General features: G+C 34.1%; 5 protein-coding genes across 11 annotated transcripts; 1 reads left to right on the forward strand and 4 right to left on the reverse strand.

The window, feature by feature from the left end:
* The first annotated feature begins 6,564 nt into the window (after positions 1 to 6,564).
* On the forward strand, positions 6,565 to 10,474 carry LOC142639258 (protein WHAT'S THIS FACTOR 9, mitochondrial-like). Of its 4 annotated transcripts, none has more exons than XM_075813416.1 (3): positions 6,565 to 7,976; positions 8,519 to 8,563; positions 10,366 to 10,474. In XM_075813416.1, exon 1 carries the CDS (start codon positions 6,707 to 6,709, stop codon positions 7,970 to 7,972), a length of 1,266 nt encoding a protein of 421 aa, XP_075669531.1. In that variant the 5' UTR covers positions 6,565 to 6,706; the 3' UTR covers positions 7,973 to 7,976; positions 8,519 to 8,563; positions 10,366 to 10,474. The 4 variants fall into 4 exon arrangements, with proteins under 4 accessions (XP_075669531.1, XP_075669533.1, XP_075669530.1 ...); XM_075813418.1 differs by lacking the exon at positions 10,366 to 10,474 and adding an exon at positions 8,687 to 8,785; XM_075813415.1 differs by lacking the exon at positions 10,366 to 10,474 and having other exon boundaries at positions 8,514 to 8,785.
* On the reverse strand, positions 8,980 to 16,182 carry LOC142639257 (pumilio homolog 4). The gene is made up of 12 exons (XM_075813413.1): positions 16,039 to 16,182; positions 15,876 to 15,927; positions 14,766 to 15,420; positions 13,677 to 14,532; positions 12,990 to 13,569; positions 12,757 to 12,898; positions 12,565 to 12,672; positions 11,805 to 12,017; positions 11,575 to 11,685; positions 10,410 to 10,604; positions 9,602 to 9,776; positions 8,980 to 9,497 (listed from the first exon to the last, which is right to left on the reverse strand). The coding sequence occupies exons 3-12, from the start codon at positions 15,417 to 15,419 to the stop codon at positions 9,448 to 9,450; spliced, it is 3,084 nt and encodes a 1,027-aa protein (XP_075669528.1). The 5' UTR covers position 15,420; positions 15,876 to 15,927; positions 16,039 to 16,182; the 3' UTR covers positions 8,980 to 9,447.
* A 3,392-nt stretch (positions 16,183 to 19,574) lies between these two features.
* On the reverse strand, positions 19,575 to 22,959 carry LOC142640994 (thioredoxin-like 3-2, chloroplastic). 2 transcript variants are annotated; one of them, XM_075815337.1, is made up of 5 exons: positions 22,196 to 22,854; positions 21,683 to 21,757; positions 20,625 to 20,691; positions 19,972 to 19,989; positions 19,575 to 19,888 (listed from the first exon to the last, which is right to left on the reverse strand). In XM_075815337.1, the coding sequence occupies exons 1-5, from the start codon at positions 22,546 to 22,548 to the stop codon at positions 19,784 to 19,786; spliced, it is 618 nt and encodes a 205-aa protein (XP_075671452.1). In that variant the 5' UTR covers positions 22,549 to 22,854; the 3' UTR covers positions 19,575 to 19,783. The 2 variants fall into 2 exon arrangements, with proteins under 2 accessions (XP_075671452.1, XP_075671453.1); XM_075815338.1 differs by lacking the exons at positions 19,575 to 19,888; positions 19,972 to 19,989 and adding an exon at positions 20,003 to 20,476 and having other exon boundaries at positions 22,196 to 22,959.
* A 2,031-nt stretch (positions 22,960 to 24,990) lies between these two features.
* LOC142640995 (amino acid transporter AVT1C-like) lies at positions 24,991 to 37,597 on the reverse strand. 3 transcript variants are annotated; one of them, XM_075815339.1, is made up of 13 exons: positions 37,414 to 37,597; positions 36,416 to 36,646; positions 33,868 to 34,175; positions 32,132 to 32,346; positions 31,240 to 31,263; positions 29,110 to 29,290; positions 28,237 to 28,456; positions 27,703 to 27,838; positions 27,133 to 27,156; positions 26,252 to 26,393; positions 25,902 to 25,945; positions 25,711 to 25,773; positions 24,991 to 25,345 (listed from the first exon to the last, which is right to left on the reverse strand). In XM_075815339.1, exons 2-13 carry the CDS (start codon positions 36,604 to 36,606, stop codon positions 25,247 to 25,249), a joined length of 1,647 nt encoding a protein of 548 aa, XP_075671454.1. In that variant the 5' UTR covers positions 36,607 to 36,646; positions 37,414 to 37,597; the 3' UTR covers positions 24,991 to 25,246. The 3 variants fall into 3 exon arrangements, with proteins under 3 accessions (XP_075671454.1, XP_075671455.1, XP_075671457.1); XM_075815340.1 differs by having other exon boundaries at positions 36,416 to 36,667; positions 37,414 to 37,576; XM_075815342.1 differs by lacking the exon at positions 37,414 to 37,597 and adding an exon at positions 36,996 to 37,018.
* Positions 37,598 to 63,279: 25,682 nt separating this feature from the next.
* LOC142638544 (putative protein S-acyltransferase 15) lies at positions 63,280 to 66,905 on the reverse strand. Its single transcript, XM_075812570.1, has 7 exons — positions 66,558 to 66,905; positions 65,486 to 65,578; positions 65,275 to 65,376; positions 65,129 to 65,194; positions 64,197 to 64,295; positions 64,014 to 64,109; positions 63,280 to 63,926 (listed from the first exon to the last, which is right to left on the reverse strand). The coding sequence occupies exons 1-7, from the start codon at positions 66,828 to 66,830 to the stop codon at positions 63,831 to 63,833; spliced, it is 825 nt and encodes a 274-aa protein (XP_075668685.1). The 5' UTR covers positions 66,831 to 66,905; the 3' UTR covers positions 63,280 to 63,830.
* Between the last annotated feature and the right edge of the window lie 4,916 nt (positions 66,906 to 71,821).

Here is a 71,821-nt window from a genome sequence, read left to right on the forward strand (position 1 = left end):
GTTGTGATATCTCTATCCTCCATTGTTATCACTGTACTATTCTCTCGCTATCTTCTTCTAGCTGAATTTTTTTTTCTAATGAGTTATGTCTGATTTTTTTTTTCCAATTCTCAACTATGAGATTCGGGGGTATATCTTATTGTATAGTTTTCTTTTTTTCATAATTGGGATTTTGATTAAATTTGAGGGTTAAGAATTTTTTTCCTCAAATTGTTTTCTAGGTTTTTTAGGTACTTCCTTAATTCTTTTTCATTTCTTTATATACTAGAATCAAGCACAAAACATCAAGATCCACATTCACACACAAATCTCTCTCTCTCTCTCTCTCTCTCTCTCTCTCTCTCTGATTGATCACTACAAATTTCCAGGTTCATTGGATCCATCAAGGTTACCCTTGAGATTGGGTTGTTTCTAAAATAGATAAGAAACCTAGTTTGCTCAAATTTCACATAAATTTCACCAAAATTTATTGAAATAATATGTGGATTTGAAGCTTCGGTTTGTTATGTAACTGATATTTTACTCTTTTTTTTCTTTAAAGATGTGTGAAAAAGTGTTTTTTTATTAAATTTATCTTCGATAACATTATGCAACTTTTTAAAATCCTTTAAACATTTATGCTATGTTTTAAAAATCGGATCGGACCGGCCGGTCCGACCGGTTCAACCGGAAAAACCGGTGCAGTCCGATCCGGTTATATGTCTCAAAACCGGTCAATAACCGGTCAAAAACCGGAAAACCGGTCAAAAACCGGGAAAAACCGGTCAAAAACCGAAAATTTTAAAAAAAACGGTTTTATTCTCGGTTCGGTTTTTAAAACCATGCATTTATGTCAGACCTTTTTGTTTTAAGGCATGTAACATCACCAACACCAAGGCAGGGCCTTTTGGACACACTCTTGGAAACATCCAACCAATATTTTTTGGTCTCTTTTGTTTTTTGTTTTTAGATTCTTAAATCTATTTCATGTTGTTGTGTTTTAAGATAGTCTCTTGGATTGGTAATCTTGCTTTTATTATTATTATTTTTTATCACGTAAGGGTTTGACTAATTATAGATTTTAAGCTTTAGGTGATGGGTGTTTTTTTTTACTTTGAGTTGGATATGGTTTTGTTTGAGTGATCGTTTTACTTGCCTTCTTCTTTATTTTATTATTAAAAAAAAAAAAAAAAAAAAAAAAGATGTTTCATACCTTTTATAACTGTTGACGGTGGGTTTCAATTCAATTTTAGTGAAGGGCATGACCCACGAGTCAAGCTGAAAATTGCCACCACGATTTCAATTTATTATCTAATTCTGAATTGTTGCTTTCTTAAAACTCTGTTTGTTTCAGAATTACATTTTATGGAAAATGGGTCATTTTCTAAAGGATTTTTTTGGAAAACTATCTTATTTTCTAGTATTTGGTAATAATTTTGAAAATTGACTTGAGAATGTTTTCTAGTGTTTGGTATGCACTATACACAAACTTTTTATAACATTTCTTTATAATTTAACACATGTATAATATGAAATTTATGTAAACCCAACTAATGTAATCAACATTAAAAAAAAGTATGAATTTGGTTTTCAAACTAAAATTTTCCCAAAATGCCTAACCAAGCTGACCCTTAGCTTTACTTGATGGTTTATGACCAGGTTCTATCAGTTTTCGAGTGAAACCGTAGAACCGATTAACTTGATCACCTTGGGTTTATTTGTTTATTTGTTTTTGGATTACATATCTAGATGTAGGTATGAGTTTCAAGCTGTTTGTTCTTACTCTCATTTGTGTTTTGAATTATTTGCTGACCTGTTGATTGTTTAGTGCTACAGTTGATTTTGAGTGGAACTTAACTTTAAAATTCTTTTATGTGTTTTCGTATTTGTTTGATAGTCCTGTAGAGGCCTTACGCTAAAGTTTTGTATCATTTTATATATAACCATTTTGTTGAAGTTTCAAAGCAGTGGAGCTTCCAAATCGTGGTTATGTTTATTTGTCTTCTAAACTTTCCTTTTAATTTATTCCCTTATCAGTTTTTGCATCAATGATCAATTCAGGCATTCTCCATCGTGGGAAGATTAATATGGAGAAAAAAGAGAAGAGAGACAGATAGGGAGAGATCTGTGCAAAGAGAAGAGACTAGAGGGAGTGTTAGTGAGAGTATGAGAAGAGAGAAAAAGCAAAGGGGAGAGAGAAAATGTGAGAGCTTATTGTGAGAGAGAAAGCACCAAAAAAAATTATGTTTCCCGTGACTACAGAGGCTACAGAATAAGATAATATTTATAGGAGATGTAACATGTGAGAGAGAGATTGTTTTCCAACTTTTTTTTGGAAAACAACCTATAGAAAATAAGCCCTATTTTTTTTAGGGTTTTCCATAAACTAAAAATAGTTTTTCATTGACCTTTTTATTTTACTACCAAACATTGAAAAAAAAATGTGGAAAACTATCTTTATAGAAAGTTTTCCAGCGAAACAAATTGAGATTATTAGCTTTACTTATTCAACCTCTATTTTTTATTACATAATATGTGTCCTTATTCTCTCAAATCTATTATATAAATTTGCTAATGTTGTAACCGTATTTGGTTAATTAGATTAGCTACCATTTTGTTGTTTGAAGAAATTCTGAAATTAAAGATTTGGATATCTTATTAGAAAACATAAATAGTTGTCTGTGTTAGTTTCATCTGGCAAAACTCGGTATATTTATGTTAACCTCATTTCAAGTTATACTGATATATTTGAAATCTAATCGCATTGGGTGTAAGCGCACAATTGCACCTGGACCCAAAGATAAACGTGGGCTCAGGCCCAATGAGCCTTAAACAATAAGATTTGTACAGTGTGGATTTGAAATCTAGTTTATAGGTATTGAAAACTTGATAAGCAGGCTCGAATGCCACAATCTTTACAAATGATAAACAAATATGACAAGTGAACCTCCTCGGACGTAAGTCGGGGACGATTTGTATATTGCTTCTCTTTTATGCCAATAATTACAGTTCTTAGTTCCTTCTTTAGCTAACTGACAGATCCCCCCTTTTTTCTTTTCCCCCTTCTCTTCTTAAATATTCTTCTTCTTCCCTCTTACATCCACGTATCACACAAATCTTATCCTTAGGTGCCCCCCCTCCCTCTCTACCACCTTCTTGAAGTCTTTAAATAAAATCAGGAAAGCTGAATTCTACTGTTCAGGGGTCATTTCCCCATTAATGGGCCAGGGAGGTAGGTGTTGAGTCTTTAATGTGGTGGTAGCAGCCTTTTCCTTAGATATTTCTATCACGCCGTTGCCTCTAGAGGGTACTTGGATCCCCCTCTTACCCAATAGTTTTTCAAGAACTCTGCCTTTAATCTTCTTGGCAAGTCCCAGGGTGTTCGCTGGGCCCATCCGAGGAGGCATTCATCCTCGGACGGTTCCTCGGATATCTGTAGTGTAGGCTGACTTGTGGGCTTAGGGGCCCATTGACGAAAACAAACTGGTACCAATTGATCAAGCCCACGACCCGTTTGTTTATTTTATAAATCTTACCCCCCACATTGGGCATGATTAGGACTATAACTACAACTCTCATTTGTACTTTTTTACATGTTTATAATTTAAATTAATAGGATTTCGGACAGAAGAGCAATTTTGTTCGCTCAAGAAATTGGTAGATTATCACTCGCATTTTTAGGGAGATTATCGGTTCTCTTTGTAAGGATGATATGTTATGTTCAGCTTTTGGTCACTTAGTAAGAGATACGTCATCCTTAGTTAACTCCTTTCAAAGTTTTTCTTTCTCCCATACTTATAGACAATGCAATATTGTAGCACATGCTTTAACTAAGAGTGTAAAGTTTTTATTTGTTTATATTTATTTTTTATTAGTCTGAATGAAATTTGTTCTTTTTTTTTTTTTTTTATACAAGATAGAATTTCTACTCTAGCCTAATCTAAGTGTATATGTGTATGAAGCTCTCTCCTAGAGACTTGAATCCCGGCCCTTGCCCCCCACACCTTACAAGCACTTATACTTATGAAGTGACCACCACACTAAGAGTGCGCGGTGCTGAAATTTGTTCCTCTAGACATTGGTAATTTTGTCCAAGCTAATTTACCAGCCCACTTAAATAAATATCATATTGATATTTTGTTAAGTGGTTAGTCTTTATACATATATTATGTAATTGGCTTTGTAGATCATGGCTGATCCAGATTAATAAGTGTAGGGACTAGATTTTGACCCTTAGTACAAAGTGTTCTTTCTCTCTCTCTCTCTCTTTTTTTTTTTTTCATGCCCATTTTTTTATGGAAGCCTTTTCCGTATATAGTTCTTCCATCCTTCATCCCCACCTTCCACTTCTTGATGTTGTGAGTGATCTCTTGGATGCTTGTCCTATCAGAAACCTTCTGGAAGCTTTGTGAGTAGCTGTAAGCTAAAATATCACTGTTCATGTGTCAATTCTACATAAATGCAGCCAATTAGTTAGGTGCAAAGTATTTAATGTAGTGGTACCAACCTTCTTCTCAGATATTTCTTAGTTTACTGTTGTCTCTTTTCCCTGAAGCTTATCCTCAAAAGAATGGTTTCCTTTTGTACAGTATTCTTTAGGCAGCCGAGCTCCAACCTTCTACAATGCTTTCCCGAGGAAGCTTGGCTCCTCGGGAGACACCATCCGTTCGTTATTATTTGTTCTTGTCCTCAACCCATTGACCCCAATACTTATTACACTGTTTGACCATCCTCAGGCTACTATATGTCCACGGGCATGGCCTGCGGCCTAACACTCCTGCTCGGCTCATTTATCCTCACAATAAGGATGAAATGCATGAAGAAGATGAGGCCTAATGATTTGAAAATGAATGTTGAACAGTTGAAGCATACTTGTGAGTGGTTGAAGAAACCCAATTAAACAATGTCCCAAAGCAGGTGAATTGTGCAACAATACTAATTACATAATTTCTCAAGTGGTCACACACTAACCATTATTTTCAATTCTTTTTTTTCTTTTTTTTTGCTAAATACCATTATTTTCAATTTAGATTTTAATTATTACTTACCAGGCATTTGTTTTTTTTTAAGACACAAAGATTTGTTTTATTTAATGTGAAGTAAAACTTTTTTAAAAAATAATAAAAAGAAGACCTGTCTAAGATTGTCTTCTTCACCTTTTTTGAGGCCAAAATTGGGAATTAAGCCCATTTTCCCAACTATATAGTTAGTAGGCACAGTTTCAAAAGTATATTTTTAACAAACATCTCGAGTCTCAAAGACTCGATTTTGGCCTATAAATCGAGTCTCAAAAACTCAGTTTCAGTGTTCTGATCACGTCTAATTTGGCGTATTTTTCACGTGGCGTCCACCTGGAAATCGAGTCTCTGAGACTCGATTTATAAGCCAAAAAAAATTTAAGTCTAAGTCATGTACAAGCCATTCCCAAAAATACCCAAATTTTTTTTTGAGAAATCAAAGAAACATAACAATCCCAGCACAATGAAACACATTCGCTATTTATTCAACAATGAAACAATTTTTCTGGGTTTTTCTATTTTGACTAAAAACTAAACTTGAAAACCCAAATCAGATCAAAGAGAGAAAGAATCCAAGGAGACCCAGATTAGATTGAAGAGAAAGAATCTAGAGACCCTAATCAGATAAGAAAGAGAGCTCACCAGTAAGAATAACGAGCCATTATAAATCACAATCAAATCACAAACCCAAACCCAAACCCACAACCTCATCACCACCAACAATCAGAAAAAGAAAAACAAAGAGAAAAACAACCCACCAAAATCACAAACCCGTAATCCTCTCACAATCACCGCCGAAAAACCCAGCCACATCCGCCAAAAACCATCAACACCTGCTAGAAACCATCGCAACTCTAATTAAAAACCCACCAAAACCCATTGCAAGACCCACGAGCTAAGCCACCCATGAACCACGAAGTCGACCCACCCAAAAAAAAAAAAAAAGAAGAGAAGAAAGGGAGAAGACGGAGTGACAGAAATGGGAGATAGAAATGGCGAAGATTGAAGTCTTTGAACAGAAAAAGAAAAAGAAAGAGGAGTGACAGAGATATGATGAAAGAAAGAGAAATATTATTTTAATGAAAATGAGAGAGGATGATATAAAATGTTGTGCTGGGATTGTTGTGTTTCTAGGATTTCTTAATTTTTTATTTTTGGCTCATAAATCGAGTCTTAGAGACTCGATTTTCAGGTGGACACCACGTAAAAAATACGTCAAATCAGACGTGATCAGAACATTGAAATTGAGTTTTTGAGACTTGATTTATAGGCCCAAAATCAAGTTTTTGAGACTCGAGATGTTAGTAAAAAATATATTTTTACAACAGTGTCTACTAATTATATTATTTGACGGGTTAATTCCTAATTTTGGCCCCTTTTTTGATGAATGATTGTCTTCTTCACCTTAATTAAACTGTATCGAGGTATAAGTATAACCCTAGCCGTTTACAAAAGAAAAACAAAAACAAAATCTAGCGTAACACACTTCTATTCTATGATCTTGTTCCCGACACGTACAGCTTCGATTCCAAACTCGAGGATCCGAATTGTGAACTAGTGAACTCCACTATCGGTCTTTCTCTATTTTCTCTTTTCTTCTTCTCAACAATTAAGAAACTGGCCCCAAGCTCCAACTCCTCTCGCCACCCTTCGCTGCCACCCGACCCCTCTTCTTTCTTCATCTGCGCCATCCATTTCAATCTCTTTCCATGTTTCTCACCAACCCCACCTCCAAAACCCTCAAAAAACTACTCTCCCACTCTCAAAAACCAATCGTTTCCTTCCTATGCCACCCCCAAAACCCTCCTTATTCACACACCCAAAAGTCCCACTATGTAGATGTTTACATGAAGTGGAAAAAAGACCCATACTATGATTCAATTGACCACATCCACAAGTCCATCCAACTCAAACCCATCATTTCCTTGAAAAACTGCATAGCCCAAGACCCCAATGGCTGTATCCCAATCTCACAAGTTTCCAAAAGGGGTCTAGAGTTTGATGTGCCTATGAAAGTTGCTAGGTTCTTGAGGCAATACCCAGCAATCTTTGAAGAGTTTACAGGTCCCCAATATAACTTGCCTTGGTTTAGACTGACCCCAGAAGCTGTTGAGATTGATAGAGAGGAGAAAAGGGTGTTTGAGAATTGTAAGGAGGATTTGAAGGATAGGCTGAAGAGGTTTATATTGATGAGTAAAGGAAAGGTTTTGCCTTTAAAGATTATTCAGGGAATGCAGTGGTATTTGGGTTTGCCTGAGGATTTTTTGAGGTGCTTGGAAGTGAATCTTGATGGGTCTTTTAAGTTTGTGGAGATGGAAGATGGGTTGAAGGGTTTGGCTGTTGAGTGTGAAGAAAAAGTATTGTCTGTGATACAGAGAAATGCTATGAAGAAAGGGGTGTATTTTGGGGAGCCAATGGAGGCAATTGAGTTTCCATTTTTTCCTCGTAAGGATGCAAGGTTGAGGAGGAAGATTGACGATTGGTTAAAGGAGTTTCAGAAGCTTCCATATGTGTCACCCTATGAGGATTTTTTGCATTTGGATCCAGGTAGTGATATAGCAGAGAAGCGTGTTGTGGGGTTTCTTCATGAGTTGCTTAGTCTCTTTGTTGAGCATTCAGCAGAGAGGAAGAAGCTTCTATGTCTTAAGAAATATTTTGGGTTGCCACAGAAAGTCCATAAGGCATTTGAGAGGCATCCCCATATGTTTTACTTGTCTTTGAGGAATAAGACTTGTACTGCAATTCTAAAGGAGGCTTACAATGACAAATTGGCTATAGAGAGACATCCATTATTGCGGGTGAGGAATAAGTACATTAATTTGATGAAGCAGTCGGGTGTGATTTTGAAGAATAAGAGGTTGAGTAATCGGTATCTTGATCGTGGGAGCGCGAAGCTGGATTTGGATTTGGATGTTGTGGATGAAGAGAGAGGAGAGATTACAGATTTGGATGTGTCCCCCCGTATGATTATTTGAGAAGGTATCTTTTATGACATACATATCAAATCACCCGTGTAACAGGTCAATGAGTGAATGCCATGTGATTCAATTTTATACTTCTATTTATCTGAATTTGTATCTAGTTTGTTAGATACTTCCAAGTCAGGGTCTACTACATACTACAGTTAGCTGTCAGGAAGAATGCACCACTAAATGAATGAATTATGATAAATTTAGATTAACTTGTATAAATTACTTTAACAAATTCGAGGGATATAAATTCTTGATGCCTGTGGCTAATTGTACACACAATTCCAGTTGCTGCCATTTTCTTGATTGGAAGCATTTTAATGTATTTCATGGTTGAGCTTTGAGCTCTTGTTGGTGTGTTATTTTGCTCTGTTATACAATCCGTTTATTTGCACCTTGCCCATCTGTGTGTAAACTGTCGTGGTCATCCTAATAAGAAGATTGTAAGTTAAATTTCTAAAATAGGTTTATACAGCTGACCTTAACATTTCGTTGAGTTAAGCTGATTTCATTCATATAAAATTCTCAGTTGAAAAATTCTATATAGTGCAGGATGGATCTGGTTATGGACATAGAAGGCTGAGGCTTGTCAATAAGGTCAGTGTATGATATGGTTCCTGTGTTTAGTGATCATTTTAAGCATTGAGCTGCTAATTATCTTACTATTCCTTTATAAGTTATCCAAGTTCAGTCTGTCTGTTATTGCATTCTGCCATCAAGAAGGCTGTACAGGTACTAGTGGAAGAGCTGAAGAAAGAAAACCTTGTCATGAAGACTCTAGATGTTATATTTGAAAAACATATAAACTGGATTAGTTTTTTTGAAATGAAGGCTGAGATAATTCATATTCGCACATCTTCACTTGGGAATTTATAACTAATGAAGGCAAGGATCTTATGGGTTCCAAAAATTCTAAAAGCTTAATAACCATTATTTCATATAAGAATACAAGAAAATATCAACACCAGGACAAGTTCAATGATTTTATTCAATTCTGACCACTAGAAACATTAAAGGCCGAGGAAAGCAAAAATATATACCTCAAGAAAATAGCAGTCAGTATATATACATATATATATGTGCAAGTTCCCAATGTCAAAGACTCAACCTAATATGGACTCCAGTACTCTCTCTCTCTCTCTCTCCTTAACATTGCCCTTAATCATTTACAATTATTTTTTCTTTACAAACTATGAACCTTTCTTTGTGCATGTAATCCCAAAAAGACTAGGCAATTATAACATGCCGTCTCCTGTATCATGACTTCCTAGAATGACCTCTTTGGAGCTTGCAGTCAATGGTGTAGAAAAATTTCCTTATTCCAGCGGGCCTGCTATTTCGTGTTTATTTACAAGTGCTATAGTCTCAGTAGAATATAAAGACTCCAGATGATAGCTTGATAAAATCACCATCCATGTTAGCTGTACAAAGTGTCTTTGGTGGTGGCAGAGGAAAAATGCCTTGTCTGGAGTTGTGATTCCTCAGGAAGAGGACGAGGAAGAGAAAGAGGTTGACAACCCTATGCGCCTTTCTGCAAATGAGGGGATTAAAATTTATGATTAGTCATGATGCTTACTAAAGCTAGCTTACAAAGGAAATCTAAAATCTCTGTAGAAAACTGTTAGAATTCCTTACCTCCAGTTGTGATGAGCTTCTCAACACGAGAAACTATATGTTTACCATAGGTATACCTCTTCAAGGCATTCAAGTGAACCTTGATGCGTGAAAGAATCAACTCAAGACTCTGGTCATCACAAGTCTCAAGAACCTTTTGTACAACATAGTTTCCAAATGGGTCCTTCATCATGATCTAAAATTTTGCATTTTACAATGGTCATGCAACAAGTACTCATCAGTAGGCGTACAGGAAGAATATAGTAATGGAAACTTTATATTAGACAATTATTCCCCATGAAACAAACAGGTGTCAACTGCTATTTACTCTCTTTTAGCTAGAAAGAATAGAGACTACAAACATAGAAAGTAAAGAGAGCCAAATGAAGATAAAAAGAAAATGCACTTCATACAACTACGGGAATGGTAAACAGTGCAACTATTCATGCTTAAAGCATAATTTTGGGATTTTTCAGAGTACTTAGTTGTTTAAATATGCTCTAGTTCAAATTAGTTGTTTACTTGTTTATCCAATTCCTTAATATCCGTGCATATTATATATGGGTATGTTGTAGGTTTCAATTAACCCAATTGGTAAAGTCTTTTATCGTTAAGTAAGATATCTAGCATTTAAACACTGTCTACAAAATCCACTAAGTGTCTTAGCCTGATAATAATGAGCAATTATTACATAGCATATGCCATATGTTGAAATTCTATCGTATCTAACCAATATATATATATATACACGGACATGTTAAACCATTTTTTATTTAATAATACAGCAGCATGTATAAGCAGCTTTAGAAATAGGAAGAGGGACACAGACCTGCAAGGGTTCATTTTCATCAGTAGAACCAAGCATCTCATTCACCAACAGTTGACGCTCATCAGGACCACCAAAAGTCAAGCACTTCTCCACCACATTAGAAGCAAACTTCTGCTGACTCATCTTTACAATCTGTCCTGCAAGCTTGCTAATAATAGCAGACCGTTCATGTGGTTTGCCATGTTCAAGGACGTGCTATCAAAAAAACAGTATAAATATCAGGGGCACATGAGTAATGGATGTAATATTGTAGTAAAGCGGTAATGATTAAACAAACCACAACACTTGAATGGGCACAAAACCAGTAAGCAAGCAAATATTACTAAATAAATAAATAAAGGTGTTAATGACAGTTAACCATCAAATCTTCCAAGAAGATAAAGTTAGTTCAAAACTCCAGAAGCCAGTGTAGCATAAATGGTTCAAAATTATCCAAAAACAAGATGTAGCCCCAAATAATTGTCAGCACATAAAAATATCTATGGTAGTAATTCAATGGGTCTTTTTTGGGGTGCTTGAAGTTCAATTGATCAATAATAAATAAACTTATAATTTCAATGAAAGATTATTATTATTGGGAAGTTACACATATCTAGTGTGTCCTTTTTAATTTATTTTACAGGGAACATCCAGTGGGTCTTGAATGCACAATTTCACCTTCCACCTATTTTTGTGGGAGGAACCATCATTTGACCCGGAGTTCATTGGCTAGAAGAAAAATACTCATTGAAGATAGTGAACAAATTACTCCTTGAAACTGGCAAGTGTGAGTACATGTTGAATAAGCTTACACAAAACCAAATGCTCCTTGAGTAAATTGAATGGCAAAATAGGAAAACAACATGACCTAAGTACCTAACACTTGTCAACTTCATCTAGATAACATTTTTGGCAATAGGGACAACATTTCTTTTTCTTACATTCTCACACTACCTGCTCGTGGTGCATTTTCCATTTTCAAGTTCAAGTTAAAAACATGAGAAATTATTGGAACATAATAGTTCAAACCCACAAACAATATACCTCTGATCCAAGGAAAAAAATAAAGTCAATAGTGATGACCGAAAATGGAAAAACCTATCAGGTTTTTCCTCAATATATAACAAAGATCTCACTTGAATCACACAAATATGATGGAACCAGGTTTAAACGGAAAACTGAATACCTGAATAACATAGTTCCCATATTGATCTTGTGCCAGAATACATACAGATTGCATGATTTCATCCATGATAATCTGTTGGGTGTTAGGATCATTGCAATGTTCCAAGACCCTCTGTCAGCATCAAATGAAATAAATCAACACATGCCATACATCACTGTCAAAGAAATAAACATAAATTGCCTTATAAAAAAATAAAAAATAAAAAACTAATTCTGCATGAAGCTTTGAACCTGAATAACACGGCAACCATAAGGGTGGGTGGAAAGTGCCACAACTTGCCCATAGAAGGCTGAGATGATAAACTGAATTCGATCTTGAGGGACGCACTCTATGCACTTTTGAATAACATGATTACCATTTTGATCACGAACACATTTCATGATTGAACCATCAAGCTCTGCCACCATTTGTGTCTGCTGATCTAAACCAACCACCTCCAAGGCCTGTCATCAAATTTAGAGTATTAGGCCCTTTCCATAACTATTAATACATCATCACTCACTTTGCACTGTGCCCAAATGAATTCATAAAGGAAGGATGTTGAGCCTTTTTATTTTCAGTAAAAATTTGTACTACTGCATGCATAAGCACATGGTTTAAATGCACTCATGATAATACTTCATGTCTTTTTTTCAATAAGAACGTAAAATGAAAGCAATATATGCATTAAAAAGAGAAATAAAAGCTACAGGCACAAATCAAATGTACCAAATAGGTCATTTACACATTGCCATCGAGGTATAAATCAAGTTGATCAAACATATCAAATAGATACTTACTCATTGCAATAGCACATTTATGGTGGTAAGCATCAGAACAGAGAACATGTCATTTGTAAACAGAGTTCAACAAGGCAGAAATGGATGAGTTCATATTGAAATTGTGTAAACTTTAAGCAGAATAAAAAATGTGAAGCAAGAAATCCTGACAGGGTGTGCTGTCCATGTATTAATATGGAAGAAAATCAAGATGTAATATGTACAAAAGTACCTTCTGAATCACTCTGCAACCATACATTTGGAGACTAAGGGTCAAAACATGACCAGTCAGTTGGCTCGCTAACTCCTTTCTTTGGCTTTCCAAGCCATGCTCAAAAAACTACAAATTCAAGCACCACTATTCAATTAATAACTTAGAGAAGTATACTAAGACGGTTGAGTATTTTGGATAAATAATTCTGACCTTTTGTATGACATAATTCCCAAAGACATCGGTCATCAAGATACGAGCATGAGGAGTGATCTCAGGAAAAATCTTGGTCTTTTCTTCTGCTGTGGCTGTTTCTAATTTCTGCTGAATAAAGCGACTACCATACTGATCCGTACTGCATTGTAGGCAGGAGACACTAAACTCAGTACTCCAACTGGAGCTATATGAGTGGAATTAACACTGAAATAAAAGCCTTACATGCTTACCTGAACTCAACCACATGATCAATAATGTCTGAAAGTTCAAAAGACTTGGTCTTGTTGGTCTTGAACTCATCTAATAAGGTTGACGCAAATCTTCCTTCCATATTACCATCTGAAAGCCATGGCCCAATGGATCCTCCCATTGAGCTTCTCATCATAGAAGTAAAGTGTGAAAATTGCTCATTCTGAAACCCTGGACTTCCAGATCCAACAGAAGGAAGTACAGAATTTACCATTGGATTTCCTGGATATGGCATGCCAAAACCATATGATGGATTCCCATAGTACCCATGATTAAAACCACCAGATTTACCTAAATGTGACAACTCATATTGTTGTTTCTGTTTAGCAAGCAATGCCTCAAGGTACGCTTGCTGAGGTCCCTCTAAGTCTCCATGTGAAGTGCCAAAATAACTCCTCCCCCGAGATGGATCACTTGGACTAGCAACAGCATGTGTCACATAATCAGAAGTTCTTTGCAAGTACTGAATAAAACGTGGGTCCATAGCTGGAGAATGAAGGTCAGGCCCTACTTGATTTCTTGGTCTATGCAATAATTGTCCATCTCCAGGAGCAGTCATAGCTGAAACATAAGAAGAAGAAAAAAATTTCAATGCTAACTAAGCCAATGAAAGTTTTGATATGCCAGACAAGATTGCATGGAACTTGAAGAAGAAAAAAAAGAGTGACCTGAATCAATATGGCCATTAATCGCAGCATTGAACTTTTCATTTACTGTATAAGCACCAGGAACATGGCTACCAAAGTCCATACTTGGAATATTTGTACTTTGGTGATGAAAATTTGATGCTATTAAACTTCCAAATCCTGAAGAATTGACATTTGAGTAAAGACTGGCAGCAGAAGATGTTTGTTTGGGTAAGTTAACATTGGAACCTATCTCAGAATTGTTAAGGTTTGTAACAATTCCATTTTTCCTAGCTAAATCAATGTAGTTGTTAGTCAAAGAAAACTTTTCGGCATTAGACTGGTCAGTGAGTTTCTGCTGCAGACTCTGATTATGACCATTGGGCATGTTGAGCATAAAATCAGGCTGATTGTCATAATCAAGCTGAAGTAAAGACTGCAAATGATTAACTTCATTTGCATTTTTACTTTTTGAGAGGTTCAAGCCAGATAAATTGGCCACAATATCAGTAAGGTCAGTCACACCAGAAGACCGATCATTTTGGACAGCCAAGCCAACAACATTCTTTTTCTCAATAGGGGAAACTCTACTGCTCCCAACTGGGGGAAGTCCAGGACAAGCTGTCCTCCCAACAACTTGCAGTTCAGGGGTTTTGCTTCTTGACAAAGATGAACCCACAGCAGGAGCAAAAGTATGAGAAACTGTTGCATTATGATTCTTAACTCCAACCATGGGAGCAGCTCCAAAATGCAAGCCCTCTATAGACTCCACTCCATTACTTACCCCTGCTGGATGGGGATCAGCCATTCCTTTAGTGTCCAAAATATCACCAAAAGAATTACGACTTGTGGGACGTGACAGGCTTCTAGGTAAGGGAGTAGGTCGATCAAGTCCTTCCTGCACGCACATTCTAATTTGAATTATAAATGAAACAAAATGTTGATACAGAAGAAAAGGAAACACGGTGGTTAGCATTTCACCATAGTAACAAATGCTCTATTCAATCAAGTTGCTTTTATCAGGAAAAGCCAAAGTGATTCCAGATATTTCAAACAATGTGCAAAATTGAAGCCACGGGATTGAAACTCAAAAGAAACAAACAAAACATGGTTAGGTTTATTGTATATTACCTGAAGAATGTCAGCGAAACTCTTCCTCCTTACACCAAGCCCAGTGCTTGAGAATCCAGCTGAACTATCTGGACTGCTATTGAGCCACTGAGACGAAGACTGTCTAGAGAGATTCCTTCGACTGGCATTCCTCAATTCCATCAGATCATTCTCTGCCTGTTGCACAGACACACCCGGCTGCATTGAAAACAACGATGAACTATCACCATTATCAGCCAACTTCTGCTTCCTCCAGTCCCCAATTCCCCCTAATGAAGACCCACCGGCCTGAAACCTTTGCGCAATCCGCCAATCCTCTTTTGACATCAATGGCGGGGGCAGTCTGGGGTTAATATTCTCATGAGAATAATAATACGAAAGATAAGCAGGATGGGAGCGAATCTCATCCTCAGATAAACTCCCGATTTTATTACTTATACTACCACCAATCTCTCTAAAATCAGGGTTCCCAAAAAGACTACCAACAGCAGTTAACGACCCCTCAACTGTTGGTGGAGCACTGCCACTCCTATACATATTCATATCCCTTTCTCGATTCATAACATTCTGATTCCGCTGCTGACGCAGAATCAATTCAAGCTCACTCTGCAAACCATCTTCTAAATTCCCATCAGCTCCTTGCAAGCCATCATCTATGCTACTCCCAGTTGCCATCCTGAAAAATTAACAGAATTCAATAAACTACAAGCCTTACCCTAACCCTAAACCTAAACCTAATCCAATTTCACTACTTTGAAATTTTTTTTTTTCTCTTAAATCATAAATTTTAGGTTGCCATAGTTTTCACAAATTGTAATACCACCAAAAATTAGCCAAATTGTTAATATTTTAGGCAAACTTGAGTGTTCATTTTTGCGGCTTCGATTGTTCCAAACTGAAACTACATAAGAAATGAAATCCAAGATTAAAATTCTTAAAATTTTCAGGTTGCTTTCTTTCCCAGCAACCAAACAGAGAGCTTAATTAATCATCGAAATTTCAATTACCCAACAAAAAAAATTTAATCTTTCAGGTTGCTTTTTTTCTCAGCAACCAAACAGAGAGCTTAATTAATCGTCGAATTTCAATTCCCCAACAAAAAAATTAATAAAATAATAATGAATTCCACACCTTTTTAACCTGAAGCTTCACATCAATACCAACAACCCCTTTATCGATCCTCCTGAAAAAATAAATAAACAAATAATAATTAATTAATTAATTAATTAAAACACAAAAAATTGGACAAATTGAATCGAAATTAAACGACAGCGTATTGTTGCAGAGCACTTACGAGTGGAAATGAAGCTCAACAAAAAACAAAAATCAAAGTGCGGCTCTTTCTTCTTCTTCTTCTTCTTTCTTTATTTATTTAATTTAAATAAAAATATAAATTAGAATTATTTGGATAAGACAGAGGAAAATTGTTATTATTCTGTTAAGACAACGTAGTCTGAGCTTTTAAGGAAAAAAAACCGTCAGAGGATTTTGGAAACAAAAATTTTGTGAAAGACAGACAGGGAGATACCAAGAGAGAGAGAGAGAGATTAATGTAGAATGTAGAAAATCAATGTATGTCTGATGTGGGGGTGGGGCTGAGATTGTACGTAAAAACGGTCGGCTTTTTCGGTAGGGTCGGAGATTAATGTGGAGCGTTTGATTAAATTATTTGGACGGTGATTGGCGGTGGGTGGGTTTGATTTACGTGCATGGGCGTTACATGTACACACTTCTTCTTCTTCTTTTTTTGGTTTGGGTTTGTGTATGACTTGCGTGAGGGGAAAAGGAAAGAGAGAGATTATTTTGGGTTTAGGTATTGGTCACCAAGAAAATATTATTCTTTTTTAAAAAAAATATTTTCTTTACTTACTTACCTAAAATAGTTTTTTTTTCTTTTTTTTTGGGGGTGTGACTTGTGAGTATCTTTTTTAAAAAGTTTATTTAGCTTAATTTAATAAGTACAGCTTTTTATCTTTGTTTTTTTTATTCTAGGTATGGATATTTTTACAACTTATTTGTTGAACATAATAAGTTATACTAAGCTGTACTTCAATGAGAATAATAAGCAAAGTTATATTGGGTTTTTTTTCCTTTCTTTCTTTTATTTTTAGTTTTTTTTTTTTTTTTGTTGCTAAATATTAGAATTTATAAGTGATAGTAAAGAGAAATATTTACATGGAGATTTTTTCCTTTTTTTTTTCTTTTTTTTTTTTTTTAAACGCCATTATATTTTGCTATAGTGCTTCTTCATAATTTTACAAAAACTCTTACTCAAGGTAATAATTTGATACAAAAGAAATTTTGATGCGCCCAAAAGAAGAGAGAGATCCATTCTTAGGTGGATGGGAGAGGTAATCCTAAACTCTGAGGTAGATAACTCTTAACCTTAAACACAAATCACAAAAACTCAATTTTTCATTCAATATCATAAACTTTTTTTTTCTTTTTTATAACAACTATGCATATTTATTTATGCATAAAAAAAAGTTAGTTAATTAATGAATTAGTCACATACTAAAATAATCATAAGCTATAGCTAATAAATCATTTATATCACTTGTTTAAATCAATTAAGTACATGTCTAACTAACTTATAATTCAATTATTCGCAACTACCTTGTCATTGCTTGCCATTCTTTCCACCAAGATTTCCTTCTTTTTCCATGCTTGCGGAAAATCAACTTTGGGGTCACTTTGGCTTGTTGTTTGGGGCTTAAGACACTTTGATTATTTTGTTTCTCCATCTTGTGTCCACACTTTTCGATAGAAAATCCAAAAGAAGTCTCAACACTCTTTACTCAAGGAGGATACAAGTGTTGCACCATATTGATCAAGGAAACAACTTACCTTCTCAATTGCTCAATCTAATTTTCTTGAAGTCGAGGTTGATTAGTGTCTTTTAGTTCCAGGTGAGGAGAAAATTTATGCATCTTAGTCGGAATTGATTTCATTTATTGTCCCTTATCTCAACAAAGCCATTACTCAGATCACATCAACAAGTTATGCTTTAAGTTCTTGGATAATCCACTCCAAAAAACTAGGAATTAAATAGAGGATACAAGCGTAAAAGTTTGATCAATAAACAAAATGGAGTATAATTTGCCGACAAAGTGCTTACTCCCACCAAAAAAAGAAAAAATGGTATGCTAATGTTCAATGACAAGTTCAACTGTTGACTTGGTGTTACATTTAGATAGGATATTTGCTAGCACCATAAATGATTAGTTGATAGTCAACCAATAATCAGCTAACTGATGTGAGTTTTTCAACTAGTCTGAGGGATACTTCAGTTGCTTACTCAACAATTAAGTCAATTAGCCTATGCAGCAAATGACCTAAACATAATAAACAATGAATAGTCATTGAACTCTTCGCTTACTTTCCTGATGTAATGGTTTTCCCAAATCATAAAGTTTTGGCGATACAGAGTAGCCAGACTGGTAGCATCAAGAGAGTTTGTTGCTTTTGTGCCTCGCATTCTCTGTTAGTTCAGTTCCACGCAATGCACCCACACATTGAATGATGTGGCCCAGCAAAATGCATGGAAACTTGGTAGCTTCACATATTTTTTTCTCCCACTAGTCAGATAGATTAATCCGGCAGTGGCATCAATGTGACAGCAACGTGGCTAATACCACCACATCCTAAACTCCAATTCATTGGGGCGATGGTTTTATGTTAAAGACGCTTACAATATTGTCAACTGTGAAAAGGTGGAAGGACAAGGAATGAGCATCTTGGGGGTTCTGATATTGGGATAGATTCCTGCAACAAAAGCGTAGAAAGAGACAAAATCATCTGCCACTAAAATTTTAACGGATACCGATTACCAAGAGCCACAGTCTCCGAATAGGTTCTTATTCTTTAGGATAAGAACTAGTTCACACACCCTGTTATACACAGTAACACACTTGAAAATTATAACTTCAATACACAGTTAACACACTTGAAAATTATAACTTCAAGTCACGATTTTTGTGTAGTTTGAGAGTGTGTGCATAATAGGGCGTGTGTAATAAACACCACCCTATTCTTAAACCACCAAGACTAGAGCAAGTGACATATTCATCTGCCACAGACATTTGCATTTGGCTACTTGTTTTATAGGGTAAAGTTTGGGTCCAGTTCACCTGTTTGTTTTATAGAGCAAAGCTTGGATCTAGTGCTTCAGCACAAGTCCTGTTTTATATTACAACTATTTGTCTATTTCTCACATGAATGAATCCACAAGTATGTGGATCCAAACGTTTAAGGAAATGCTGACAGCCTGAAACTCCATATATAAGTGCTCCTTTATGAGTAGAATCTAAGGCCTCAGCAGGTCAATGCAAAAGTTTATATTCCTGATACTGCCATTCACAGGATTCTGCTTCTTGAAATGTTTGATGTCCGTTAAAACTTTCATCACGGTAGAGAGAATGAAGTGACAATTGGCTTTCAACTTTGAAGTATAGGAATCATTCCACCTTGCAGAAAGCCCCACTATTGAGGTAGTAAGATCAAAAACAAATAAATAAATTGCATCTTTTTCTCTCCATTTTTTTTTCTTTGATAGTTGCTTTTTAGGGCAGTGTTCATTCGCGACTATCATGCTGGCATTCGGCAAACTAGTCCTGGTTAGCAACATACATACATAAAACAAGCTTCTTTTTTTTTTGATAAGTAACATACATACAGCAAGCTTTGAGGTCCTTATTCAGGGAAAGGAATGATAGAATAAACCACAATCATGATCTAAAACTATTTAGGTTGGAAATCAAAGAAATCTCCATACCATATATGATATAACATCCAAAACACCTCCTGTTGCATGCACTTTACATAGAGCAATAGCAGCAAACACCAAGTCAATTTCCTTTATTTTTTTACTGAAGAAATTATAACAGATCAAAATTTATGAGGGCAAAAAAAGGATTACAAATTTGATTTTTTATTTTTTTGGTTTTGTTTTTTTATATAAGTGGGTTACAAATTTGATTTTTTATCAACATGAAACTTTGAAGAGAGAGAGCGGTTGCCTACTTTACTACTTACTATACTCACACAGTACCCTCATTTTCAATCATTTGGCGGACTTCACTGATGACTAAATATGCCTTGTGGCCACCAGTCACTTCAGCTTGAATCTTGCCATCCTTCCACAGCTGTGACATAATCATTGTTTATTACTAGGGAAGAAAGAACATACCAAGTTCCCCGGAGACATTCAATTGTAAGAGAAAATTACCTGTATGGTAGGCATCTTCTACACATATTTGGACCCCCAACGCATACATATGCATGAAAAAGATAAAATAATTAAGTCAACAGTCTGCACAAATGTATGACAGACCCAACATAGAACAATGGTATTGATAAGATTGATAGTGCTCCCATTTAGACAGACAAGTACACCCAAAAGAAAGAAGAGAAAGGAGGAAGAGCCAAGAATATTCATATTTGATAGTTGCAATCAAGTCTTTCTAGCTGCCATTTAGATAACACAAATTTTGGCATTTTTGCTTTGGCTGACAGAGTTCATAGTTCAAAACCCTGACATATTTTTCAACCCCCCCTCCCAAAAAAAAAAAAGAGAGAAAAGAAAGTCCAGCTTCTCTTTTCTCTCTCAGTTTGCTATAAACTCATCAAAACTAGTCAACACAGCAAACATATGAAGAACGTGGATCACTCAATTGACAAATGAACCAGGTATTGCTTGGGTAAGTACTCCTCGTAAGGCAAACCTTTGAAGCCTACACAGTCAATAATTGCTAATATACATTCAGTTTCAGCAGATGGTGCAACAATGAAACACACTCAACTCATTTCTCATTTTACTCTCAATTTGCCTGTACACCTTTCTAAAACACCAAAAGTATTGGAGCCTCATGAGAAACTTACAGTTACTCCAGCACGAGTGACAAGCTTGTGTGGGACAGTATTGACATCAACACAGTAGAACTTCAATCTACATCAAATCAGTTCTCAAAATTAATCTTAATTATGTAGTAACTATGCCAGCCTGTATGATACTATACACTTCAATTATTACACATAAAGGCACAAACACACTGAGGAAAATACACAACCAGTGCTTGACCGGTCTCATTTTACTGTCTTTACTTTAAATTTTTTTTCATAATTATTATTTTTATAATTACTATAATTTTCTAGTATACAACTACACATGTATTGTCAGATGTTTCTTGTTTTGTTCTTCAGATTTTTCATATTATTTTGTGTGTAAGACAAATATAGCGTGTGGGGCAACAAATGATATTGGTGAAACACAATGCATAATGAGAACAAGAAGCATGATTTGGAAAGGAAAGTGGGAAGCCTATTCTTATTCAGAAATATCTATATATATATGAAGTGGACAAGTATTCTAAATGAAAATAGTTTGCATATAATAAAGAAAAATGAAAAGGATTCTGAATGAAAATAATATGCATAAATATCCAAACATTCAATATGAGCATTTTCCCCTTTTCAGTCCAGCTCTAGCTCACGCCTTATGTAGTGAAACGAAAATCTTGTTTTCCTACAAAAGGCTCTCTCAGGACTTGGGAGACCATTGAAAAGCATAATGTGTCCACACACACAAAAAAGACAAGGGATATGAATGAAAATAGTTCGGACCTAGATGATCAAAGTGCTTTCACTCTCAGCCTAGGCTCTAGCTGGAAAAGTAAATGAGGAAAATGGACAAGCTAGGAATCTGTTACAATTGATGCGACCAAACTACCCAAATTGCAGTATCGTGTTTGTTGGAACTTCCAGAAAACAAAGGAAAAGAAAAACTTTAGCAGCTTAAGGAACAAATCCATATATCCGAAAGACTAAAGTCAGATGTGAATTTTCAAAGTTTTTTTTGGGTGGGGGGATTCTTCCATTGTGACATTATTAATTTGATCATGTTAGATAGTCATTAAACAAAAAAAAAGGGTCAATCTAACCTTGGATAGTAATCTGCAGCCAGCTTTTCCAGTTTTGGTTTCAAATATATACATTTTCTGCACCAGCTTGCCATCCTATAAGTTCATATACCTCACTTTAGAAACCCATTTAAATTAAATGTTTCATATGTAGAAAGGAAAGAAAATGTAGGATTTCCAATTGCACCTTCACATATATGCACAAAGCAAACTGTAACGCTCAAAATTCAACTATTTAACAAGGAAAGTAGAGACTCAATTTACAATACCAATTCTTTACAACAAAAACCGAGAAAAACAAAAGAAGTTAAGAGTGGTATGAAGCTCATGACCTTCACTCCACAATATTATTCCCATCACCTTAACCAACCCAATTTTACATTAGCCAATAAATCAGAACCTTTCCTAAAACAACCCACAATAAGAAATTACAAACCTTGATAAGTTTCAACAACATATAGACTTGTAATTTTTTTTTCCTGCTTTACATATATATATATATATAAAAAAAAAAACCCAGATTCAGAAACGTACCAAACGATGATTAGGGAGTCCTCGAGCTGTTGAGCCTCGGCGAGGACCCGATCGAAGTGGGTTTCGGTGGGAATGGTGTGGAGGTCAACGGACACGGGCGAGTCATGGAGGTCCTGCAATGAGGTCTCTTGGGTCCAAGCGCTTAGCTTTGAAGCTGAAGCTGAAGACGATAAAGGAGACGAAGATGATTCACTTCTAATTACATTAAATTTCTCGGGAAAATGTTTCGTGGACAGGGAATTAAGTACGAGGTTCGAAGTACGAGGTAGTAGCCGGAAGTCACGTGAGGTGCCACGTGGGGTCCCAAGTCTCAGGGGTCTGGGAGTTGGTCGGAACCGTAGAACCCCGGACATGTCGAGAACACCGATAATTAGAGAGAGAGAGAGAGAGAGAGGTGTTTGGTTGGTTGTGACGTGTGAGAAAGTCAGAAACAGTGTTTTTAGAATAATAAGAAGAAGAAGAAGAAGAAGAAGTTTCGAAACGTTGATGGAGGGCGTTGATTCTTGATCGTTGAAGTGGTGGGTCCCACATTTAACAATGTTGATTATTTGCAGCCACCAACATTGATTTCAATGAATGAATGAAATGCTACGAGATTTATGGACAAAAGTAACATTTTGAGTCAGTTTTGCCTAAATTGTCTCAAAGTCGGATCAGAACAGACTGACTCCACATATGTATGGGTGTACTATGTAATCCTCAATCCTCGTTACTTTATTTTAATTAAAAAAAAAATTGCAATCTAACGCGTAATTCCAAAGATTTCAAGTTCTATCCATGACATTATCGTTTATAAAGTTTTTGAAATATTTTCTAAGTTCCAGTTAATATTTGTCTTAAGGATATACATTAACTTATCTTTTTTTTTTTTTTTAATTCTCAAAAATTGAAAAAGCTATCAAAACTATTTTAATTTCCAAGAAATTTTTTTCAAAAGTGATAAATTATTGTATGCTTTAAGAGCACACATTAGCAAAATCATATTTTATATTTTCAAGTTTCATTAATTACATTAGTGATTTATAAAATTTTCAAAACATCTCATGAAAAAAAAAGTGAGATAGCCTAATCAAAAGTTTTTTTTTTTTTTTTTAGGGGAGCCTAATCAAAAGGTTGAAAGCCACTTTTATATATATATATATATATATATATATATATATATATATATATATATCACATTTAAATTTAAGTGTAAGAGATTTATTTATATATTTTTGGAAATATATGCTTCAAATGCTTCTAAAGTTAATAAGTTATATATGGCCAGGAAAGCTATATGGAAAGCTTATATCCCTTTAACAAGATTTTTGTATCATAACATTCCCTCCCCCTTTAATGAATCTTGACCTCAAGATTTCAAGTTATAAAAAGTGATGATTGCTCATACTGATTAAAGAATAGTAGACCTTAAACTTTAAATAGTTGAAGCATAAGAATTCGAACAGTAGATATTTGCACCATTTCTTTAAGCATTTTTGTGAACAAAAAAACCTTAATTTTCACATCCTTGAACTCACCAGGAATGACAAATTCAATTTGTGAAATTAGACTAAACTTATTTGAAATCACGAGAAAATCCCTTTGATCTATCATTTCCATTTCATTAATCCTTTGATCTTCAAATGCAATTTGTAATGCAAGTGCACTTCCAACATATTACTTTTTTTATTCTCTAAAATTTCATGGGATCTTTGAACTCTTGATTGTTCTTTGATTTCCAAAATTACATTGGATTGTTTATCTAAAACCTCCATCATTTGATCCCACAAATCTTGCATCCTTGCTTCCATTCTTACTATGCTTTTGGACATGTCCTAACATTTGGTTAACATGCTCTGACATTGTATGTTCTTCAGGATTAAAGCATTGATATGAGCTAGACATGATTCACTTTGAGCTTGATGCAAAAACTGAATTTTCAATTTTTTTTTTTTTTTCTTTTGATGTGTGGGTCGTGGGGACTAGTATGTGGGGTTTTCTTTTTGGCTGGGTCAGGAACTATTTGGGGTTTTAAGGCAGGGGCTAATAAAAAGCAAGTTGGAGGTGGTATGCTTACTGGTTGGACTCTTGATTGAACGAGTGGTTTGGGGCTTGACAGTTTTTTTTTTTTTTTTTTTTTTTTGCCTTTTTCTAATGGAGATGTGGATCGAACTACTTTGATACCAAATGTTGTGAACTAAAATAATTGAAAGATAGTGTAGCCAATTCAAGATGACTAATCTCTTGAACTTGAGAGAAAAAATAAACATTTTTTGGTTAATTTTCCACTTAATTCTCATTAATGCATTCAACGTACATAAATAGCTAAGGATGAGATAACCTCATCAACAAATCCTGAAATATAGAAACTAATCATATACTAAAACATAAGGATCAATTTAAATACAAGCAAATAACAATACTAATCTACTACTACTTTATCTAGATAAAGATTTATCACCAATCCTACTTCTGATTCAGATAACAATTTATCCAACACATTATCTCGGGTTATAACATTAATGTTACAAACTCATAAGTAGAACTCACCCTTGAAAACCGGCTTGCAAGGGGAGGGTGCCTAAGAACATATGAACACATGGTTAAAGTTATATCTAATCTATGTGAGACAATAGGATCATAACAAAATGCAACTCCTGTATTAGATAGGAAACTAAATTTGTGGCATAAAGACAATAGAAAATGTTCACCTGTACTATAAATGTTATGATCATGGAGTTACAGTAATTAGACCATGAAAGAATCAAGATGCTAACATTGGTGTTTATGAGTTATGACTAACGGCAACATCCCCCTTATGTAATGATCTCTTTATAATAAGGTTGTTCATAATACAAAGCCAATAAGGACAAAACGATAAAGTCATTTGATGAATTGTATTTGTAGTAGATTTTTTAGTAGTAACAAAAGGTGCTCTCATTGGAAAATACATAAACACGAAACAAAAGAGTGATGCAAAATCCAAAATTGGAAAGGGAGAATGAGTAAATATCATACAAATCCAGAGTACATGATTCGAGTTTCTCTTGCTATTGGAATGTCCCAAAAATTTCAATGCTTCAAACTCTCGACAATTTTGGAGAGGGCTGAATATGTCCCAAAGGAACATGATACAGCACCTACTGAAATAATTATAATACAAAGTGCTCCCTGAAAAAAAAAGAACCACATAACTAATGGAAGTGAGAAGCAAATATGATAACCTAGCTGTCAGTATTGCCCATAAGACCACAACAGCTTTGATATTAATTAGCAATGTAATGATTGAACTTCTAGTTTAAGCTCCATAAACCATTTGCATGCATTTATAAATCCTATTACCCTTCAACCCCCAAATGCAAGGAGGTGTTCAAATTCAAAAACAGAGTGATTCAACATCACAATGGTATAAAGGGGATTATTAGCTATTGGCTTCAAACAAATTCCAAAATGGTTAGAGCCGGAAAACCATGATTTACAAAGGACATACATAACTATAGTTGTAAATCAATAATAATAATATGTAGATGCCATACCTGCAATCGGGTTATTTTCCCTCTCAAAATGCTCAGGAAACAAGCACAAGGAAGTATCAATGTCTGCCATAGAAATAAGTGTTAATATAATAAAATAGACATACTGCTTCAGAATTATATATCCTTGAACCAAATGCAACATAACTACCACTAGAAGGAGCAGACACACGAGTTTGCAGAAAAAAACTTACTACAAGCATTGTGAGCAAAGATCCAATCAATGACATTACCAGACCTGAAATAAGATTAACAAAATATAATGATAATTTAATGCTGTTGCAATATTTAACAAGAGAACTTCCAATTTTCATATAATGCTTCAGCAATGAAGCATTGAAGCCACATTATAACAGCAAAAAATGGGGTGTCTACTGAAAGTCTCACTTGAATAATTCTTTTTGAGAAATTACGTATCTAAAAATTATTTACCTGCTTCTTCCTTTCTGTGGTCCATATATTTGCCAACAGACAAAGAAAGGATGGAAGACAGGTCTTTTGGAATTGAAATAAACAATAAATAAAGAAAGAGAGAGTGACTTACCAAAGAAGGGGACACTGAGACCCACAATCAAGGTAGATACCACCAGTGCTGTTCTAATCAAGATGGAATATATATACGACTTGCTGTGATTTGATGGTATTAACTCCTCCAAACACATCGCAACAGGAGACATAGTTAATGCATATGTGGGTCTAATTAAGGAAAACCGTCTTTATTTATCTTGCGCAATATGGGCTCTAAAGTATTGAGATAATCAAGCTCCATACTTTGAAGTTGTTATCAGTAGAGAAGATAAAAGAGTTCCAATTCGGAACCATGGATTGCCTATCAAAATGGAAATGGTGCTATTCTGCTTTATGTTATATATCTTAGTGATTTCTTGAAATTTCTTTCATGGTCTTAATTGAAACGATGAATTGGGACTTCAAATTCTATGGAAGTATAATGGGATCACTCAATTTTGATGGACATCTAAACAGATCTTAAAGAACAAAATTAATTTCATTTAGCTTGTTTGTTTTCAAAAAGGAAAGTAAGGCTTAGGACATTTGTCAACTCAAAGTTCACTGATTTTTCAGTTGAAAATAGAGGCATAGTGCAAATTAAGAAAAAAATTCATTATGCTTTGAGAGCATGGTACCCCAATACATCTTTCATCTTTGCATGAGTAGTATCATTGAAGTAACGCTTTTAAATTTCCAAATCGAATTCGGCAGGAAATTCACCTTTTCCACCAATATTTCCTTTTACTCTTTAAGTTTTCACAATGGTAAACAAATATTAAATTGAAAAAATAATTCTTGAAAAATCTAGCTCCAAACAGAACGTCCACAAAGAAAAAAGAGCCAACCATCCATTTTGTAAGAGATTTTAATTCAACACATGCTAGACTGTTTGCACATTACCTACTTATTAAAAGGATATTTGGTAAAAGGGTTAACTACCTGCAAAAGAACAACAAAAATAATTTCAGCAATTAGCTTGTATTTTAAATGGATGAAGGTAAGAATCACAATACTCAGAAACTTGAAGTTTGAAGTGGGCAAAGAAAAACAATTGAGCCAAATTCAACCTGGCTATTGGGTAGCTCTAGCAGCCGGGGACTGTGTCCCCAATTATTTCATGGCTGAATCAAATTGAGCTAAAGGTTGCTCAACCAAGGTTGAACTCAACAACTTCCTATGAAACCAGCTGACATGCCAGTTGACAGAAATAGACCTGTCAACTACCTATGTTTAACAATGAGTCTCCTAGATATATAGTGGCACCAGAAACATCTGAAGAGGGTTAACTTAGATTCCTGTGCAGGAGGATGCTCTGGAGTGACATTCTGTTGTACTAAATGAGATATACTAGATAAAAACAATAAAAGGACACTATTGTTACCTCTCAAAAATACAACTAGGTGTTGAACCCTGATGAATGCAAACTAAAAGAAACAGAGCTAACTCATTAAAAGGAGATTCATACTGAAATTATAGCAAACATACCGTAGTCCACACAGCAATTTTAGTGGCAACCAAATCCTGGGGCAAGTTAAGAGTGAACTGTGACTGTATTGATTCTCCAAACATTTTGTACCCCATAACAGCAACCCCGGCATACAACAAAGTACAAATACCAAAACTGCATAGATAACAGATCGAGTTATATAAAACCAGGGATATCTACAATTATTGGGGATTTTTATTTACAACAAAGATGAGGCATGTAAATAGCAATTATGATTTACTCTTCCATGGATTTTGGCTTGGTGAATGCTTAGTGGCAGGATGCACTACGCACCACTGCTCTTCACCTGAGATTATGAAGTTTTTCTTATTTAGTGATAATTAATGTGGGATGTTCACTCTATTAAGATATCCTGTAGGTCTTATTAGACTTGATTAAAATATTTTAAAATTTTAAATAATATCAAAATGTAAAAAAGAGTCAAGAATGCACGACTTTCTTGGCCTACTGTTTGATTAAATTAGACAACTTGGGAGTCTTTGTGATAGGATAGTAGAGCATTGCGAGTTTACCATGTTAAGAGGACAGCAGGAAACTGGTTTGGTCTTGCCATTGATGTATATATGTTGGGGAAAACAGCATGTCCTGAGTAGCAGTAACCATAGAGACCAACAGCAACAGGAAGAGTTCCAAGGTTCAGTGTTGTCCCTTTGTTATGAAAGCCAACTCCATCTACCAGACCAACCCAAAACAAGCAAAGGACCACCAATACTGATGCGATAACTCCACCAGCTGGAAGGAGAGAAAGCAAGATATAAAAATCTCTCAAAAGACCATGGATTTGGAATGATATTGTTATCGTTGTGCATTGCAATGCACACCAGCGACTTAAAAGAGGAAACACAAAACAGTTTTAATACAAATCAACCATTGAGCTGTTTGCCAAGTGTCAGCCACCAACACTCCAAGATTTTGTGGCTGCATATCTATCTTTATATTTCATAAAACACCGTTTGGGATTATAGAGAAACAATTTCAATTAAACTTATACAATTCCAGCCTGCAGAGTGCAAATTACTTCAATCATGATTATTATATTGTTCAGTTAATTGAAATGCAAAGAATGATTCCATTTCTTTGGTACCTCAATATCAGTGCTGTGTGGCCAAAAGAATGGCATGGATCACCAGTCAGGTTTAGCAATATATGTCCAATAGCCACAGTGGCCAAACATACTATGTTTTTTTGGTAATGCATTATCAAACTGCACCTTTCCAAAATACAGCTTTTTTTTTTTTAAGTGCAACTTTTCCCCATTTTCAAAAAACTGAAAAATAAGTTGTACCAAAGAAGCACTAAGACAAAGTGCTACTTGATTTACAAATTGTTGAAAAATGACAATGGAAATATTTGTATCTGACTTGCAAGAAGTATAAGTTACTTACCAGATATATAACTAAGAACTCTGAGGTCCCGAAGCCAAACAGTAGGAAGAACAGCCAGGGTTGTCATCAATGCAAACAGAACGTGCGAATATAACTCAAACCCACCCAAACTTATTTGTGCATTTGGAAACAGTGAGGACAAGTTGTCACTCTCCAAAATTATATATTCAATGCAACAAGCCTGTATGGGGAGAAACTTTCACTAAATCACCTGAGTGTTATAGAAGTAGAGTGATGCAGTGTAGGCATGAAGAAGCAATATCTTTTTTTTCTTTTTTTGATAAGTAAGAAGCAATATCTAAAACACACAATAATTATAACTCTTCCACAGAACCTAAGTTCTACGAGAACTCTAAGCTAGCATGCAAAAGAACACATACAAACAGTCAAAATAAACTTTTATAGAAACTGTCATAGTAAGTTTTTTAGTATTTTTTTTTTTACTTATAAAAATAAAACTTACTATGATCGCTTTTTGTAAAATATTAATTATCATAAGTATTTATAGGGAGAGATTTTCTCCTACTCCTTCAAGAAAAAGAAATAACAAAGTCCCACACTTTAAATTACAGAAACGAAAACAACTTATATTTTTCATAATTGATCTGCATAATAAAGGAGTAGAGATAATTCTCAAATTCTCTAGGAAGCAGCTAAATGTTGCATGATGTGCTCAGTACCTTGGCTACAGATCAAGATTAAAGGATGTTTTTAGCAACCATTTGAAGAGGAAGAAAAAAAGAATAAAGATACATGATTCAAAAACAAAAGTTCATGAATATATTAAATCAAATGGCATTTCCCAAAGTTCTTCCCATTTAATCCTCATCTGAGATCTTTCAAATATTTTATGTTCATATAAGTAGTTTTGGTACCCAAGTGGAAAACATCTTCCATGTCATGTAAGACTCAGCATAGACTGATATGGTCATGTTTGTAACGGTGATATAAGCAGTACACATGATACTATGCAGTCAGAGTGTAAACATTGAAAATATGAGCCAGAAAAAATTATTCAGTGCCTCAATGCAGTGTAATTAACTTAAGACTCAAAATTGAAGCTCAATAACTCTAACGAGGAAAACTCTGTCATGAGCTAAACAATCATTCACTTATGTCATTTTAGGCTTTGACTAAAAAAACGAAATGCAACTTCATAACACAGAAAACATTTTGCAAATGGAAGTAAATGCAAGCTTGGGTACAATATAAAAAGGTCACCGCATTTAGGAGAAGATTACTCATTGAAGAGGACTACACAATCGGTAAAGTGTTTCAGATTTCTTCAATGGTTTGTGATGCTAACATGAATAAAAAACTTATTCCATATTGAAAAATTGATTATAGTAAAAGAAGATGATATTTCAGATATTTATTACATTAAAGCCCTTTAATGGTGGATCATGTAGGGTATGCTAAGAGTGATGAGGTTGGTAATCTTGTCTCTCCTCTACTTTGCACTAAACTTCTTTAATGTTAGTATGAGGACAAAATTAAGAGCCATATCTACTCCCTCTCTCTCAAATCCATGACTAAATTTGGCACAAACTTGGTGCAAAGAAGATCAAGTTGAGATAATTTTTTATGCACTTGAATAACGTTGTAGTAGTGGATGATACTGATTTGAGTCCACAAAAAAAGAGGGGGAGGGGACCCAACAGGACAATAATACAAAGTGAGGAGAACTGCAAGTTAGAAACCCATGGGAACTGGGATGCAAAACCAAATGTGACTAACAATAATAATGCAGCATGTAGACAAGTGGGAACTGTAGTGATCTGGAATTGTGGGAAAGAAGATAGAGGCACCTTGTCTTTGGTCATTTGTTGTCTACTGTAGTGATCTGGTATTATGGGAAAGAAAATAGTGGCACCTTGTCTTTGGTCTTATCACTAATGGACTAGTCAAATAAACAAGAAGGTCTCAGTCAACAAGTTCCAAAATGTGGACCCAGAACAATTGGGCATCAATCAATAAAATCTTTGTCTTTCTCAATAATATATAGGTGGGCCCCACTGGAATCTAGTTTATTGTTTCCATTAATCTATTTTCATCAATTCTAAATAACCATGGTTGGAACACAAACACCCAAAAAAGAAAAACTCACTCAATTAAATCAGCTGTACTTACATATAGTTCCACGTACAATATTATCTGCACCCACAAAAAGAAATTGCATAAAGCACAGTGTTAGCAGTCAATCAATTGTGTGCATAGTGCTTTAATAATTTATTATTTATACTATATTATTAGTTTTACCAGCTTTGCTAAATCCACAAAAACAAAATTATTCAAACTTACATGAGTATAAGACAATATATAAAGAAAGCTATATACAACTTGTGGAGGGAATAAGTATTGATTATATGAAAGTAGAAGCCTTTAGAGATATAGGAGTATCTAGCTGTTTCATCAAACCTTTGCATATATAAAGTTTAGGCTAAAATACAAATTACAAACTGTCATTTTCATTCTTTAGGTTTCATTTTAATCCTAGAAGTTTATGTATGTTGTTAACGTTAAACCTTCCACCATAAACTCCATTAACTACTAAAAAAATGTTTTTTTTTATTTATATTAACAATATTTCATTTTAGTATTAAAAATATTTTTTAATGAGATTCAATAAACTTAAAAGGTATAAATTGTATTTTTCCAAAAATAAAAAGAAATATATTACTCTTTTAGTATTAAAAATAATATTTTTTTAATTATTAACGTAGTTTATGGATGGAATGACTAAGGTTGACAACAATTATAAAACATTATGGATGGAATGACTAAGGTTGACAACAATTATAAAACATTATGGATGGAATTACTAAGGTTGACAACAATTATAAAATTTTTAGGACTAAGTGAAAAAAAAAAAAAAAAACTTAAAAGGGCAAAACACCAAACTTAAAGAGTGTAATTTGTATTTCAGCTTAAAGTTTAAGACCCTTACTTATTTTGTGCTATATTTCATTGGGAGAATCAACTTTAGAAAAAGAAAATAAATAAAAAATTCAACTAGGCATACCGAGATGGCAACCCGGCCAAAATTACCAAATGCAGCTTGACCAATGTCTGGGTATGTCTCAAGCCCAGGTGCACTATCCAAGCAGTAGCGCAGGAGAATTCCAGTATAAAAAGAAAGAGCTGCAAATATGAACAAAATAGAGAGCCCAGCCCATCCTCCTTCTTTGGCAGCATAGGAAGTTGAAAGGATTCCAACCCCACATAGAACATTTATACCTGTATAATTGGAATTGATCAGAAAATTTTGATTAAGCTCAGGTGAAACTTCAAAAATGCTTTTGTATACACTGTTTTCAATTACCAAAAAGTTACTTAAATTCATTATTGTGTACAATCCCACACACACACACACATATGTATGTATGTATGTATGCACTTGTAAAAACAGTTTTACAGTTAAGAAAGTGTAAGTTTATCAGGCACATAGTCTTCTTAGTTTGTTGATCTTTTCATGTGCACCATGTGCAATTGAAACAAAGCAACCACATATTGTTTCATGCCAAAGGAATTTTTGTTTGATAGTTCATTAGAAACTATACTAATTAGCTACAGACAAAGGCAATGAGGCAGATCTGCATACGAATATAATATTTACAGATATAGAGTTATAGACAACAAGTGGATTGTCTGTCAAGTTTGAAGACAGTAATATTTTATCATCCAAGTAATATTTTATTATCCAAAATAATATGCAACAACATGTTAGTCACGTTAGCTGAAATAAGAGGTGTCTATATTCATCTTATTGGAGTAAGAATAAGAGTCACATATTCTGTCCATGTATTGATACAAAGGCAATAACAAGCAGGTGTACAGATCAGATTGAACTGAATTCTGAGCTATGTGAGGGAGTGGAGGTGACAAAGTGATAGTAACTACTTGTGTTTGTTCATGAGAGCAAGCAAGCAGATTTAAAACTACCTGATTGCCTGACTGGCCAATGTGGTCCCTGAACATGAAATGTCAACTTATGATTATGTTCCATGGTCGTAGCAACTAGCAACCCTAAAATGACTGATGGCAATGCAAACAGATAGGATAATTTTTATACTCAAATAGGCCACAAGTAACCTCTCTCCATTTCCCTAGGTTCCACCTATTGCTTCTCTGTACTGCTTAATGTGTTTTGTTTCTTCCATATGGAAACATAATGCCACTAGTTCAGTTGAACTGTTAGTATTCTTATCATATAGAATGTGACTACAGGCTAAAAATCGAACAACCAATCCATTTCAGTATAGTGCTACATAATAATAGATTTGCAAGTAAAACAGGTTTGAAGTTTCACTTCACGAACATACACAAAGGCACCCTGATTACATTTTCATGATTCAATTTTAAAACTCAAGGCAAATGCAGTCAATTCAGCTAAAAACAGAGGTGGATGCAGGATGTTTATACAGAAAGGGATAATGGAAAACCTTATGAGCGAGTAATCTCTAGAAAGTAATTGTTTGAGGTTAATACAGATTATCTGAAGAGAGAATTTAGGATAACTAAACAGAATGTTTTAGGATTTCTAGAGGATACAACAACAGGATTAAAGCATATATGTCATGCCTGCATGTCTATATCACAGATTGTGAGTCCTTTACACATGCACATTCACATTATGTGAACCAAACCATGTGAACTATAAATATAGAGGATGAGCATGTTCCTTATTTCTCTTCTTTGTTCCTTTTTCTTTTTTTTGGGGGGGGGGGGGGGGGGTGGAGGGAGAGCGTGTTAACATACCATTTAGCACAGCTTGCCCAAATGAGCACTGGCGAGAAAGTGGGAGTTCATGTGCAACCAATGGTTTCTCATCTTTCCTCATGGAATGTTTTCTCGTTGGAAGAGGTGGAAGCAAAGCATGTGAACTACGTCTCTGTTGCTGATGTTGCTCATCTAACAAAGGTTTTGTGACAGTTGGTAATGTTTCAGGAGTGTGTCTTCTTGTTAGGGATGAGGAAAGAAATGAACTGCCTAATCTTGACAGTGTAGGAGTGCCCAGAAACCCAATGCTTGGAGATTGTACACTACTATATAAATCCATAGACTGCCTGAAAAATTGATTGAACAGCAATGAGTATTTTAAACCAAACACACAAAAAAATGCATAAAAATAACAAATAAATACATGTAGGCTTTCATCCCTTAAATAAACCATTGACAGTGTGCATTCCCATGGATTATTACAGTCCTGTACTGAGTCGATTTTACATCAGCTATTCCCCCATTATGTGCAAGCTAACAATATGCACATTTCTTTTCAAGAAGGCAGGTAATTTTGTTGAAATTAAACATCATAAAACCTGTTCGAAGGCAAGTGCAATTATAACGTATCAATGTAAGCTCTCATCTCTTAATAATTTCATTTATAGCTTTAATTCAAATGGAATATACCAATAGTCGATTTTACATCACCTACCTCACCTATTATGTACAAGCTAACAGTCTGCACATTACTTGTTAAGAAGGCAGGACTGCAGGAAATTTTGTTGAAACCCACCATCATAAACCTTTTCTAAGGCAGATGCAATTATTACATGGAAATTTTCTGTGCTTGACCGAGCCAATTTTTGTTTTTTAGAAATTACAATTTTGGGGCCTGACTAGATTGTACTCAAAGAATTGGATGAATAAATTAATAACTAGAAGACTAAATAATCCAAATCCCTAGTTAATAAACAGACTAATCAATCTGAAATTCTGGATGTTTCATTTGTAGGTCCCAGGTAAAAGATATGTCACAAAATCATCAGAACATTATCCAACACTTAGAAAAAAGAACACAAAAGCCATGGTCATGTAGATCAATCTCTATGATGTTATGATCCATAATTATCCAACGTTCAACATTTTTGGCCCACAATAATGGTCAGAAAGAAAGATCAATGAGCACGTCTCAATAGATCCACAGGCCTGACTAGATTGAACTCCCAAAATAGGATGAACAAACTAATAACTAGTAGACTAAATAATCCAAATCCCAAAGTTAGACTAAATCTGAAATTATCAATGTTCCATTTGTAGGTCCCTTGTAAGAGACGTGTCACAAAATCATCACAACATTATCCAACAATTAGATGAGAACACATAAGCCATGGTAATGTAGACACATCTTTAATGATGTCGTAGTCCAGGGTTATCAAACATTCCACATTTTTGGTCCTCAATAATGGTCAGAGAGCTATCTTCTTTCGTCAAAAAAAATAATGGTCAGAGAGAAAGATCAATGAGCAGTGAGCACATCACAATACATCTACATTCTACAGTGCTTTTTCCTTTTTTAGAAAACTGATTAAAGCCACCCCACACTCCTTTAGTGACCTTCCATGGAATTCTCACACAACAAAACATTGATTCCCATTATTCCCGCAAAACCAAAAAAGTAAACCAAAATATAATTGTCTTATCCTGCTGCCCAGCCTGGAAATTTTACTTTTTCACTCTATACTAACTTACCTTTATATGTGTCCAAAACATATTACTTATAAAGCTAACCAAGTGTGCGTTTGGAAAAGATTAGCAAAAAAAAGTGTGCATTTGGAGAATCATCATAAGCTTGTACTTTGCTTATTTTATGTACTATTTGCGGTTTCACACTACTCTTTGTTTCATTTTTATTTCAAATAATCTAACTTTCCCCTTTTTTTTTTAAGTAAACTAGCTTTTTGTCTCAATGATAAGTATAAGAAATTAGCAATTCCCATATAGACACCAAGTTGGACAAAAACACTATATACTTGGCGTGCATTTGCCCAGCAATTAAGTTGCGTTTTGCATTTTTCTTTTTTGGCCCCACAACACTGTTCATGGACCACCAACCTCATGAAAAATGCAGCAACCACTCACTGCTACAGTATTTTGTGTTTTAAAAATTATTTTATTACAGTGTTTTCAGCAATAAATTTTCAATTTTCAACCAAATAAACAGTATCCAAACATAACTTAAACTGTAAAATGATATCATTGCAGTATATGTGCTCGATTGGTACCTTTAATTTCCTGTAACTTAGTGACACACAAAGAAAAAGATAAAAAATGATTTATTTCCAGAAAAGTTAATTTTGAGCTTTGAAAAAAAGAAACAAGAGAGACAAAAAACGAAATAACTTTACAAATAACCCCATTTTCAAAAGGCTAAAATAAGCTGACCAAGCGGACACATATTATTTTGAGTGAAATAAACTAACCCATCAAGGTGAATCAATAAACAAACAGCTAAAAGAAATCCATGAAACCAAACAAAGTGGAACAGAGACAGACACAGACAGAGAGAGAGAGAGAGACTAAAAACCTGTAACTTTGAGGCCAAGAGGTATTGTAAGAACTGGGTTTGTTTTGTTGCTGGTGATCAGCCGAAGAATCCGACGAATCCGAAGCGTTTCCATCGTTGTTTTCTTCAGCTTTATCGAATTCCTTTTCAACTTCCTCTTCTTCTTCATCGCTGTCAATGTAAAGACTGTGATCCGAGACAGAGTTCTTCATCTTCCTCTTTTTTTCTCTGCCTGTCCCTCTCTATCTCTCTCTGCAAAACTCGCAAACCTCACTGTAAAGGCCAAAACTTTCTCACAAAAATAACCCAAACAAAAACAAAAACAAAGGGTTTTGGCAATGGAAGCTGTAGCCCAGTTGGAACATAACAATATTAGCTTAGCAGGCTTACATTAAAAAAATAATAATAACTAAATGAATTACTTTATTAGTACAGAGTGAGCAAAATATGAACCTGAAAAAACATACGGGTACGTGGTGAAAATTTCTGTTTTTGGTTTTGGTTTAAATCTGGGTTAACCAAAATTAGAAGAAAAAAAAATTACGTGTACTACCCAAATTTTGACATTTATTTCAGCAGAGAAATGGAATAAGAATCTTACTGAGTTTTAATGGCTTATAAAGATTGACTAGAATTTTGAATGAGAAAAGATTCTATCTTTAAAGACTTTGTTTTTGCTCTGTTTGGTTATTGAGAAAGTACCCGGAAAGGAAAATAAAATAAAATATTAGAATTCCAAAAAAATTTAACTCATTTGTAACGTTAACAAGCACCCAATAAAGGAAATTGAATTCTCAAGTAAGCAAGCTAAAAACAACGAGTTAAACACAACACAGATAAGCCAAAGGCCATAACATGTGAATATTTTTTCTTTCTGGGCACTCAAACAGAACGTATTGCTTTGGAAGTGAAACAAACTACGAGTTAAAACATAAAACAAACACTTACACATAGTACATAGAGAAAGAGAAAATGGGAAACGTTGTTGTGAGTGTTAAAGCACAAAAAAAGCATCATACCAAAAGTGCAAAACAGTCTGGGATTGAAGATCCAAGGGAGACTATGTTCTTTGGAACCAAACCAGCGTAAAAACAGTGGGAAAATTCTTGTCAGTTAATTTGGTTATCTGTGTACTTACTCAGTGACTACTCAGCAAAAATTTGTACAGCTTTATCAGCAATTTATACACCTCTCTCTCTCTCACAGACACAGTTTTCACGATGAGTGAGTCGTTATAATACGAAGCATACACGCGCGCAGGCGCGTGTGGATGGATGGCATCAGAAATAAGAAAATGTACGTAGATGGTATTTTCATTACTTTCTTATTTCTAAAAAATTCTTAATCAATGAGTTGTTACATGCTTTAAAAAACCTTTAGCAACTTGACAATTAAGGTTTGTTATAAAAATATTGTGAATATAACATTTCTTAAATAAATACAGTGGACTTCCACTTACTTGTCAAAGAATATGGCTATTTTTTTAAGTAATTTTTTAAAAGAATTATTATTATCCATTTCTCAAAATCTTTTTTTATTATCTAAAAAAATATTGCAAATATTATTAAGAAATGTTACAAAATTGAGATGCGGAGAAATATTTGTTTACACCGTTAAAACCGCTACTATGTTTAGCCAAGTCATGAATTAAAGAGTTAATTTTATGGGAAAAAATTACAACACATAAGGCCTATATAAGGGATTTCGTTTCAGCAACTAGGTGACCAAAAGAAGTAAACGACTCTTTCTCGCTATAAAGAGCTTTACATACCCCATTAGAATCACCCTCAAGGATGATAGAGGAGAAACCACATTCATTAGCAAATCTAAGAGCATATATTGTCGCCAAACATTCCACAACTGTAGCTAAAGATGGACGAGTACAAAAACTATAATTATATGAAGTTCGGTAGTTTATGATAGTTTATTTGTTTTTTGAAAAATGTTAAAATTATTATAAACTAGTTTGTAATCTTATACATATGCATAGATACATTTAAGAATATAAATGTTATGTTGATTGTAGTTACCATTTAAGGGCCTCTTAAAAAAAGATTTGTCTAATTGTCTTAAAATAAATGAAAATTTTAAAACTTAAATTTCAATTTGCAATAAATTCTTATATTTAAGAAAGAAAATGAAAAAAAATTCTTATTGAATGTGGTGTTATATTAAATATAAAACTAATCAATTTCTTAATTTTTGGCAATGAGTAATAAATATCTTCATCAAATTAAGAAATTGAATTGACACATAGTATAAAATTAGAGTCCAATTGAAATTTTAATTTGAAATTTAATTGAATTTTCTCTCATGTATACACACACACACAAATATAATTTTACTACTTAAAAAACTACACTTTTTGTCAATAATATAGTAAATAAATGTTTGATTTTCTTTTGGTGATTAATGACACATTGGTTTATAAGATTTGTGTCTTCTAAAAAAATTATAAGATTTGTATGGTCAAATTTGATCCTCCCTTGACATCATTGTTGTTGCTGTTGTTTGAGAAAATGTGAAACAAATAGTAAAAACACTTGTTCCCAAATGAAATTAATATTATAATTAGAAAACTGCTTAAAGTTGCAATGTAAAATTTAAATAGCAATGCGGTTATTCCCTTAAGGGATTTCACTCTATAATAACTTGGTGTGTGCGGGGGGAGAAGGGAACAAGAAGACTATATATACCCAAAAAAATAGTCATATACTCAAAAAGGTTTAGAAACTTGTAATTATATGTCACTAGGTGTCTGAAAACTATATTGTTTTAAGTATTAATGGGATATTGCTAAAATAGGAATACAGTTAATGGCCATTATTCATTTATTATTATAATAATTACAGTATTATACTATTATCATTTATCACGTTTATTAATAATCTTATATCTTATAAATAGTTTTCTTCTCTTTTAAATAGATCTAGGGTTCGATTTATCATATCTGTCGATTTATAATAATTATAAATAAAACTTTGCATTCTTACTGACATAAGTGAAAGTGTTGAACAGTAAGACATTTTTCTAAGAGAAAGTTGCTTTGACTTTTCAATTAAATTGGCAATAAAGGTTTCTCAATAAATTTTTTTTTTTTTTAAATGGCAATAAAGAAACACTACGAGCGAGTGGGGTGTCTAGCATTTGAAGAAGTATCATCATTTCATGTGCAAGTAGTTGTTTTTAATTGGCAAGAATAATCACTAATTCATCTTATTGCCATTTGTGTATTGGTATGAATTTGAAATTTTGAACCCAATACAACATATATAATATGTCCAAAATTGATATTTCCGCTGTATCAAATTTTTTTTTTTTTTTTTTTGGGTTCCTGCTTGGGAAATTTCCAATTCAGGTGAAACAAGTCATTGGCTTGCTTCCATTACATCAACGAGTAATTTATGTATTTTAATAAAGGACAAAATCTAAGTGTAGTACTTAAGTGCTGTTTCTTAAGATCTCCTCTTAAGATTCTGCTATGTGGCTTTTATCTCATGAAATAGAAGTATATTTTTTAATTAAATAACTACATGGTTGAATCTTAAGAGGGAAATCTAAGATACAACACCTAAGGTACTATACCTAAGTTTTGTGATTTGATAAATATTCATTACTTTCTAATAGTTTAATTAATATTAGGGGTGTCAATTCGGGTTAGCATGTCGGGTTAGCATGTCAAGGTAGGGGTATTCAACTAAATGGCTCCCTAACCCGACCCATTTAATAATCGTGTCATGATCCTTCAACCCTAATTCGACCTGTTAATAAGGCGAGTTGACCTGACTCAACCCATTTGACACGCTTATTAAAAGAGTCATGTTAAGTTGACACGAATGTAATACAACTCATTTCAATCTGCATAATATTAAATATAACATCCATCTAAAAATATTTTTTTTTACATCCTAAAAAGCAATGCATATACTTCAAGTCTTCAACCCACATTCAAAATAATATAATTCAACAAAAATATAACATTCATCTAGAAATAAGTTCTTTACACTCCAAAAGAAGTGCAATACTTCAACCCAAATTCAAAATAACATAGTTTAACAAAAATAAAATAACATAGTTCAACAAAAATATAATATCCTTGGAACTCGGCTGAAATTAAAAATAAATAAATATTTATAAGAAGGTTTAGAGGTTTAGGATTTGTAGGGTTTAGAGATCCTAGGGTTTGTAAAGTTTCAATTTCCAATTATATCCCTTGTAAATTTTTGTAATTACTCACTTTTCTTTTTAAATTTAAAATATATGTTTGGATATAAAAGGTATTTGACAAATCTAAAATAAAATAAATATTTATTTGTTATACGAGTTAAATGGGTTGTGTTAAGTTTGTTATTTTGGGTTGACACAAATAAATTGGTGTGTCAAACGTGTCTATTGCGGGTTATGCGGGTTGACCCGTTTATGATACGTTTTTTATCGTGTCACTTTTAAGTCGACCCGTTTATGACTCAAACCCATTAAGGCTCAACCCTAATCCGAAAAAACCTGTGTCGGGTTCGTGTCGTGTTCGTGGGTTGGGTTGAACATTGACACCCGTAATTAATATCATAAATTAAATTCTATCCTATCTAGTATCTACAATTGCCTTAAAAAAAATTAATAACCAAAATTTGTCAATAGCAAATCGTAAATGTCACTAAAGGTTTTTGAACACGGTTAAAGAGTTATTGCAACAGTGCTATAACGACGTTTTTTACCATCGCAATAAAAAGGATCGCGATAGGCCATTTGTGTCTACATTTGCATTTTTGTGACCTTTTACAAACGCCATCTAAACCCTTTTTTTTTGTAGTGAACACTTCATTTGTTTCAATGAAAAACTTTATGTGTGTATATATATATATATATATATATATATAATTTTTTTTTTAGATTTTCTTGTATTTGGTAGTATAAAAACAAAATGAGTTAAAAAAAAATATTTTGACTTTCCTTATTTAATTTAGAATGAGATAGAGCTGTTTTTCACTAAATAGAAAATAACTCTATCTCATGCTAAGCTAATAAGGGAAGCTTAAGAGATAATTTTCCAACTCATTTTAAAGTTGTTTCCATATATAGGAAAATGAAAAAAAATTTTGAAAATACTTTTTAGAAAATAATTTATTTTCTAGAAAATAATGTTAGGCCCCATCCGTTTGGAGTGAAAATAGGGGGATGGAAAACAAAGGGAGGAAAATATGGTGGAAAATAGTATTTTTCATTATTCATTTGGAGAAAAAAAAAAAAAGGAAGGATAGAAAACCCGAAAGGAAAATTTTCCTCCCGGACCCACATATATTTTCCTCCCAATTTGGGAGGAAAACGTTGGGGAGAAAAGTGGTCCTCTCCCCAACGTTTTTTTTTTCCCAACGTTCAAGACCTAAACGTTTTTCTTTCTTTTTTCTTTTCTCTTTTTGCCAATGTTCAGGACCTGAACGTTCTCTTTTTTTTTTTCAACAAACGTTCTCTCTCTTTCTTTCTTTTTTTAACGTGACTTAATCTAATTTTTACATTATAATAATAAAATTTTATATTTATATTTATATATATGATCTAATAAATTTTATATTATGTAATGAGTACAAATAAATATATTTCTTACATATTATGTAACAAGGGTATAATAGTCAATTTATATAAATTACATTATCTATCCTTCCATTTTTCTCTCCAACCAAACAAAAGAGTTTTCCACCCTCCTACTTTTCCACCCCTTTAACCGAACACACAAAAAGGAAAACTAAAATATTTTCCATCCTTCCACAGTTTTCCACCCTCCCACTTTTCCACTCCTCCAACCGAATGGACCCTTAATGTCGAAAACAAACAGAGATAGTAGTACCACGTGTCATACCCAAGGCCGAGGAGACCATACCCTTGGACAGTGAGGCTAGAAAGTCGAGCCATGGCCATGTTAATGGCACATCACGAGAGGAGGCCACATTGTAGTGGAAGAACTTTAGAGAAGGGGTTAGCCCTGACGTGACTAGATAGATGGTAGCTGCCACCACATTTAATGCACCCCACTAAACCCCCTAGTCGCATTTATGTGGAGAATACCTTTGAATAGTGCTATCTTGGTTGCCGCAACTCACAAAAGATTTGTGAGGGCGCCTGATGGGACAAGCACTCGAGTAGTAGCTTACATAATCAACAAATGAAGGGCCAAGATCAAAGGAAAGGGAATATATAATGGAAGAGATACTCCAGGAATAGGGGGATCGGAGAATTTGTTAAAAAAAGACATTGTAGCACCAAGAACTGAAATTGTAATCAAGTTTTAGAGTAATATATTCAAGAACCACTTTCCTCGGACTTTATCGAGAAAGAATTTCTTTGCAGAAGACTTGTTTTTCTTTGCTCTCTTGCCATCTTTAGTCCATTGTAAGTGTTGTCCAATCCATTGAAGTTTAGTTTTTCAGTCCACTCTCTACAAATTCATTGTGTTGGGCTCTTTGAGCCCTAATCCAGTTACTTCTTGGGCTTAAGATCCAAACTACGCTCTTACATATATCAATGTATTTGAATGAATATACTAAACAACTAGAAAATATGATGCCCGTTTCTTCATCTTATTCTTCTTCTTCATCTTTTTTGTTGTTGATAATTACAATAATAGATGAAGGGGAATTTGAACTCGCTCTTACTCCCATTTTTTTCATCCTTCTTACAATAAGTTTGTTGTATGCGTATAGCCTCTCATGTGCAAGAGAGAGTGTGTGCACGCCCACACACACATATTCCACTGTATAAAAACCAATTAAAATATTGAAGTGACAAATATGTTCTTTTGTTTTTCATTATTACAAGTTTATTTTATTTGAAACACGTCTTCGCTTAAAGTTGGAACAATAAAGCAAACAAACAAATAAATAAAACAAAAATTCCTGCAGTACTATAAGATTCCAAACATGCATAAATGAAATATAACTAATTTATTCTAAGGAAAAAGTTAACGGATGATCTAAGGCTATTAGTTTAGCAAATATTTTTAGAAAAATTTTTATGGAAAAAGAAAGATGTAATTGGTTATTTTGACATTTTTTTATATTTCTCATAAAAGTAATATTAAAAATTTTCTAAAATGGTAAGGCACCGTTTAACCAGACCCTTATTCTAATTACTTAGTATCTATGCAATGCCTAAAAAAGTTTTGTAAAATGATTTTTTTTTTCTAAATATGAAATCTAATAATTATGATAGTTATGAGTAGTCTTTTTTGTCTAAATATAAAATTTAATGATTTTGGTATTTATTAGTAGTCTTTTTTTTTTTAATTGTGACAAAATTCAAACAGTGGGACTATTTTGATAGATTAATAGAGTTAGAGGGTTTAAATATAATATAGAATCTAAGTTCAATTAATAAATTAGAATAATAACATGTAAAATTGTAAAGTCTAAAAACTTATGTGGCAAAATATTATCAGATCAAGCAAAATTCAAATGTTTACAGTTTTATCATTCTAACCAATAACTTGTGCAACACACAAGACATTTTAACAAATTACTTTCCTACCAACAAAATATATGATATTCTATCTTTATTCTATTTTATTTTTTCTAAATACCCAAGTTTATAATTATGGTTTTTTTAATTTATAATTTGATAGTTGGGAGTTGGAAGATTTGAATTCTGAATGTCTCCATTAAAAATACTAAAATGTGTCAATGAGTTGAGTTACAAGGCTATTAGTATAATTATGATAGTTATGAATAGATAATTATTATGGTTGTGTATTTGTGTTTGTATATAAAACTATTCATTCTATTATAAAAGGAAAGTATGATATGTCAAGACTCTAATGGAGGATACAAATATGATATGTCAAGCTTATATGACAAAATTTGATGAGATCAAGCTAAAATCTAAATATATACTTGCAATTCATATTATGTAAAGTCTAAATAATAATATATATGTCTTCTAAGAAAAAAAGTTATGTTAAGTATTTCTTAATAGTGATAACAACGTGTCATCATATAATTAAGTATGAAAAAACTATGGAGGAACGACGGATTTGCTCAATCCCATATCGAGGAGAGACGCCTCACACTCTTGCCTTATAAGCACTTGGCTTAAGGAAGAGTGTACTACTACTACACGCCTTTTAATGTGGAGGAACGAATCTCTCTCTTAGAAAGTATTGTCCGCCATGTGTAGTAGTGGTACACTTTTCCTTAGACCAAGTGCTTATAAGGCAAAAGTGGGAGGCATCTCTCCCCGATGTGGGATTGAGCAAATCCGTGAGGGTGACATTGGTCTCCTCGGCCCATTCCCAAAGCAGACAATACCTTCTAAATGAGAGATTCGATTCTCCACAAATTCAATACATAAAATGTAAAACTGACACTAAAACAGGAAAAACAGTTGTCAAAGCAACATTAAATTAAACCAATTATATATCCCTTGTAAAAGAAACATCAAAATCGCTAAGAGTCTAATTTGGTGACATTACCAAGTTTCCCTTATGAAGAGAATTAAAGTTTAAATCCCTCTTCCTCCACTTGCCGTAATAGCTATATAAACAAAAAAAACATCAACATCATTTGCTTCTTTCTCTTAGTCAAAACTTTCTCTAACATGAAAAATTGTTTTTCATTCTCCATAAACCAAGCACAAAATTTTAAGTTTTTCATCTTCATTAAGAGCTAATTAATATCACAACTAGTAGTTACCTTGTCATTTATACATGTACTCTGTATAGCTTTTGTGTGCTGTAGTACAAATGAGTTACTCGTCTGACAAAGCCATTTTAGCCACTGAATCAGCAAGAATGTCTTTACTCACCATTCTTTCTCTATAGGAACAATAATAGAAGTAATTTTTTTTAATAGGAAAAAACACATTGGAAATATTATTAAGAAACTGATAAATAAGCTAAAACAACAGAATTAATATCTAGAGGAATAGGCTCTCCCAAGAGTTCAACTGGATTGATCCGAATAAAAGAAGTAATTGATTCTTGATTTCTTTTCTTTTGACTAAAAACCGAGTTAGGTGGAAGATTATCATCAATAATGAAGTTTAATTCTTCTAGACCTTGTGTTCCATTATCCAAATAAATAGTTAAATACCATTGATTTCCAGTTGTCATATCCTCACCGCACAAACCTAAACCTGATGTATTATCCCAATCTACAATTACTTTCCAAGGAAAATTTTTAATTTCTCTGTGGCATTATCAATCATAAAAATAAAGACAACCTTTTAACATATAAAAAACAAATAATAATTATGTTCATACAAATAGTAACTATTAAGAAAATTTGTGTATAATAGTCTCTATTCTTATACTTAGAATATTTTGATGTGGTAATATTTTATTATATGGTGTAAATGAGTGTTGCCATTGAGTTCTTATAGAATGTACTCTAGGAAATAACTTTTATTTGTTTAATTAATTAGAACTCACAATTTTTTTTTTTTTTTGGAAAAAAAATTTACTAAACAAATTATGATTAAATTACGTAATTATTTATATATAAAAGTAATATTTTGACTTATTTATTTATTAATTAAATGTGTATTATGTAATAATACAAACATATATTTTTTTAATCAAAATCATCATATTATTATTATTATATTATATTATATATAATAAAAGCTGAGCTTAGATGCCGTGATTATGCCACGTGGCTTCACCAAATTGTAAAAAAATTATTCAATTTTTATGTTTTTAAATGAACTAAAAATGAATAGTATACTACCAAGACTCTAATTCATTTTTATCATTAAGTAGTTTAATAAAGAAATAAAAATTGCTTCACGTCTGCTTCATGTAAGATTGTAGGTATAGATTAATATTAGATTAATCAAAAAAAATTATATAGTAAGCATAAAATAAAAATTGCTTCATGTAAGATTTTAGGTAAATTAATATTAGATTAGTCAGGACTCTAATTCATTATTATCTCTAATTCATTGTTATGATAAAGTAAGTGTATCTCTAAAAAAATGAAATAAAAAACTGGATTAATATTATATTAATCAGGACTTTAATTCATTAAAAAAATAAGAAATAAAAAACTGCTTCACGTCTGCTTCATGTCTACGTCATGTAAGATTGTAGGTATAGATTAATATTAGATTAAATGATTAATTAAAAAAATATTATATAGTAAGCTTAAAATAAAAACTGCTTCATGTAAGATTGTAGGTAAATTAATATTAAAATTAATCAGGACTCTAATTCATTCTTATCTCTAATTCATTGTTATCATAAAGTAAGTGTATCTCTAAACAAAATGAAATAAAAAACTGCAGATTGATATTAGATTAATCGGGACTCTAATTCATTCATATCTCAAATTCAAAAAATCAAGACTCTAATCCATTGTTATCATAAAGTAAGTGTATCTCTAAAAAAAAAAAACATACTGCTTCCCTTTTTTTTTGGTATTAACTTTAACGTAAAAAAAAAAAAAAAAAAATCTAATAACAATCTAGCTAATAAAGTTAACTATTTTTTTGGGATAAAGTATTAAAAAAAAAAAAACTAATATGTAATTAACCTAAACTTCTTGATTAGGTAACTTCAAGGGGTTTAAAGTATTTGATTTTTACTTGGACTCCTTTTCTAGGTAGAGTATGTATATATATATACATCGTTAGTTGGTGTAGTTTTTCATTCTCCAACTTATTGTACATTTTTTTATTAATTTAGGCTTCCATTTTTCTACCTACAATCATGTAGGTATGTATTTTTTACTCTAATTTTTTATTATAATCAATTAAATAAGTTTTATGTATTTGTTGCCTTTTCTTTAAGCTAATTTCCTTATGTTTTTTTTTTTTTGAGGGGGTAATTTCCTTATGTTTGATCTAATTCATATGTTAATGGTTTGATCCAATTTTTTTTTTTTTTTGAAAAGATGGTTTGATCCAATTTAATTATTTTGTTGTCCAATATATATGTAAGTTGTCGTAGTAAATTCCAATAATAGACTATTAAATTTACATACAATTTTTCAATCTATATGGTACTTTGTTTTTTTTTAACTCTGTTTAATTTTCTTCTTGATTTTTTTTTTCAGGTTTGTCAAAAAAGATTTCAAGCATCCTAAGAAAGGTTTGAAATCTAGATGTAGAACTTTGCAAAAATTTTTTTTTAATTAGAACAAAGGTTTTATTCCTCGAATAGTTCTATCTTTAAAAAGTGGTCAATTCTATGTTACTTTGTCTAAAGATTTTAATCATTAATATTATTGTTAACAATACTGCAAATCACTTATATTGTAGATTCATTAGATATAAAATCCATATGCGAATAGTTTGATGCATGTAACTACAAATGATATTCATTAGATATAAAATTCATATGTGAATAGTTTGATACATGTAGCTACAAATGATATTATAGCACAATTGGTATGTTAGAACTTAGAAGATAATTTTGTATTAAGGTGCTATCATTTTATACCAATGCAATTTATTCTTTTCATTATAATAATTACTTATTTGGTTATAATAATTATATATATTCTACAAGTTTTAACATAAAATTGTGCAACGCACGGGCGTTCAACTAGTTTTATATATATTGCACAAATTAAAGTTCTCCAAATTAGCTATTACAGTCTTTCAGGTAATAGATCTCAGTTATGTAAAAACCCTTTTTACTATTGATAAGGAGTCCCCTATATTATTGACTTAGAGATTAAGAAACCATTCCATACATTAGTTATACTACACGAAAAATTCTTAGATACTTCTAGAGTATGGAGAAATGATTTTCACTCCTCTCACATTCATGGTAAACCGCACCACGAATTTAATGAGTGGATCCTACCATAAATGTGAAAAAATAGAAGATTATTCTTTATTCTTAAAAAATACTTAAGAATTACTTGTATCACACTACTACATTTCTCTTTCACGTAGATGATTTAGTGAGATCTAAATTTTATGCGAGATAAATATATATGTAATACGCCAAACACATTGAATGGATAAATATGTCATACACCGAATACATTAAATGGTCTCGGGCATATAGACTAAACAAGATCTTCTCAAAATTTTATCAAGATGATAATCCGTGTTTTAATCATTTATCACAAAACAACTTGGTCTGGTCTACAGCCACCAACCATGACCTCCCCTCCAATTCTCACTCTTTCATTTTTTGTTGATAATCTCCAATTCTATTTCTTTATATATATTCAAATCTTATCCCTTTCAAATGGAACATGTTTAAGCAGTGATCTGCTCCAGTGATAATATATAAAAATAGCTTCAGATTGAGATGTAGAAATGAAATTTTCTTGAGATCTTTCAAAGGCAAAATTGGAAAATAACTGTATATGGTCTTATCAGATTAGGAGCATCTCTGGCTGGCTCAAATAATTATTTTATGTACTATGACTAGGTCTAGACCTGCAAGTCTCAATTATTAATTGTCTTTTTCCATCACTGTTTTTTTCTGCAGATTTTTTGAAATCGTTTCCGATTCTCCGCTTTTCATTTTATGATTGGTTAAGTGTTTTCATAGCTTTGGGCCTTGTGTGTCAGGGTGACTTGGATCTCATCCATGACTATGAGCATAAATATATATTATAAAAAAAAAATGATGGTACAAACATTTAAGTGGGGACAAACATTGAAGATGACGAGTTCTTGTTACAATTAATAGTAGCAGCATTTACAATTGTGAATTATGAACCATCCCCCATTTCATGACAAGTTCATCCACATGAGTTGCTCCTCAAGTTTAAGCAACCCAACATGATGGATAAGATGCTGACCAACTTCGATCTGGAGAGAGTGACAACTTCGATTCTTCTTCTTTTTTTTTTTTTTTTTTTTTTTTTTTCAATTTCACAATATATATAGTAAAAATTGCAAATTACACTCTAATATTTGAGGGTGTTTGGATTTTATACTCTGAAGTTTTAAAATTTAGATTTTACATTCTGAAGTTTGAGAGTGTTTAAATTTTACACCCTAACGTGTCAGAATTTGAAATTTACTCTATCAATTTTATGAGTGTTTGGATTTTACACTACAAAGTTTGGGGGTATTTGAATTTTACACCCTACAATTTTAAAATTTGGGAGAGTAAAATCCATATACTCCCAAACTTTAAGAGGTAAAATCTAAATTCTGAAACATTAAAGTGTAAAATCCAAACATCTCAAAACTTTAGGGGGTAAAATACAAACACTCCTAAAATTGAGAGAGTAAATTTCAAATTCTGAAACGTTGGATTTTGCATCCTTAAGTTTTAGAATTTGGGAGAGTAAAATCCATATACTCCCAAACTTGAAGGGGTAAAATCTAAATTCTGAAACATTAAAGTATAAAATCCAAATATTCCTAAACTTTAGAGGATAAATTCTAAATTTTGAAACTTCAAGGTATAAAATTCAAACTTAAAATTTTAGAAGTGTAATTTTCAATTTATCCTATATAACACTATACTATAATTGACTAAACAAAGCAACATGTGATGCATCACTTTTTTTTACTTCATGTCTCGCTACTTTGATATCAATAGACAATGATAATATCTTGTAGTACTAAGCCTACCAAGAATATGCTCATGCAGATGCTTGTGTGTTTGGTTCAACTTTTTAATTTCTTGATTTTTTTTTAAACTTACTTGCTTATGTGTAACATTTAAAATCTCAAAAAAAAAAGAAAAAAGAAGAAGTAATTTGCTTATGTGTAACAATTTAGAATCTTTTCACCAAAAAAAAAAAAAAATTAGAATCTCATTTTTTAGATATATAATAGAACTTATACTCATTTTTCTGTATATGAGCAAATTAACCAATCCAAATGCACATTGTTAAAGAGTTCCCTTGCGAGTGAAAATATATCAAATGTGTGTTTTACTTTTATTTTATTTTATAATAAGAAACTTGAACTTCATTAAATTGAATTAAAAAATTTACATCATTTAAAAGAGCATATTCTATGGAATAATGGCTCTCTTCAATCCAAGTAATAATACTCAATACCTTTGAGTATGCTTTGCTAACAAATGTGTTGGATGATTTTCATTCCTACGGGTATGTGATATCTCAAACTTTCAAAAACCATGTGAAAGGAGAGATATATAATACCATAAATCACTGCAGCTATCGACGAAGGAGGATGTGATTTTCCAGCAATGGCATATGTGTTTTACTTTGTTATTTAACGTTGTGTTTGGGATAAACTTCCTAGATGAGGGTAGCAATATGATAGAATATTACATACGAAGCGGCTTATTCTACATGGTTATATATATATAAATATAACCATGATGACAATAACCATTGCTACTGATTGATTATTCTATCTTTCTTGGAATCAGATTGGCATATTATATATCTTAGGCTGATATTTATCCTCTTATCATCATTTCCCATTTGAATACCACATGAAACATGTTGGCTCACAAATTGCATTAATTCTTTGATGATGGGCCAGATGGTATTACATATTCAGTCAAATTCCAATTAACCAATTTGAATTATGCATATCGTGTATAGTTATATAAATATACCTCACAACTAGTACTCATTCATTGGCGTAAAAATTTGAAGAAAATACTTTTGGCTTAGTGGTTCTTAAAGTCTTACCATCTTTGAAACTTCTTGTTAGAATTTTGGTCTCTATAATAACCTGATACATGTGGAACAGAAACACTACATATACCTGAATAAATAATTAGATTCTCAAAATGGTCAGAACAGTTTCGTTTGTAAAAAAAAAAAAAAAAACTATCATTCATGCAATCAACAAAAGGACACGTATACCAAACGGCCATGATATCCCAGCTGTCCAAGCTCTCTCTGTTTCTCACTCTAACAAGGCTGTCCTACCTACAAAAATGTGCAATGTGTATTGGGCCATTATCAATTACTACGGGGAAAATGACCGATCATATTATAAGATAACTTGTTGTCCCACTCCCGCTATATATCAATCATGCCAATATATAATATAATTTTAAAAGCATGTGCTTATCTCGAAGTCACGAGAGAACCATCTTTACCCACCCAAAAGGAACTTCAAATTAAAGCTATACTTATAATTTGTACTACACTACTTTTTTTTTGTTGGTAGAATGTACTACACTTCTTGTTAGGAATAAACAACACCATTCTTTAGGGTCCCACATAAACATATTATAGATGCCAGAGAGAAGTGGCTATAATTAATAAGTTTAATGACTTAACATTTTTTATAATCATCATTTCGTCAGTATATAATAAAAGTAGCGTCAATTGTCAAAGATAAACTTAAATAAAAATAATTTTTTACTAATTATAACAAATTATGTTAATAATTATAAAAAATAATTGTGAAAAATATTATCTTTGACGACTACGTCATTTCTTGATCACTTAAAATATGTGAATCATGGGTTTTGTCCAATACTACAATTATTTTTCACTCGCTTGATAATGCCTCACTGGTTTATTGTTTTTGTTTTCCTGTAAGTCAATTTTTGGTCCCCTGCAACATACAATACTTTATTGAGCAGGTGTGAGCACTGAGCAGAAAGAACAAGAGCATATACCCTGATAAATTTTGAGTTTTCTGATCTACATATATTTATTATGCCCACAACTTGTAATAGCATTTGAAGAATATACGTACACATATATAGCATCCAATCGTATGGTTTTACATGGCTAAGATTGTTTGATACCTATTTCACACTTGGCTATTTTTTAATGTAAATCAAGTTATGAATATGCTTTAAATGTTGAACATGGTAGCAGCCTTTGTTGTGCATGAATTTTAAGCGAGATTATAGAACAAATAGCTGTAAACCATGTGGCACTCTCATGGCGACAAATGTTGCCAAATTGAATATAGTATTAAGATAATGCTTTTTAGACATTCATGTAATCAATACCCGAGAAAACTGCTTACAAAGTCAAAGTTAGGGTTTTAAGATTTGCACTATTAATGTATGATTTTCGATACGTAGCTTATCCATTGGTGGAAACAGCTGACAAAACAAAGCTCGGAAAAAAAAAAAAACGTGAAAAGCAAAATTAGACCTGACAAAATTGAATTCATACCCACTAATCCATCTAAACCCGCATGAAAAAGAAAAGAAAAAGGCTTGGATAATAGGAATAACAGAGCGCTTTAATTTGATATAAAATTTAGGTACATTTTCTTAAAGTATTGCGTATTAGGTTTTTCAATTATTATATGGTTGAATTGACCATTAAACTACATTGTTGAATTTTTGTGGTTGTATTCAATTAAAAAACCTAAGAGCATTATGAATTGTACATAAATTTTACCATTTGACTTATATTTGACTCTAATCTAACCTAACCAAACCGTAGCCTCGTTACCAAGACTCTATTATAAAGTAAAACTAATGTGTGTAACTCATAAATTGATGAGTAATACTAAGTAAAACTAACTCATAAATTAAGCTGCGCATGCAATAGAGGGTGCTCTTTTGCATTGTGATTTGAAAAGCATACATTTTAAAGCATAATTTTAAAAAATTCAATTTTTTTTTTAGTTACAAATTACAGTTTTTCCTAACAAACTTATTTTTAAAAACCTGAAAAATAAACCTTATAGAATGAATATTTAATGTGTTTTATTTTGTTAATAACACGTTATCAAATTAGGAGAAAGCTTTTGTTAAACCGATTTTTTCAGGTTTTCTATATTATTAGTTCTAAATTAATTTGCAGACCCATCAAATTGTCGCCCAAAATTTCACTTATACCCAAAAAAAAAAAAAAAGTGATGTGCAAACCCATCAAATTGTCGCCCAGAGTTCATTCAGGTTGGACAGTAAACATGCTAAAGACCTTGTAGCTGAATTGACACCTTCTTATGCATAAAGTGCTTGAGGATCTAGGAGAGAAAATGTTCGAGCTGCAGGGTTAGCAGCATGTTGTAATTTTCTCACAAAAAAAGGTTGGACAGTAGAAATCGGTGGTTATGGGTCCCTGTTGGTTAATGGTTTGTATTCGTTTATCCCTAAAATTTTAGTCACCCAAAAAAATTATTCTGTTCCTTATCTTTGATAAATAAAAAACAATTAATATGTTCATTTCATTCTAATTGTTTTGTATGATTCGACAACTGCAACTTGTGACTACCAAAAATAAAAAAAAGACAACTGCAACGTGTCACGTAGTGGGATTTGACATTGCCCTTATGTCGTTTGTTTTAAATAATGAAGTTTCTAAGAAATGAGTAATTATTAATTAGTACCAAAATAGATGCAAAAAAAAAAAATGCAACCAAAAAAAAAAAAATCATGGGCTTATTTAGAACTGTGTTTTGCCTCTTTTGAGAACAGTTGAAAATCATGTAGTCTTAAAAATGAATTATAATTACGAAAATAGAATCCACAAATGAAAAAATAACGTGGACCTTTTCTATTTTTAAAGTTTTGTTTTTGTTTTCATTTTTCTAAGAATAGTTATTGGACAGTGCTAATGAATTTTGAAAGGGGGGGGGGGAGTTGGAAGTTGTGCCGTATCAGGATCAATCTTCCTTGCATCGAAAGGGCGACGGGACGAGGATAGGTTGCTTGCCCCAAGCCACCCCAAATGTATGTGTTAAGAATATAAAGTGAGAGAGAAAGACTGAATAATCTGTATATTCTGTATATGTAACAATGTACAATAGAAAGCCTTATATAGGCTAGGTATGTGTGCAGTACAAGTAATATGAGTGAACTACAAGTACAGTATACTGGGCTAAGCCCAATGGGCTAAATTAGTCTAAGCTATACACTAACATCCCCTTCAAACTCGAGGTGGCAAGGAGGAAGCCAACTGGAGTTTGGATATAAGATCTTGAAGACGACCTGGTAGGTGAGTCTTGGTGAAGATATCAGCAGGCTGGTCAGCAGAGGAGATGGAGAACAACTTGAGATTTCCTTTCTTGAGATGCTGACGAGTGATGTGGCAATCGATCTCAATGTGCTTGGTGCATTCATGGAAGACATCATTATGAGCAATGTAGATAGCACTACGATTGTCACAATAAAGAGGAGTGGCAGTGGGCTGTGGAGCATCCATGTCAGCCAAGAGCCAGCGAAGCCAGACAAGCTCGCAGGTGGTGTCAACAAGGGCACGGTACTCAGCCTCAGTACTAGAACGGGAAACCACATCCTGCTTCTTGCTACGCCACGAGACAAGAGAAGTACCCAATAAGAAACAGAAACCTGTAATAAAGCATCGATCAGTCGGATCACCTGCTCAGTCTGCATCTAAATAAGCATGAAGCTCGAGAGAAGACCGAGAGGAGTACTGGAGACCATGATAAAGTGTGCCCTTGACATATCGGAGAATCCGAAGAATTGCAGCATAGTGGACAGAACGAGGGGCATCCATGAACTTACTAACCATACCCACGGCATGTGAGATATCCGGATGAGTAACAGTGAGATAGATTAGACTACCAACCAACTGACGATAGCGAGTAGCATCAGATATAGGTTCACCATCCAAGGGTGTGAGCTTTGCATTGTATTCCAAGAGAGTGGAAACAGTCTTGTTGTCGGTGATACCGGTTTTGGAGAGTAGATCAGAAGCATATTTAGCTTGGGAAAGATAGTATCCATCAGAGGAAGAGGTAACCTCAAGCCCAAGAAAATAGCTGAGAGTGCCCATGTCTTTCATCTTAAAATGTTGACTAAGAAAGTGCTGAAGAGAGCAGATAAATGCAGAATCATCTCCAGTAATAATCATATCATCAACATAAAGAAGAACAAGAGTGATACCAGCAGAGGATCTTCGGACAAAGAGAGCAGTGTCATGAGGACTCGAAGTGAAACCCTGCTGAGCAACAACTGAGCTAAACTTTTCAAACCAAGCTCGAGGAGCCTGCTTGAGGCCATAAAGAGCACGGCGAAGGCGACAAACTTGACTGCTTGAGTATGGATAGCCAGGGGTGGTTGCATGTACACTTCTTCTTGGAGATCTCCATTGAGGAAAGCATTCTTCACATCCATTTGATAAAGAGACTAATGACGAATAGCAGCCACAACAATGAGACATCTGACAGATTTAAGGCGAGCAACATGAGCAAATGTTTCCTCATAGTCAATGCCATACTCTTGAGTAAAGCCTTTGGCAACGAGGCGAGCCTTGTATCGTTCAACAGAACCATCAGCCTTGGTCTTGATCTTGTAAACCCACCTATAACCTACTACAGACTGACTAGGAGGCAAATCAACCATATCCCAAGTGTGATTCTTATGAAGGGCATCTAGTTTTTCGTTCATAGCTTGCTGCCAAAAAGGGTCAGGTTGGGCCTCACGATAGGTGTGAGGTTCATAGAGGGTGGCAAGAGCAAAAGAGCAGTGATAATTAGTGAGATAAGGAGGAGGAATGCTTACTCGGGTGGAACGACGAAGTTCAGGACCAACAGGAGAGGGTGGTGCCATAGGATCCAAGACAGGCGGGTCATATGCCGGGAACGGATCCGGAGATGAGTCGTCTAGAGAGGCAGCCGATGTCGAAGAATCCTCCACAAGTTCAGGATAGAGAGGGAGGAAAAGATCGGTAAAAATGAGAGACTCTGAGGAAGAGGAGGCAGGAAACTGCTGAAGACTTGTGAAAGGACGGTGTTCCCAAAACTCAACATGACGGGAGACACGAATGACGGGAGACTCGAAGGCGATGAGAAATAGGATCATAGCAGCCAAACCCCTTTTGAGATACACCATAACCAAGGAAACAACAGAGACGAGCACGAGGCTGGAGCTTTGTTCGTTCATGAGGAGGAAGAGAGACAAAGCAAGCACAACCAAAAACCCAAAGAGAGGAGTAGTCAGGAGTTTGACCATAGAGAAGCTCCAATGGTGATTTGTTGTGTGTAGTTGGTGAAGGAATACAATTAATGGTGTACACAGTAGTCAATGCGGCCTCACCCCAAAAGCGCTTAGGAAGAGAGGCAAAAATGAGAAGGGTGCAGACAACTTCAAGAATGCGACGATGTTTTCGTTCTGCACGACTATTTTGTTGAGAGGTGTAAGGACAAGATTGCTGAGGAATGGTACCATGACTGTCTAAAAAGGATAGGAAAGATTTAGCATGATATTCTTGAGCATTATCTGATCGAAAGACTTTGACGATGCGATTGAACTATGTTTCAATCATTTTATGAAATGTTTGGTAAATAGACACAAGTTCAGGCCTATGGTGAAGCAGATAAATCCAAGTATATCGAGAAAAATCATCCACAAATATGACAAAATACTTTGATCCCCCCTCAGTGGGAATAGGTGCAGGACCCCAAATATCAAAATGGATAAGATCAAAAGGTGCAGAAGAAAAGGAGTCACTATTATTAAAGGGCAATTTTGTTTGTTTGCCAAAATGACAAGAAGTACAATCAAATTTTTGAAATTGAACTGAACCTAAATGACCTTGAGAAGCTAACAACTGAAAACGAGATAAGGATGGATGACCAAGATGAGCATGCTATAGATCAGGTGAGGGGGTGGCAGTGGTAGCAGCTGCAGACACACACTTGTGAAGGAATCTTCAAGTCATGAACCTCAAACATGCGACCAACCTTACGGCCTGTCCCAAGCACTTGACTCGTCCGGGGATCCTGCACATCCATATCATGATTAGTAAATAGAAGATCTACACCTAATTCACAAAGTTGACCAACAGAAAGTAAATTGAGGGATAACTTTGGGATATGAAAAGTGTCATTAAGGGATAAATAGGGAGAAGAGATTGTTCCTTTATGACTAACAGGCATACGAGTTCCATTAGCAGTGTAAATGGTGATTGAATGTGCTAAGGGTGCCTTATCAGAAAATTGGGATTCATTAGGAGTCATATGGTTACAACATGCAGTATCAAAAAACCAAGGTTGTTTACCTGAGGTGACAGAAAGAGCAGTGGAAGTGTGGGATAAAACCTGTTGAACAACTGCCTCAATATTAGTCGTAGTAAGTGAGGAAGCTAAAGATGGACCTGTAGGAACGGATGGATCTGAAGGACATACAGCAGTTGCCTGAGGAAGAGAAGCTTTATTCTGATTTTGCACAAATTTCTGCAGTTTATGACAAACTGAGATGTCATGGCCTTTGGCACTGCAAAACTCGCAGCGAGTACCTTTGGAAGACTGAGAGGTGGGACGCCCGGAGTTTATTCGTGGAGGAGCAGTGAATGCAGCAATGGGAGGCTGTGGAGATGGTGTAGCCAATACATGATCAGATGATGACATGTGATGAGTAGGCCGACGGTTCTCCTCAGAAATGAGCTCCTTGACTGCAGCATCAAGAGAAGGAGTAGGAGACCGGCTAAGTAGAGAAGCCCTAGTAGGCTCAAAATCCTCACGTGATCCCATCATGAAGTGCATAAATTTACAGCGATCCCGATATTTGACAAAGAGCTCAATGTCCTTAGAACACACTAGTGGAGGATTTGCAGCAGAAAGTTGTTCCCACATAGTAGAAGTCTAAGAATAATAATTAGAAATAGACTGACCTATCTCTTGGCGCATTTGATAAAAACTTTGGTTCAATGTGAAACTCCAAGCTTGAATCATAGCGATCGGCCAGAAATTTCCAAGCAACCTCAGCAGTCTCAAGACGAGGAAGAAGATTATGAATGGAGGGAATAGAGGTATTGATAAACCAAGACAAGATCTTACTCTGAATACTCTCCCATTCCTCTAGGCATTCTTCATAATCATCCGTTGCAACAACAGTCTTGGAGGCATCTTTAGCAACTGTGGCTTTGGACTTAGAGTTTGGTACTGGCTTAGGAATTGAACCAGTCACATATCTCCATAGTTTACGACCCTTGAGGAGGATAGTCATATTCTGAGACCATGTATGATAGCTAGTGGGACCATCCAACATAATGGTGATAGGACGTATGAAATCTCGATCATTTTGTTGAGCCATAATGAGGAAAATGGCCAAAAAATGGGATTTGGAGACCTCAAACACAAAAAATGAGCCCAAAATCGAAATTTACACGAAAAACTTAGCAAGACAGGTCCAATTGAAAATTATTGACTTTGGTCAAAGTCAACAGTCAACGATCTGGTCAAAGTCAACGGATGTGTGCTGACGTGGCAGTTCGTGAAACGGAGCAGGCACGTGGAGGCGCGTGACGGCACTGTTCTGGCGCGTGAGAGAGCGTGGCGGCGCATGGAGCGCGTGCTCAGGAGGCAGAAACTTCAGCCGGCGCGTGTGGGCGCGTGGGAGGTGGTTTCTGGTGACTCTTTATTGGGTTTCTCTTAGGATCGGAAGATCTGTCAATCTATGCCATGAATTTGGCAGTTTGATCAAAAAAACCGATGAAAACCGAGTGTTCTAGGGGCTGTGGGTGTGACGGCGGTGACTCGCTTTTGACAGTGACCATTGGATGAAGGCGAGGGCAGCGGAAGAACACTGGAGATGTCCACAGGAACTAGAAAGTCAGAGGAATGACTCTGATACCATGTTAAGAATATAAAGTGAGAGAGAAAGACTGAATAATCTGTATATTCTGTGTATGTAATAATGTACAATAGAGAGCCTTATATAGGCTAGGTATGTGTGCAGTACAAGTAATATGAGTGAACTATAAGTACAGTATACTGGGCTAAGCCCAATGGGCTAAACTAGTCTAAGCTATACACTAACAGTATGTATTTGGGGTTTTAGTTAATGTATAATTTAATTATTTTTATACATATCTTAGTATCTCCTAAAACACTTGTTTTATCTTTTTTTTTAGCACTCTCACAATTAGCACTCCTCAACTCTCTTTTATCTTTACCTCCTTCACGTTGAAACAATCTCGTTAGATGTGATAAAATACTTACAACTCATCATGTTCCATCCCGTGTAGATTTTCTCCACCCTGAAGAGGGGATAGGACGAGAACATGGCATCTCTAATCCAACCTCCTCCTATTTTGTTGCTATCCCAATTTACCTGACATAACCAAAACAGCCAAAAAAAATCAAAGAAACTAATGTAAGAAAATATTTTAATCATGATCTTGTAACTTAATGAGATTTTATAGAATCTTAATTACACCCAAAATTTTTTGTTTTTTGTTTGGAAAGATAGAAAGAGCAATATTTGGGATAATATTATAATCTTCTTTTTTTTTTATCTTTTTTTTTTTATTCGATACTTAGTTACTTACAATAAATGAGATGAGATTTGAACTTTGAATGTCTCTCTGTTGAAAATAGTAGGAGACATTAATTGAGCTACGAGACTTATGCTAGGATCGTATTAAAAATTTTAATACAAATGAGTTACCATATGATATGATTATTGATTCATCTATGTTGTCACACGGATGCCCCTACCATAGTTTTAGTATATAGAATGTGTAACAAGTGAATAGTGAATACCCAAACATCAAACTTAGAATCACCGCATATAGGGATGCTACAAGTCACATTTAGAACTATCACAAATGAACACATCACTTTCTTAATGGTAGTATTTTGAAATAATATGACTCGATGGAGCAAATAACTTTGCTACTCAATTGGTTAACACCTCCAAGTATCTCTAACAGAGACATATAAGGTTCAAATCCCTCTCCTAGACTCCTTCTACTATCAAATTATCCACACACACACACACAAAAACCTTAATTGGAAAAATTAAAAAAAAAAAAACCCCTCCTCTACTAAGCCTTGAAATTAAGGAATGGATAATGATCAATCTATTCTTTTATATATATAAAGAAAGAAAGAAGATCAATGATCAATGATGAATTCTCAAGGTAATGATATGCTAAGGCAGATATCATGGCAAACGTCATAAGCACTACCCAAGCTTTGCGGATGGACTCTCTATTGCAACTTTCAACATATAAAGCTCTTGGGGATTCCAAATAGACACCACTTTCAACATTTTTTATTTGCATAATTTAGTCCACAGCAATTTGTACGGCAGCACATCAGACTTTTGGAAGACTAGGTCGTTATATAAAATATATAATATACAGATGGCAGTTCTGTAGGTAATCATGGTCAAGTTGGTGCAGGCGGACTTTTGCGCAATAGTTCAAGTGCTTGGGTGATAGGATTTTCATTACACATCTAATAATATTGTTGAGTTGGGAGCAGTTCATTAGGGTCTCCTTCTAGCATGAAATTTCGGTTTTAAGTTTATTCAGCTTGAAATAGATTCTATGACAATTTCCTGATTAACCACTTATTTCACCAAATGTTATTCCATTGCTATGTGATTGTAGGAATCTTATGGAGTGCAGCTGGACCATCCAGGTGTGCCACATATTTCGTGAAGCCAATAACTGTGCGGATGCTCTAGAAAAGAGGGGAAATCAGCAATAGTGTCTTTTGAAAATCTATGATACCTGTCTCACTTTTGTATATGCGTCTTTGTATGGGATATGAAACACCTTGAGACTATTAGAGTGCGTTCGACAAAGGCTGTAATGTGTGTTGTTGTATGGCATTATATATATTTAAATAATACTCCCCTTTTTTTTTTTTATCAATATATATATATATAATATACTCTTCGAAAAGCAACAATATATTATATAATTTACTAAAGTAATTCAAGGTAAAGAAATAAGCAAATAGTAAAAAGCATTATGCAAATGGACACCATGAAATAAGCTAGAAAACTAGAATATTATTATTATTCTTATGGTAGAACCTAATCAAATTTAAAAAAAAAAATAAAAATCACATGTCGAATCTTATTGATTTCCCTTAAATCTAATCGGAATCCAGACTCATTTACATGTTGCACTCCACGTGTAAATCACATTCTTCAATTCTAGGAAAACTTTAATGCAAAGCCAAGTTGTGCTCTATAAAGTTTAAAATTTTAAACACCTGGGACTTGGTTGCTCTCATATCAAAATCACAATAACTTCAACAGTCTTACTCATTAAACAGTAAGTGAAGTAGGTACACGATAAAGAGCACCAGCCATTATGCATGAGAAACCTAAGTGAAGTAGGTACACGATTTTTCAAAGCTTCATCTCCAAAAGAATTGGGGTGTTTTGCACGCTCAAAAGGATTTCTCAAAGAAAAAAAAGCAAAAGTGCAAACACAATTTTTTATACGTAAAACATTAAATATACAATCATATAATAAAGAATATTATACAAAAGGTAAAGTCTTGCAAGTAGATACAAAAAGATTGTAAAAGTTGGTCACCCATTAATGCCACATGATTAGCTCAACAATTGGCTTATCTGGCTTCATTATATATATGCTTAACTTCAACTTGCCAATCTCTAGAGAGTGGCATCATCATGCATTTGAAATTTATAAACTTGTAGAAAATCAATTTCTAGTATAGATTAATTGGTAAAACCAATGAAACTATAGGGGTACAATTAAGATCTTTAGGAATGAAACTTTGATTAAAAATGCTTTGAATAAGATTAGCTAGAATAAGGAGTAGGACTGGTCGATTATAATGGCAAACACAATTGATATGTGAGGTAGAATAAAGAAAGATTATGATGGAATAGGATGGGGAAATGTCCATATGCTTTACATGATTATACTTGTTTGTTCATGAAGAAATGTAGATATTATGATATTATCTTCATCTTCAGCTCAGAAATTCAATTTCCATCACAAAAAACCTTCACTCACGTACGTAATATCTCAATAATTCTGGTTTTTATCTTCTTCATAGTAATGATTTCAGTTTCTCAACATTCAATATGTGCACGCTAGGGAGGTCAGAGCTCATAGAAGCAAACAAGAAATTCCAAAAAGTTGGGATTGAGGAGTGCTTATCTTTTTAAATTTTAAGCCCATGGTAGAGACTTTCACGATATGCTCATGACGTGTACACGTTTTACTCATGGCATACCTACATTGGCTGTGTATTGAAGGAGATTTTTTTGTCCACAAAAGTATACACTCATGATGTTCACCTCTTACTACCATCCCACATAACTTTGTCTTCTTATTTCTGGATCTTGAAATGCAATCATAACTCATAAGAATAAGTCCTACCTACAGCTATCTGAAAGGGAGGAAAGAAACACCAAAAACAAAAACCTATAAAAAGTAAAATCAAAGAAGCGGGGGGCAACACAATTAAGTGGGGGCCAACACAATTAACTGCAATTTAGAGTAACGCTGTTAGAGTTTGGGTGGGTTTGTATAGGCTGTTGGAAAAAGGGTGTTGCAAAACAGAGTTCTAGGTTTTAAAAACATTATTTTAAGCTCCCAAAAAGCCTAATTAAACAAACCTATTTCCAATTTAGCTAACGTATAACTTAAAAACGTGATTTAAAGTTATGATTTCAGTTATTTTGCGCAGTGTGCACACATTCACCACGTGCAATAAACGTGTCCTTTTTAAAACCCAATAAGCTAATAAAAATAAGCTCCCCTCTTCCTTAGGAGCACTCACACCCCTTCATCTTTCACGCAGGGATCGATCACCCCATATAGCCAAAACCTATGTATTCAGTGGAAAGTGTTAGAAGTCAAGTTACAATTTATTTATATATATATTAAGAAAAACAGAAGGAAGAAGAAGAAACAAAGTTGTCGCCTTTGCTTAATTCTTCGAAAAAAGTATCATTTGGAATACGAAAAACTTGTCCATTGACCAAGATTATCATTGCCTGTTAACAATATTCTTCTTTTTCAGGAAACTCGGGCTTAATGTCCTTTGGCGGTCTTAACTTTTAGATTCTATGGACACAAAGGATCATTATTAAAAAAATATAAAGCAGTCATGTGATGTTCACCATGTAACAAACTAACAACCAATCTCAAGGATTCTTAATCAAACCAAAAGTTAAGTGGAGAAGCATGCAAACGAATCTAGGTGTATAAATGAATAAAAATAAAAGCATATACGCCAAAAAAAAAAAAGTTCCTAAAACCATGTAATGATGGATTTCATCCTATTATATGAGTCAATATAAAGACATAGTAGGAAATTAACATCTTGTGACATGAGTTTCAAAGTGAGTATTATTACTTAAAAAGGAAACGACAAAATTAGTGGACCACGAATAAATTGGGTAGAGAATGACTGAATTTACAAATGAAAATAGCACACAAGAAACTTTTATCAAGACAGGGCCTTCATATCAGTATATTACAACAACTTCTTTCATGTTAACTATAAGGTATGGGCTCTAATCATATGTGGTTTACAATGACATCAACGTAAAATCATCTGGTATCAGTGTTACATATCAATGTTTTAATGATTTAAAAAAAAAAAATTTATATATCCAATCATATTTTACAAGAACTTTATCATGTTTCACTTCAGAATGGTAAGAGAGCACCAGTCAACTTAGGTTTCATCAACAGACTCATCTGTGTAAGCTTTCTAGTGTAACCTAATTGAACGCGAGATCTTACTCCAATTTATCCATAATAAACTTTAGTCACTTCTGGTCGGCTTCTTGCTTCTTTCATATTGAGAAGAGAATAAAATAATAACTCTTCATTCCTTTATGTGCTGATTAACAGGTATGAGTGGAGGCAGAAAATTTTTATAAACTATCATGTGAAATAGGGAAGGCAAGACCATCTTTTAGATGGCTCACTGCTGTGGGGCACAACCATTTCAGCATGTTTGGACCTAAAATCTGAACAAAAGGCATATAAGTTACCATATTGACAGATCACAAACTTAATTGAAATATCAATACACAAAAGGAGAGAGAGAGAGAGACCGAGGTTATGTTTTGGTAAACATTATGATTGAATGGATGTCGATAATTCTGACCAGACTTCTTAGCCAACCATGCTGCCGGTACTCCTTTGTGATACTGGTAAAGGGTTCATTATGAGATCGGCACCAGTAATTAATCGAAAAACAATGATAAAACATCCAACTCTGGAAACTCACAACTTACCTCTATGGTTGTCATATTATGAATGATAAGATAGACATGCCAACCCAAAAGAGTTCCAAATGTAACACTCAAACCAATCATCCCTGCTCCACAAATAACCTAAAATAAACACAACTTTTAGCACCCTTGAAAATTTCATGAAGTACCACTGAAAATATATAAATAAAGAAAAGGGAAAAGGCAGGCGACAAATGGATTTTAGTTCAGATAAACTTGACATGCACAGGGTCTGTATTTAAAAGCTTGACAACTTAAGTAAGGTTTATCAATCACAGGTTCCCAAAACTCTTAACTCACAATAACAGCCACAAATCCAGCTGCAGGGATGACAGACATCTACTAAAAGTAATAAGCTGATAAGCGATAACCTAATTCGTGTAAATAGTTTTATCTAGAACGAGATCTAAAAGAGATCCAATAGTTTGAAATTCTTCACAATATTTCATTATTGTTCAAGTTTCTGACAAAAATGTTGCTTTGAAAATGAAATGTAATGTATGCCATTGCCAAGACTCCTATTAAAAAGGATTTTAAGACTTGTACTTCAACAGAAAAACACAACAACCTAAGGAATTAACTGAATAATATCAAATAACTTCAGTGACAAATTCATACATACAGTCATCTTTTTAACTTTCTTTCCACCAGACACTTCATTCTTTCTCTTTTTTCTTTTTCTTTTTTTGGGGGGGGGGGGGGAGAGAGGGAGAGAGAGAGAGAGAGAGAGAGGCTCTTTGCCATATCTCAAACACCAATCAACATATATGCACAATGAATGGTTAGTTTTGGATCCGCATAACCCCCTTATATGTATTCTGAAGTGAAAGAAATTTGACCAGAATTCTGACTTGAGAATTTGACATTATGATACATTTCACAACATAAAACTAACATTCAACATGAGAGCTGTAGATAACTAAATACTAACTTACATAAAACATCTTGAGGGGAACCCTCCCGCTGAAATCCTTTTGAAATGAACAGCTTATTAACACAACCTAAGAATGCCAAGAGCTTCGGTATAGGGTCAACTTAACAATATTAAAACAAATGAAAGGAAAAAGCAGATAAAAAATACCGTAGAGTAGATGCTACTTATAGCTGCATATAAGACAAGTACAAAAAAGGCTTTATAGTTCCAATAGCCAACACAATTGTTTATCCACATACAGTGATGATCCTGCACAAAATTTTGGCAGGAGCATAAAGAACTTAAATCATAAATTTAATCATGTTTGAAATTATAGTCATATCAGATCCCTTTGTTAAAGTTAATGTAACCTACCTACCATCCTCAAAACACATCTTCTGCAGATCCGACAATGATGAGCTCTAGGGGGCTTGTATGTAAAACATTTGTCACAGGGCCTTGGTTGTGCACCCTATCAGAAATTAAGTATCCAGGAACAAGAAGTTACATCTAGTGTAAAGTTTTAGTATTGCAACAAATGGTGACAAAAATAGATTCTCTTATTGAAAAATATCCAGGAACAAAAAGTTACATCTAGAGTAAAGTTTTAGTAATGCGTCAAATGGTGACATAAATAAATTATAGTATTTACAATTCACTAGAAAAAAAAAAAAAAAAATTTGGCAAGATGTAGCAATTGGGTCTTGGCTATCAGGTAAGTTTAGGTACAGATCTTGCTTAACAAAAAGAAATGTAGCATATGCAAGAACACCGCCACCGGGGCGGGGGGGGGGGGTGGGTGGGTGGGTGGGTGGGTGGGGGGGGGGGGGGTGTTAATCAACCACAATGCACATGATATGATCCATTTATCACTGACACAACTAAAGCAAAATCAACCTCAAATTAAACCAAACTAGACCTCTTGACCTGGTGGCAACCCAAGTGCAGCCCATGGTGGTGGCCAGTATTCAAACCCCATGAAGAGTATGTTATATGCATGTATGGGAGCGATTTGGGGGCATTTAGTCCATGTGCTAGGTTGGGGATCTATAATATATACATAATAAAAAAAAATTTTAAAGACCACCTCCACAAGCTCAATAGAGCTGTTGATTGAGTTAGTCTTATAATGTATTAACACTATATTTAGAATACATAAGACTCAAAATTTCTAATTTCATTTTTTTTCCCCATTCTCTTATCAACCAAATGAAGGCAAGCTAACAAAGAACATCTAACAAATTCTTGCAAAAAATAAAGGAAAAGACTAAATAAACGATCAATTGTAGTAAAGTTTCCATTTTTCTGAACAGCAAAACACAAACCATGAGATCCAAAACCCAAAATCTTCTCTTTCCCTCATATTTTCTCAAGAAACAAGCAGAAACCAAAGAAAGCACATAAAACCCATATCAGAATACTGATATTGAACCATTAAAAAAAAAACTCACATTATTGTTGGGTTCTTGATCCGAGGCCCGGCTTTGTTCAACATCAGGGACATAGGAAGGTGGAACGTGACCTGGGTCAATGAGAACACAAGCAAAGAAAGAGACAAAGCAGAGAAAACCAAGGAAAGTGAAAATGAGAGCGTTCAAAGACCCAGTTGAGCTCTGTAACCCAACCCAATCCTCGATGAAAACGAATACTGTGATGTAATACACAAAACCCATTAACAGTAACACGGCTGAGACTGGGATAGAGAGGAATCTTTGGCACTTCATTGGGGGTTGTGAAAGGCGAGCACTGGTCTGGTTTGGTTTGGTTTGGTTCACCGTTTCTTTGTCGTTATGAATTGTTGTAAAAGGAAAGTCAATTAGTGGGAAAGAGCCAAAGAGGTCCAGTCCGTGGTTTCGTTTAGTGAGACTAGGCCTTATACTGTAGTCTCTAGCCCACAAAAGTGGCCTGGTTCTCAGGCCCAAACAGATATTATTATTAAGAAGGTGGTAAAATAGCCAAGCCGAATCGGGTTTTTTTTTTTTTTTTTTTTTGAGAAACTGCCTAATCGAATATTAAACATATCAAGCTGAAGAAAAATCCTCTAAATAATTTTTTTTTGTTATCTACTTACATCTTTATTAAATGGATTAATTATTTTTTAGGAATAGTCATTGCTCTCTAAAATGATTATAGTATATATTCCTTAGTATATGCAGTAACAACTTTTATAATTAGGTCCCATAAAAAGTCCCATAAACGTCTTTTTTTTCAATAAAAAAAAAGTCCCATAAAAAAAACTTTTACAATTAATATTGATAAAGGATATTTTGATCAGAGAAAATTTTCTAACTTTTTTGACTGTCAAGCCTTCCTTTAGAACGAAAATAAAGTATCCTTCAGGCCTCTTAAGATCCTTTGAGACAAACGTATCTGTTAGGTTGGTTGGCCACGCAACATCATCCACGTTTGCCATCAAACCTAAAAGAACCTGTCGCATTAACGAGCATACCAACGTGTGGATACGCTTGGCTCCTACGCTATTTGCGTGTTCCCCACTCAAGCATCTCTATATGAAAAGAACTTGTACATCACTTCCAAACACCCTACTATATGTTCGTATCTTCTCAGTATAGGAAATAAAACCCTAAGACTTCGGGATCTTAACTCCATATCTTTTCTACAATGAAAGATCCTGCATTCAAGGGATCTTTCAGCTCTACACCATTATATAAGCACTAAGTCTTCACTTTTCTAAGTTATGTGAAATTTTCTAGCTCTCACACTTTTAAGTTATTAGAATTCTTTAATCATTGACTTAATATTCGAGGGGTCTTTGGGCGACACCCCACCGGTGCTCTCTGTAAGTTCTTTGTTTTCTAATTCTTTAGGTACCCTAATTGGCGTGCATATAGACAATTAACTTACTGACGATTTTGTGCATCATCAAATATATTTCCACAAAAAAAAGGTTTTTTTTTTTTTTTTTTACAAATTTTCTATATGTAACAACCAAACTTATGAATAAGAATAGCTAATCCATTATAACATCTTTTATTCTCAATAATAAAAATTACTATTCTTAACACAATCTTCATTCAATGGATAGGATTATAAATGCATTTTTTTGAAAAAAACTTTGACACCCCTGAAACTTGAACATGCAACATATGCCACAACAAATTTATCAAATCTATTATTTTCTATTTTACTTATTGTATATTAAAGTCTGACTAAAAGAGTTCATGTATTGCTAGGACATGTGAGCTTTGATATGGGCGGGCCGATGGTTTTCCACAGAGGATTGAGCTCTGTGGATGAAGATTGAGCTCTTTGGGTTCCTATGGATGAAGATATGGTCTCTGTGGATACCATTGAATTTCTGTTGGAAGAGGAATCTTACAAAGATCGTATTGATTCTTATCAAAGAAAAACAGGATTAACTGAGGCTGTTCAAACAGGCACAGGTCAACTAAACGGTATTCCCATAGCAATTGGGGTTATGGATTTTCAGTTTATGGGGGGTAGTATGGGCTCCGTAGTTGGTGAGAAGATCACTCGTTTGATCGAATATGCTACCAATCGGTTTTTGCCTCTTATTCTAGTGTGTGCTTCCGGAGGAGCACGCATGCAAGAAGGAAGTTTGAGCTTGATGCAAATGGCTAAAATAGCTTCCGCTTTGTGTTGACCTCGGCCTGGACCAATTCATAGGCCCACTGGCCAATATTGAACCACCAATTGGACATGCAAGTCTTTGGTGGTTCAATAGTGGCCACCAACTGGTCCACTTCGGTCCCCTCAGAAAAATCGTGGGTCTTTCGGCCTCCGTCTCCATCTGAAACCAAAGACACCAAACTTCCTAGTGAAAACTCAATATGTTTGCACTTTGCACATACCCAACAGAGAGAGAGAGAGAGAGAGAGAGAGAGAGAGAGAGAGAGAGAGAGAGAGAGAGAGAGAGAGAGAGAGAGAGAGAGAGAGAGAGAGAGAGAGAGAGAGAGAGAGAGAGAGAGAGAGAGAGAGAGAGAGAGAAGAAAAAAGAGGAAGGAATTTAGAATCTTAGATCATGTAATTTGGGCCCTCTTGTGTTTCATGGATCCCCGAGTGCTTTTAGTCTTTGAAAAAACCCAGAATAAAATTTCAGTGGTTGGGCCTCTATATTGTCCTAGCTCTGCTGAAATATGATAGATACCCTTAGGCCCTTAATCCATTCCCTGAAAATGGGCTATCCCTAAGAGAGAGAGAGAGAAATAAAAAGAAAACACACTGAAGCCGAGTACATGATCGGGATTGAACAATGGAGTTACAGGTCCACGTTGAAATTAAAGAGATTCCCATAATGTTGAGCCTTGAAAAATGGTAATTGGTTAAGTGGTCAAGCTTCAACTTCGTGGGCAGACCTTATTGGTTCCTTAACTCCTTTGGCTCAAAATACCAAAAAAAAAAGAAGGTAGCCTTTGCTTGGTCACAACCTCAACCTTTTGAAATTGAAGAAAATCGCACTCAACTCAAAAAAAAAAAACGTGTCTTCCACCAGCCAAACAAAATCTGATGGAACCTTTATACAAAGTGTACCATAGTTGAAAGCATCAAGTTTGGATCCAAATGCCATAAATGTACTCCAAGTTACAACCTCACATCTTAAGCAATTCGTATTGAAAACCAACCACTAATCAAAACATTAAAACCTTTCTATTTTCTACCACCTGCATGTCTATCATCTACCATTACACTTGTGGTCTCAATTAATATAGTACATTGTTTGTTACTATCATTTATGTTCAATCACTATGTGGACCTTTTCTTGTACATTTTACCATCATGGTCTAGCTTTGGGGACCATAGATATTTTCGTGTGCACTACCACAACAAAGGGCCACACAGACACTACCACCTTATAATTTGATGGTAATGGTGACAATTGAGGAGGCATATTGAATATGTATTGGAAAAAATGAGCCAAAAGTGTCTTTTCTTGCAGAGCCTTGAACATGGACTTATGATGAAGTTGGCACAAATATGCATTTTCTGCATTGGTTATAGGTGAAAAATCAATCGAGGGGACCATGATGATGAGCATGAAATTATATAGTTTCCCCTTAATTTTGATATAAAAGGTATATGAAAATGAGATGACAAAGGCAAAGCTTGAAAGAAAACCGAGATGGATACATCACGATCACATTTTTGGGGACACAGTACAATCACTCAAATACGACATATATATGTGCCAAACAAAAATGTGTCTATGTGTTCAGCCTTGCCTGGGTTGCTTGCAGCCCTGGAAGGAGGAGGGGCCACTGTGTTGTTGTTATCATTACTCTTTTTACATTTTTCAACCATATTTGAAAGGTGACGATGAAAGAGATTGAAGTTGATATAAATATTACTCTTATTTTGCTTAGCCTAGCTCACTTGGACCATGCTAGGAATAACGCAGTACTAATTAATCTTTACTAATTCTAGTAGAACAACCTTGTCACATCTTCCTTCGATATATATAACTTATGATTGGTTTAAGGGTATGGTCCTAGAATCATTGTTAATATTATATAATATGGTTATGCGGGCACACTTTGACGTGAACTTTCTTCCAATCAAATCAATGCAGTCCTTTTCTTTTAACTTCAATTGTATACTTTTATATTGATACACTTAGATTAGAAAAAGATAATTGAGAAAGAGCCACTGATCATTTTTAAAAAAAAAAAGGAGAAAAAGATAATTGAGTAAATAAATTTCGAATGATTTCTATTTATCTAATATTAGATTAGAATATTGTCCATTCAAAAACAAAAAAAAAAAGAAAAAAGAAAAAAAAGAAAAAGAGAGTCTGAGCCCTTAAGATCGAGACATTCTACTTTGATGTGGTAGCTAGGCTGCTGCATTATCATTATCATATTGGCTGCCAATAATTTTTCCAGAGATGTAGAACAGTGGTGGTTCCCTACAACAGTCGTCGGTAATGTACCTTTTCTTATGCAACTAGTATGAGTACGACAGTTTCCCTAAAAAACATAAAAAGAAAGAAACTTTATCAGGCATATGGCAGTGTCACGAGTCAATTGTGTCATGTTGTAGCTTGAAAATGAAAAACATGCATTTATGTTTTTTTTTTTTTTTTTTGGAAAAGTAAGGAGATAGGATATATAGTATGATGATGTGTATCCACCTTCAATATCAATTTTTTTTTTTTTTTGAAATTTTTACATCTTTTAGGATTCAAGCCAAGTGTATCCAAGCATGTACTTGCAGTATAAGTAATTTAATCCTATTATGATTAGAATAGAGTTGGTTTAGGTTTTTCTAAATAACTCCCCAATGGGTTTAGTTTAGCAATTCATAAGTTTCATGAGATCCATGAGGTCTTGTGTTCGAAACTCTTAACCAATATCTTGATGCTACCCTTAAACCTCTTTATAATCCCCTAGTACAAATATGATAATAATTACACTCAGTTGAAAGGATAATTAAGTGTTTTAAGAGTTCTAAACTGTAACATAGGCATTAAATAATTTTTTTTTTCTACACATATCTTGTGATGTACAGTTTATTGTGAGAATATCTATTTAGTTTGTACTCTTATAGTTTTAACACAACATTGCATGTCAACTTTAGTATCTCCAAATGATATGCAGAAACCTACTGGTATACTTAACCTGCAGAATCAAATCTCTATGGAAGAAAAGGCTGGTGTTAATGTTACATTATTCATGTAAATCATATAACTAAATATTGAAAATTTTAGACAATTGAAAAAAAAAAAAAAAGCTGAAAA

Source organism: Castanea sativa, chromosome 6 (assembly GCF_040712315.1).
Source record: "Castanea sativa cultivar Marrone di Chiusa Pesio chromosome 6, ASM4071231v1".
Lineage (NCBI taxonomy): Eukaryota > Viridiplantae > Streptophyta > Magnoliopsida > Fagales > Fagaceae > Castanea > Castanea sativa.

Excerpts from the sequence above, each read along its gene's own strand:
- LOC142639258 (XM_075813416.1), top strand. The coding sequence starts at position 6,707 with ATGTTTCTCACCAACCCCACCTCCAAAACCCTCAAAAAACTACTCTCC.
- LOC142639257 (XM_075813413.1), bottom strand. The coding sequence starts at position 15,419 with ATGGCAACTGGGAGTAGCATAGATGATGGCTTGCAAGGAGCTGATGGG. Across the intron at positions 13,570-13,676 it reads TAATGGCCATATTGATTCAG|CTATGACTGCTCCTGGAGAT; the intron begins GTCACTCTTTTT and ends CTTATGTTTCAG. Across the intron at positions 9,777-10,409 it reads ATGAAAATGAACCCTTGCAG|ATCATGATGAAGGACCCATT; the intron begins GTCTGTGTCCCT and ends GCAAAATTTTAG.
- LOC142640994 (XM_075815337.1), bottom strand. The coding sequence starts at position 22,548 with ATGTCCGGGGTTCTACGGTTCCGACCAACTCCCAGACCCCTGAGACTT. Across the intron at positions 21,758-22,195 it reads GACTCCCTAATCATCGTTTG|GATGGCAAGCTGGTGCAGAA; the intron begins GTACGTTTCTGA and ends ATGAACTTATAG. Across the intron at positions 20,692-21,682 it reads GCTGCAGATTACTATCCAAG|ATTGAAGTTCTACTGTGTTG; the intron begins GTTAGATTGACC and ends GATTTGATGTAG.
- LOC142640995 (XM_075815339.1), bottom strand. The coding sequence starts at position 36,606 with ATGAAGAACTCTGTCTCGGATCACAGTCTTTACATTGACAGCGATGAA. Across the intron at positions 32,347-33,867 it reads TGGGCAAGCTGTGCTAAATG|GTATAAATGTTCTATGTGGG; the intron begins GTATGTTAACAC and ends CCAATTATACAG. Across the intron at positions 28,457-29,109 it reads AGTTCTTAGTTATATATCTG|CTGGTGGAGTTATCGCATCA; the intron begins GTAAGTAACTTA and ends CTCTCCTTCCAG.
- LOC142638544 (XM_075812570.1), bottom strand. The coding sequence starts at position 66,830 with ATGAAGTGCCAAAGATTCCTCTCTATCCCAGTCTCAGCCGTGTTACTG. Across the intron at positions 65,377-65,485 it reads GAAGATGTGTTTTGAGGATG|GATCATCACTGTATGTGGAT; the intron begins GTAGGTAGGTTA and ends AATTTTGTGCAG. Across the intron at positions 65,195-65,274 it reads TAAGTAGCATCTACTCTACG|GTTGTGTTAATAAGCTGTTC; the intron begins GTATTTTTTATC and ends TGGCATTCTTAG.